Source organism: Gossypium hirsutum, chromosome D01 (genome assembly GCF_007990345.1).
Source record: "Gossypium hirsutum isolate 1008001.06 chromosome D01, Gossypium_hirsutum_v2.1, whole genome shotgun sequence".
In the NCBI taxonomy this organism is placed as follows: Eukaryota; Viridiplantae; Streptophyta; class Magnoliopsida; order Malvales; family Malvaceae; genus Gossypium; species Gossypium hirsutum.
The window spans coordinates 61,768,600-61,839,441 of record NC_053437.1 but is presented as its reverse complement, the minus strand read 5'-3'; the positions used below and the strand labels follow the sequence as shown (position 1 = coordinate 61,839,441).

Sequence of the window (70,842 nt, the reverse complement as noted above, 5' to 3'; positions counted from 1 at the left end):
GAAAGGAAGTTACTAGGAGGAATTTTAAGGATTCAAATTCTCAAAAAATTAAAAAATAAAATAAGATATATAAATAAAATAGATTTAACTAAAATCCTAATATAATGAGTTGAAACCAAAAATGAAAATAATTCCCACTAAGCGCACACGAGGATTTGAACACAAGATCAAAGGGCAAGCTAACAAACACCTTATTACTAAACCAATAAGCTCATTCTTATCTCTCAAACACAAAAGAAAACATAAAAATCTATCGGCAACCAACAACTCACTTGCAAACCTTAATTCTTCCAAGCCCAATTTCGAGGTGTGACTACTCGCCATGACACTTCCGCTGCACAGTCTGATCCCACACACTACAGAACAATACTTACTCTTACAATATTTTACGAACAGTCTTAAAAGACCTAATTTACTTACACACACAATACCACATCTGTAACACCCCTAACCCGTATCCGTTTTCGAATTAGGGTTACAAGGCATTACCAAACAAAACATAGTTCATCACGATCATTTATTACAATTCATGCACAATTTACCATTTATGTCAATTCCTAGATAACCATCCAATAAATTATAAAACATATTCGTACTTTGCCATCACAAAATGTGCCTAAACAACCAATATGCAAGCAATCACTGATACATAATTTAGTTTATGGGAATATATGCATTATAGTAAAAACACATCCATCAACTAAATCGTTACTCAACCAAAACATATAACCAATACACCATACATATATATCACGAAACATACTTCCCAAAATGAGCTTATACTATGACCGAGAATACACAAACATTAACATCATTATCAAGCCATTTCCGCATGGCCACATATATACAGATCAAAATAACCATATCGAAACTAGCCTATACATGTCATAAGTGGAAAGTACAAACTTTTAAAGTACCGAAATAGCTATTGATAGTGTGACGATGTTCCTCGATGATCCCCGAACTCGAGCCAGCTTTCAAAATCTATAAAACAATAAAAAGACACACAAAGTAAGCTTTGAAAGCTTTGTAAGTCATAAGCAATTAATTCAACACGAGAACATATATAATTTAATTTAAAATAGGCCAAAATTTAGCTAATATCATACATTTATAAAATCATTTAACTCATATATTCCAAATTACCATATTAAATCACTTTACTTACCTTATTTTTTTTCAATAAACATATAAACCTCATGCGTACCTGAGCCATTCAACTCAAATTCACATTCGGATTTGTTAAGTACACACAGAAATTATATAAAGCTCATACAATGTCATATCTCGGATATGGTCTTACATGTTAACACATATCGATGCCACTGTCCCAAACAGGGTTTTATACGAATCATATACGATGTCAATGTCCCAGACATGGTCTTACACATTTTCTTACTTCGATGCCAATGTCCCAGACATGGTCTTACACGAAATCACACTTCAGAAGTCCTAATATCATGTCATCAATATCAAATATATTTTCTAAGGTTCATTCAAAGCTATAGACTTCTTAATTAAATCATTTCATGCACGAAACCAGTAATCCAATGCTCAAATCAATTCAACAATATATATTCATGTACGAACCAAATTTGGCAATGTACAACCATATACGAATCAAGTTCAGTAATGTATAATCATATGCAAATTAAATTCAGCAATGTATAACCATATACGAATCAATTTGGCAACTTATATCCATATACAATTCAATTTCAACAATGTATAACCATGTACAAATTAATTTCAACAATATATAATCATATAAAAATCAATTCGGCAACTTATATCCTTATATAATTCAATTTCAACAATGTATAACCATATACAAATTAATTTCAGCAATGTACAACCATATATGAATCAATTCGGCAACTTATATCCATATACAATTCAATTTCAACAATGTATCACCATATACAAATTAATTTCAGCAATGTACAATTATATACAAATCAATTCGGCAACTTATATCCATATACAATTCAATTTCAATAATGTATAACCATGTACAAATTAATTTAAGCAATGTATAATCATATACAAATCAATTCGGCAACTTATATCCATATACAATTCAATTTCAACAATGTATAACCATATACAAATTAATTTCAGCAATGTACAATCATATACAAATCAATTCAGCAACTTATATTCATATGCAAATCAATTTCGACAATGTATAACTATAAACAGTTCGAATTCGGCAATATATATGTAATCACTAAATTTTGTCTGGCTTGATTTCCTGTTTTTTCAAAAAAAAATACATTTTGACCCATAAACTTTTTAAAATTACATTTTGACCCCTAGACTTTTTAAAATTATATTTTGACCCTTAAATTTTTCTAAAATTATATTTTAACCCTAAAATTTTTTAAAATTACATTTTGTCCCACCAACTTTTTGAAATTACATTTTGACCCCTAAATTTTCTCAAAATTATGTTTTGACCCCAGAAGTTTTTCTACGTTTGCAATCTAGTCCTTCTAGATGCCAAATGTGATTTACGCACCTAATCCCCGCGATTTCCGGCCATCAGCCTAGGGTATGGCCTCCCTTCTCCCTAGCAACCTGCCACCTGCAAAAAGAAGCAAAGAAATCAACATAAAAGGGGTTTTAACCCCAAAAATCGAGGACCCCCAATTACCAAAAAAAATTTCAAAAAAAAAGAGAGAGAAAAAGCTTCAAAAAAAGAGAAAAGAGGAGAGAAGGGAGAGGAAGAGAAGGGAAGCGTCGGGAGCACATCACTGGGCAGCAGCAGCGGCGTCGACGGCGGTGGAGGAGGCTAGATCCAAGAGAAGAAGAGGAAAAACAAAAAAGAAAGAAAGAAGAAGAAGAAAAAACAAAAAAAAACAAAAGAAAACAAAAGAAAAAACAAAAAAATGTTGAAAATAGTCGGGTCAGACAGACCCGACCCACTACCCATGACCCGACCCGATTCAGACCCGACCCGCAGCAACCAGCAACCCATCAACGCCCAGGCCCAAGAAGCAGCCCAAAAACAAAAATTTTAAAAAAAGAAGAAGAAGAAGAAGAAGAAACAAAAAGGCCCAAAGTAAAAAAAAGAAGCAGGCCCAACAACAGGCCGTTTTCAGCAAACAGCAGGCCAGGCCTGTCCCGTCGGCCCAGCAGACGTTTGGCCCAATCCTGTCCAGCAGCAGGCCCACGCGCTCAGCCCAGTCCGGAAAAAAGGAAGAAAAAAAGAAAAAAAAAAGATTCAATTTGCGTAACCCGTTCGACGAAGTTCGTGTTTCAGGATCTTTTCGGTAATTTTGTTTTTTTTTCATTTTTAATTTAATACTCGTTTTTTATGCTATTTTGTTTTAACATTATTAGTACTTCATGCATTTTATATTTTTGTATTTATATTTTTAATTTAATTTAATTTTAATTTTACTTTATTTTAAATAATTTTAATAAATAAGGCAACGAATCGATTTAACATGAATCGTTGATTTCATCGCTATGTTGGGTGAATATCACCGGTTTATGTTAAACACAATTCGTCCTTTTAAAAATTGTTAATATTTAAAAAAATTTCGTGTTTTCAAAAAAAATTTCCATGTTTCGAAATTTTCGTGTCTTCAAAATTTTTTTTTCGTATTTCAAAAAAAATATTCGCATTTTCAAAAAAATAAGGCAACGAATCGATTTGACACTAATTCGTTGATTTCATTGCTATGTTGAGTGAATATCATCGGTTTGTGTTAACTACGATACATGCTTAATAAAAAATCGAAAAAATCGTGTTTTTTTTTTAAAATCATGTGTTTCAAAAATTTTCATGATTTCAAAAATGCTCGTGTTTTTAGAAAATTCCATTTTCAAAATTTTTTTGCGTTTTCAAAAAATTCTCGCGTTTCAAAAATCTTCATGTTTTCAAAAATCTTCGTGTTCCCAAAAATTCCGGTGATTTTAAAAAAAAAATCGTGTTTTCTAAAAATTTCCGTGTTTTAAAAAATTTCATGTTTTCAACAATTCTCGTGTTTCACAAATTTTCGTGTTTTAAAAATTTGTATGTTTTAAAAAAAAGTTCTCGTGTTTCAAAAATTGTCTTGTTTTTAAAAATTTTCGTGTTTTTAAAATTTTTGTGTTTCAAAAATTTTCGTGTTTTCAAAAATTTGCGTGTTTTCAACGATTTTCGTGTTTCACAAATTTTCATGTTTTAAAAAAAAATTTATGTTTTTAAAAAAAATTCTTATATTTCAATCGAATCGCGAGTAAATATTAAATTGAACTCGTATTTTTGAAAATAAAGACAACGCGTGTTTAACGAGATACTAATTTTGGGCGTCGCGAGGGTGCTAATACCTTCTGCGCGCGTAACCGACTCCCAAACTCTAACTTTCTCTGGATTTTCACCCAGACCTAAAATTTCCTCTTGTTTAGGAAAATTTAAAAATAAATTTTTCTTCTAAAAAGAGAATTTATTAGGTGTCCGATCACACCTAGAAAAAAGATCAGTGGCGACTCCTTTTTCAAATAAAATCGAGATTCGATTTTCACGTTTTCAATAATTACTTCGACTAGCGCCCATTGCCAAATTTTTAGGTCGCTACAGCTGGCGACTCCACTGGGGACTTTTTTTCGAGAGTCGAGTCTGATGTTAAACACGTGTTGTCAAAATTTTTAAAATTCATTGTTCAAATTAATTTCTAGTCGTGATCCTTGAATTTTATTTTTTAAAAAGTCATGCATCTGCATTCAGTTTTTAAATTAATAATCTTTCTAACTTGTTTTATTTTTCTGTTTTTTTCTCAGCTTTAAGTTTTACGTTTTTTTAGCTTGCTTTTTTAGTAAAAATAAAAAAATAAAAAGGTTTGTGAGTTTCTCCCCACACATCGTGCATTTGCATTCTTGCATAACATGAGCTCTCTACCCGGGCTCCGTCCGTTTAAGTAGAAGTAAACACTACGCCTTCGTGAGTTAACTCGTCCATCGGTACAGGCTAGTGAAATACTCTGGGTTACATATGACTTATGCTTTCGTGAGTTAACTCGTCCCTCCGCATAAGCATAAGTAAATGTAATCCCTCGAATTGTGCTCGCGAGCCTGTGATGGGTTATGACCGAGGCTCCGTACTAACCTTAGTAGGTGACAGTATGGACAATTCGAGTACCTTCCTAGAACCGAAATCGCATATAGTGAACCATACGAGCCACCCGATTAGAGCCATATCGAACCTCTGTCCGTTGGATAGTTACCAAAACAAGTACATGGGAGAAACGCCTCTTACGTTTTATTTTTTTATTTTTTATTTTACATTTATATTTGTTTTTGCAAGAGAATTAGGTCTGTTTAATAAATTGGATCGGGTAGATTATCATGTGGGGTAAGTTTATTTTGTAAAGTATGATGGGGTAAAAACCAAAAAAAAATATATAGGTCGGTTTGTTAGATTTTCCATAGTTTTTCTTTGTTTATATTTGTTGTGATTGCTAACTAAGTTTATTTGTCTTAATTTTATTTTTCATCATGCATCATAGGCATTTCATTAGGAAGGTGTTGATTAGAGATTGGTTGCCAAAAACGGGTTTTGATGGAGGAGTCAATTACGCAAGTAACCAAGAAAAATGCCGTAGTCAGAAACTGGTCTTTGAGGGCTCAGAAAGCAAAATGGACAGTTTAAAGGAAAGATATATCTCTGATCTTTCCAGGAAGGCGTCTTCGAATGCTTGTCAGAATAACCCTGAAGATTTGACTAAGATCTGGAAACAATGAGACTCAGGCACTAGGGGCATCTTCATTGACAAAATATTTTGTAATGGACTCTTTTGATAAATGAAACGCCAAAATATGGGGCTATCTTGAAATCAACACCTAATTCTTGTATATTTATTCATGACTAACATTCACTTGTCATTCATTTATTCATTCATTCATTCATGCATTGCATGTACATATCACCCTAACCATTCATTAAGGCTAGAACCGCATAATCCACAATTGTGACACTACAATTATGGAATCACATCATTCTTATAGAACGCATCTAAGAGCTAGAGCTATGGATGCTGAACTCAACGAGAGTGATACAATTATGGATGTTTCAATGATACACCATTGTCCTCCAGAATATGTTTTGAACAATTGGACTGCTGTGGACCTTTTTGTAGTTTCTAAGTTCTCTCCCGAGTAATGCCCAATGTTACTTCTCCATTATGTTGTGTGTTCCTAAGTGATGGGATTCTTTTGTAAGAGCTTATGTTTTCTCTTTATCATTTCAATGAACATTAATGAAGATGCATTTTGTCATGGTCTTTTCATTTTCATTAGTGTTGTAATTATTCCCGTTTCTCATAGCTTTTTCCTACACATATATCATATCATTCCATAACATTATGTGTGTTGATTACAATACTTTGATCCTTCTCTATAGTTTTTTTTCCCATTCACCTTTCAGGTGCTCAAATATCCATGGTATGAACAATCCCGTTACAAGTCCTGAAATCAATTTCGAAAAGGCTGTTTGTTTAGGAGAATTCGAAGCTGAAGGAAGTGTTGAAGATTGTGTCTTGTCTCCTGACTTACTGAGAATGGTAGAACAATAAGAGAAGAGATTCTACCCCATCAAGAATCTATTGAGACAGTAAACTTGGGAAATGAAGGAAAATAAATAAGAAGTGAAGATTGAAACTTCTATTTCAGAGAGCACCAAACAGAATTTGATCGCCTTACTCCGTGAGTACAAAGATGTACTTGCCTGGTCTTATCAGGACATGCCAGAGTTGAACGAGGATGTAGTGGTCCATAGACTCCCATTAAAACCAGAATGTAAGCCCGTCAGCAGAAGTTAAGAAGGATGAGACCTGAAATGCTGTTAAAGATAAAAGAAGAAGTCAAGAAACAATATGATGCTGGCTTCTTGCAAGTTTCTAAATATTCAAAATTGGTAGCTAATATAGTCCCAGTGCTGAAGAAAGATGGCAAGGTGCGAATGTGCGTGGATTATCGTGATCTGAATCAAGCAAGCCCTAAAGATAACTTTCCTTTACCATACATCGACACTTTGGTAGATAATACGGCAAAGCATTCTCTGTTTTCTTTCATGGATGGTTTCTCGGGTTATAATCAGATTAAGATGGCTCCCGAAGATATAGAGAAAACTACATTCGTTACAATGTGGGGTACGTTCTGCTATAAAGTGATGCCGTTCGGACTAAAGAATGCTGGGGCAACATATATTAGAGTGCCATGGTGACGTTGTTCTATGATATGATACACAAAGAAATAAAAGTTTATGTCGATGATATGATTGCCAAATCTCAGGAAGAAAAAGAGCATGTTGGGAATCTCAAGAAGTTGTTCAAAAGGCTAAGAAAGTTCCAGTTGAAGCTTAACCAGGCCAAATGTACGTTTGGGGCTACCTCTGGAAAATTGCTAGGTTTCATTGTCAGTGAGAGATGTATCAAGGTTGATCCAGACAAGATAAAAGCTATACAAGAACTGCCTCCCCTACGCACACAGAAGGAAGTCAGAGGATTTTTAGAAAGGTTGAATTACATTGCTTGATTCATTTCTCAACTTACCAATCAGTGCGACCCAATTTTTCAACTCCTTCGGAAACATAACCCGGGAGAATGGAACGAGGAGTGACAAGTGGCTTTCGATAAGATAAAACAGTATCTATCTAATCCTCCGGTACTAGTATTGTTGACCCCTAGAAAACCATTAATATTGTACCTGACCGTGTTTAAAAACTCAATGGGTTGCGTACTGAGACAGCATGATGAGTCAGGGAAAAAAGAAAAGGCGATTTACTACCTCAGCAAAAAAATTCACAGAATATGAAGCAAAGCACCCTTCATTTGAAAAATTTTGCTGTGCGTTGATTTGGACGGTTCGAAGGCTCAGACAATACATGTTGTATCATACGACATGGTTAATTTCGAAACTGTACCCAATAAAGTACATGATGGAGTCACCTGCACTCTCAGGGAGAATGGTACGATGGCAGATCCTATTGTCCGAGTATGACATTGTGTATGTGAGCCAAAAGTCGATAAAGGGAAGCGCAATAGCTGACTTCTTGGTAAGTCGAGCGATGGAAGAATACGAGCCTTTGAGATTTGATTTCCCAGATGAAGACTTGATGTGCATTTCAGAAAAAGAGGGTGAGTCATCAAAAGAGAAATCATGGAAGATGAGCTTTGATGGTGCATCGAATGCATTGGGGGCATGGGATCGGAGGAGTCTTAGTGTCACTAGAAGGGGACCATTACCCGCTTACTTCCAGATTGAATTTCTTCTGTACCAATAATATAGCAGAGTATGAGGCTTGCATCATGGGACTTCGTGCAGCTATCAGGAGGAAAATTGAAATTTTAGAGGTACACGGGGACTCGACATTAGTCATTTATCAAATTCGTGGAGATTGGGAAGTAAGAGATCCAAAATTAGTCAGGTTTCACGATCTCATAGCGAAATTGGTCAAAGAATTCAAAGAAGTGACTTTTAACTACTTTCCACGAGAGGAGAACCAATTGGCTGACACGTTGGCCACATTGGCTTCAAAGTTCAAAGCAAACAGAGAAACAGAAATAATGCCTCTCCAAATGAGCATATATGAGGTCATCACACACTGTTTTAGCTTTGAGAAAGAGTCAGATGGAAGACCTGGTTTCATGACATATTGGATTACATTAAGAATCAAAAGTATCCCGAGCAAGCAAATGAGAATGACAAGAGAACAATCAGGAGAATGGCGGCTGGGTTTGTTCTTACGGAGATATCCTTTATAAAAAAGGAAAGGACCAAATGCTCTTGAGATGCGTGGACGCTGTTGAAGCCAAAAGAATACTTGAAGATGTCCACGAAGAAATTTGTGGAACACATTTCAGTGGTTTCACTATGGCCAGACAGATTATGAGACTTGGTTATTACTGGCTGACGATGGAAATTGATTGCATTGGCTACGTGCGAAAGTGCCACAAATGTCAAATTTATGGCGATAAAATTCATGCAGCTCTATCGCCCCTTCATGTCATGACTTCTCCGTGGCCTTTTTCTATGTGGGGCATGGATGTTATAGGGCCAATTTCCCCGAAAGCTTCCAATGGGCATCGATTCATCTTTGTGGTTATAGACTACTTCACAAAATGGGTAGAAGCCACTTCGTTTGCTAATGTGACAAAGGCTGCAGTCTGTAGGTTCTTAAAAAAGAAGATCATATGTCGATATGGTTTGCCTGAGAGAATCATTTCAGATAATACTTTGAATTTGAACAACAAGATGATGAAAGAAGTGTGTGAGCAATTCCAGATAAAGCATCATAATTCCTCACCTTATCGCCCGAAAATGAACAGAACTGTTGAAGCGGCCAACAAAAATATTAAGAGAATTATCGGGAAAATGACTAAGACATATAAAGACAGGCACGAGAAGCTACCATTCGCTTTGTACGCATATCGCACCTCTGTACGGACGTCTACAAAGGCAACTCCTTTTTCTCTAGTCTACGGGATGGAGGTCGTTCTGCTTATCGAAGTAGAGATCCCATCCCTGCGCGTTTTGATGGAGACAAAGTTAGAAGAATCAGAGTGGGTTCGAGCTCGATATGACCAGCTAAACCTTATTGAAGGGAAACGCTTGAAGGCAATTTGTCATGGAAAAATGTACCAGAAGAGAATGATCACGGCCCATGATAAAAAGGTGCGGCCAAGAGAATTTCGCTAATGGGAGCTCATTTTAAGAAAGATCCTCCCGATACAAAAGGACTTTCGAGGAAAATGGTCACCAAATTAGGAAGGGTCATACGTTGTAAAAAAGACATTCTCGGGAGGGGCTCTGATTCTTACTGAGATGGATGGGAAAGAATTACCTAATCCAGTGAACTCAGATGCTGTGAAGAAATATTATGCCTAAAAAAAAAGAGAGATAAAAACAAAAAACAAAAAAAAAAAGTTAAGATGAAAACCCAAAAAGGGCGTCTTGATAAACAAAAAGGATTAGGATGAAAACCCGAAAGGGCGTCCTAATGAAATGGGCTCGAACTTAAATGAACAAACTGACTTGAATGTGGAGTTGAATGACGAAGTCACAATATTTGAAGCATTCTCAGAAGCTCGAAATCTTCTACACAAGAAGCCGTGCTCGAAAAGATCCAGGATGAAGAAGCGTGGAAAGTTCATGCATTGGATATCTAGAGCATTTGTGGCCATTGAATTCGCTTTCCTTTCTTTATGATGCTTTTTTTTGAATTTTTCCTTGTCAATTTTCATTTTTTGTTGTTTTTGGAAAAAAAAATAAATGTGAGGTCTTTCTTTCATGCCTACTTTACCATTTTTTATGCATCCAATGTTTGATTCATCTAAATGATAAATAGTAAGATGACATATTCTAAACAAAAGGAATGTTGAGCATTACCTGATGAGAATTTAATAAATACGAGGGCCCCAAAGCAGGAACAAAGTTCTACAGGGGACAGGAAGGTGGTATACGAAGATGTGGATTATTCACAGAACTTGAGGATGAGTATAAAACTAGAGAGAAAAGTCAAGAATTAAGGCAATGAATGCGGACCCTCACGAAAATCAAAAGTAGGGCACGTGACAAATAGCCCAGGGTGCATTGCATGATCATGTAAACACAAAAGCATTTAGGACAAACATGTGCATATCATAATAATATCATACATGACATATACAGGTATACCAGTAGAGCAAGGAATACTGGGAGAAAGCTGCACAGAATCAATAAAGAAGAAGACTTTTAGTTTCACCAGATGTTTTTTGAAACCCTGTTTCTTTCGAGAAATATTTTTAATTTCTGTTTTTTTTCAAAAATCAACTCATAATACGAGAGGTGAGTTGAGCCTCGGGTCACGTTGAGGTATTTTTAATTTCTGTATTTTTTTTAAATCAACTCATAATACGAGAGGTGAGTTGAGCCTCGGGTCACGCTGAGGTATTTTTAATTTCTGTCTTTTTTTAAAAATCAACTCATAATAAGAGAGGTAAGTTGAGCCTCGGGTCACTTTGAGGTATTTTTAATTTCTGTCTTTTTTTTAAAATCAACTCATAATACGAGAGGTGAGTTGAGCCTCGGGTCACGCTGAGGTATTTTTAATTTCTGTTTTTTTCAAAAAATCAACTCATATTGCGAGAGGTGAGTTGAGCCTCGGGTCACACGCTGAGGTATTTTTAATTTCTATTTTTTTTTCAAAAAATCAACTCATATTGCGAGAGGTGAGTTGAGCTTCGGGTCATGCTGAGGTAATTCTTTTCAATTTCTATTTTTTTAAATCAACTCATATTGCGAAAGGTGAGTTGAGCCTCGGACACATGCCGATGTATTTCTTTTAAATTTTTGTTTTTTTAAATCAACTCATATTGCGAGAGGTGAGTTGAGCCTCGGGTCATGCCGAGGTATTTCTTTTAAATTTCTGTCTTTTTTTTTTAAAATCAATTCATAATACGAGAGGTGAGTTGAGCCTCGGGTCACGCTGAGGTATTTTTAATTTCTGTTTTTTTTCAAAAAATCAACTCATATTGCGAGAGGTGAGTTGAGCCTCGGGTCACACGCTGAGGTATTTTTAATTTCTGTTTTTTTTTTTCAAAAAATCAACTCATATTGCGAGAGGTGAGTTGAGCTTCAGGTCACGCTGAGGTAATTCTTTTGAATTTCTGTTTTTTTTTTAAATCAACTCATATTGCGAGAGGTGAGTTGAGCCTCGGACACATGCCGAAGTATTTCTTTTAAATTTCTGTTTTTTTTAAATTAATTCATATTGCGAGAGGTGAGTTGAGCCTCGGGTCATACCGAGGTATTTCTTTTAAATTTCTGTTTTTTAAAAATTAACTTATAATGCGAGAGGTGAGTTGAGCCTCGGGTCATGCTAAGGTATTTTACATTTCTGTTTTCCAAAAATCAACTTATAATGCTGGAGGTGAGTTGAGCCTCGAGTCACATACCAAGGTATCTTTTAAATTTATGTTTTACAAATAATAAGAAAATCTTGGATGGTCGAACAAAATTCAGTGCTTTTAAGTCTTTGCTCTATCCCTGTTTCATAGCGATGAGCAAAGAGGAGCAACTGTAATCACTGAATTTTGTCTGGCTTGATTTCTTGTTTTTTCAAAAAAAAATACATTTTGACCCCTGAACTTTTGAAATTACATTTTGACCCCTAAACTTTTAAAATTACATTTTAACCCCTAAATTTTTCTAAAATTATATTTAAACCCTAAAATTTTTTAAAATTACATTTTGTCCCACCAACTTTTTGAAATTACATTTTGACCCCTAAATTTTCTCAAAATTATGTTTTTGCCCCAAAAGTTTTGTTATGTTTGCAATCTAGTCCTTCTAGCAGCCAAATGTGATTTGCGCACCTAATCCCCGCGATTTCCGACCACCGGCCTAAGGTATGGCCTCCCTTCTCCCTAGCAACCTGCCACCTGCAAAAAGAAGCAAAGAAATCAGCATAAAAGGGGTTTTAACCCCAAAAATCGAGGACCCCCAATTACCAAAAAAATTTCAAAAAAAAGAGAGAAAAAGCTTCAAAAAAAAGAGAAAAGAGGAGAGAAAGGAGAGGAAGAGAAGGGAAGCGTCGGGAGCACATCACCGGGCAGCAGCAGCGGCGTCGACGGCGGTGGAGGAGGCTAGATCCGAGAGAAGAAGAGGAAAAAAGAAAAAAAAAGAAAGAAAGAAAGAAGAAGAAGAAGAAAAAAGAAAAAAAACAAAAAAATATTGAAAATAGTCGGGTCAAACCGACTCGACCCACGACCCGACCCGATTCAGACCCGACCCACAGCAACCAGCAACCCATCAACGCCCAGGCCCAAGGAGCAACCCAAAAACAAAAATTTTTTTTAAAAAAAAAAGAAGAAGAAGAAACAAAAAGGCCCAAAGCAAAAAAATGCCCAAAGCAAAAAAAAGAAGCAGGCCCAACAACGGGCCGTTTTCAACAAACAGCAGGCCAGGCCTATCCCGTCGGCCCAGTAGACATTTGGCCCAATCCTGTCCAGCAGCAGGCCCACGCGCTCAGCCCAGTCTAGAAAAAAGGAAGAAAAAAAGAAAAAAAAGATTCAATTTGCGTAACCCGTTTGACGAAGTTCGTGTTTCAGGATCTTTTCGGTAATTTTGTTTTTTTTTTTCATTTTTAATTTAATACTCGTGTTTTATGCTATTTCGTTTTAACATTATTAGTACTTCATGCATTTTATATTTTTGTATTTATATTTTTAATTTAATTCAATTTTAATTTTAATTTTACTTTATTTTAAATAATTTTAATAAATAAGGCAACGAATTGATTTAACATGAATCGTTGATTTCATCGCTATGTTGGGTGAATATCACCGGTTTATGTTAAATACGATACGTCCTTTTAAAAATTGTAAATATTTAAAAAAAAATCGTGTTTTCAAAAAAAATTTCCGTGTTTCGAAATTTTCGTGTCTTCAAAATTTTTTTTCGTATTTCAAAAAAATATTCGCGTTTTCAAAAAAATAAGGCAACGAATCCATTTGACACTAATTCGTTGATTTCATTGCTATGTTGAGTGAATATCATCTGTTTGTTTTAAATACGATACGTGCTTAATAAAAAATCGAAAAATTCGTGTTTTTTTAAAAAAAATCATGTGTTTCAAAAATTTTCATGATTTCAAAAATGCTCGTGTTTTTAGAAAATTCCATTTTTAAAATTTTTTTTGCGTTTTCAAAAAATTCTTGCGTTTCAAAAATCTTCATGTTTTCAAAAATCTTCGTGTTCCCAAAAATTCCGGTGATTTTAAAAAAAATTCGTGTTTTCTAAAAATTTCTGTGTTTTAAAAAATTTCATGTTTTCAACAATTCTCGTGTTTCACAAATTTTCGTGTTTTAAAAATTTGTATGTTTTAAAAAAAAAGTTCTCGTGTTTCAAAAATTGTCGTGTTTTTAAAAATTTTCGTGTTTTTAAAATTTTCGTGTTTCAAAAATTTTCGTGTTTTCAAAAATTTGCGTGTTTTCAACGATTTTCGTGTTTCACAAATTTTCATGTTTTAAAAAAAATTTATGTTTTTAAAAAAAATTCTTATGTTTCAATCGGATCGCGAGTAAATATTAAATTGAACTCGTATTTTTGAAAATAAAGACAACGCGTGTTTAACGAGATACCAATTTTGGGCGTCGCGAGGGTGCTAATACCTTCCTCGCGCGTAACCGACTCCCGAACTCTAATTGTCTCTGGATTTTCACCCAGGCCTAAAATTACCTCTTTTTTAGGAAAATTTAAAAATAAATTTTTCTTCTAAAAAGAGAATTTATTAGGTGTCCGATCACACCTAGAAAAAAGATCGGTGGCGACTCCTTTTTCAAATAAAATCGAGATTCGATTTTCAAGTTTTCAATAATTACTTCGACTAGCGCCCATTGCCAAATTTTTAGGTCGCTACAATTAGACCTGTCGCCCGGCCCGACGGCCCACCCAAAATATGGGAGGGTTCGGGTAAAAATATAGGCCCGAAATATAGGCTTGGGCAAAAAAACAAGACCCATTTAAAAAATAGGCCGGGCTCAAGCTCAACTTTTTTGGCCCGGGCCCGGCCCGAATATAATAAATATATATTTTTATTTTTATTTTTTAATTTTAATTTTAATTTTAAAATACTTTTAAAATACTTTTATTTTTATTTTTATTTTTTAAAATATTTTTTATGTTTATTAAAAATCGGGTCGGGCCGGGCTGGTCTCGGGCCTAAGAGTCGGGCCGAAAATTTTTTTGGGCCCGGCCCGACCCATGGACAGGTCTAGCTACAATATAAAACATTCAAATTCAGCAATGTATAAAACATATACGTTTAAATTCAAAAACATTTATTTACATATGAACTAATCTCGTTTAGAAACGAACGGATCGGAACGACTATTCGACAACTTTCGACTTTTCCCGATCTAACACTGATTTCTTGATCTAAATCAATTCAAATTTAACTTATTTAAAGACATATTCATTCAAATTTATCCAAAAACACATAAATGGGAATTTTGCACTTTAGCTCCTAAAATTTCACATTTTTACAATTTAGTCCCTATTTCAAAACAACACAAAATACTCAAAATTTCATTTAACCCATGTTTGGCCAATTATTCCTTAGGTCCCTAGCAGCCCATTAATTCCATTTATTTCACATTTTAACCCCTCAATTTATAAATTTCACAATTTAATCCTTAATAAGCATTTTTATCAACAATCACTTAGTAAAACATGATAATCTAACATAAAATATTTATTTTTCATCATCAAACAACAAAAAATTAAGTTATCATCAATGGCAACTTTCAAATTCATCAACCAATCCAAAAATTAAGGCATGGGCTAGCTAGAATACAAAGCAACGATCTCAAAAACATAAAAATTATTGAAAACAGAACAAAAATCACTTGCATGCAAGCTAGAGATTGAACTGAATGCTTCAAAGCCCAATATGTGTTCTTTCTTCTTCAATTTAGGTGGAGAAAAAAATGAATGAAATAAAATGACTTTTGTTTTATTAATTTTAACCTTAATTACATATTTACCTTTATACCCTTTAAAAACTTTAATAATTTCCATAAAACCAAACTCATAAATGTCCACTAACACAAAAATGGTATAGTTACCACCTAAGTACTCTTATATTAAGGTTCTATAGCCATTTAGTGCATTTAACTTATAGAACTCAAGTTTTGCACTTTACGCGATTTAGTTCTCTTTATCAAATTAAGCACGCAAACGATAAAATTATTTCACGAAACTTTCACACATATTAATTCACATGATGTAAACACATAAAATAATATTTAAAAAAAATTACGACTTCGGACTTGTGGTTACAAAACTACTGTTCTGATTTAGCTAAAAATGGACTGTTACAACATCAGCATAATTAGAAGACCAAACAAAACCAAAACACAAATCGCAATAACTTACAACCATACCTGTCCTGACATTGATTCTAGCTCCCTGATTTCGAGTCTTCTTTAAGGCTTGCCTTAAGCAGGTGGTCGACGAGGGCAATCTTTAATCCGATGCTCCGTGGACCCATATCTGAAACATGCTCCAAACTTTTTTCGACACTCGCCCTAATGGCGTTTCTTACAGAACCCCCAAATCGACATGTCTGTGCCACTACTAGAATCTCTCGCAGTACCTTTCTAAAATCTGGCTCGTTTTGTAGAACATAGCTCCAAACTAGAGGAATTATGACCTCTCCTATTATAACCCTTACACTTACACTCAGCACACTTACCTTTTTCTTCCACTTTGGACCTCTCCAGCATGGTCTTGAAAACCCTCTCCGGAACTCCCAACACCGATTGGGTCAATGTGGCCACACCAACCCCAGAATTATCGTCACCAGTAGCTGGCGTAGCTACGACGACTTCTGGCTCATGTGCAAACGCACCCCCTGGCAAGGCAGAAGACTCATCTAAAGTCCCACTAAGTTGATTTTCACAATTTTGCTTACCGTCAGAATCCATAGCAGTTCTTGAGTCTAATATATTAAGGTATCTATAATTCCATGGCAACATAGTTAGAGATAATAATAATCTAAAACATTACAGTTCTAATCTTACAGTTTCAATGTTCTTATAGACTAACACTAGAGTCTCAGACACTTTGTTTGAAAAACCATAATTTTGAAACAATGTGGTATGTTTTTACCTGTGGTATGTTTTTACCGAAAACTCCCTTTTAAATCCAATCATACATACACATTAAAAACACAAATCGAATTTTGGCAAACTTGACTCTGATACCACTAAATGTAGCACCCAAAATTGCTGCAAATCACGAGATTCCACAACAAACTGATCGGTAATTACATACGATTAAGAAACACACCTTAAACGATCTTTCAAACACCAAGAAAGCACATTCTCTAAACCAATCTAAAATTTAATACAATAGAACACAAAACTTATAAGGATTTCGATCGAAATCATACCTAAAAGAATCTAAAAGACTAATGTAAAACTTACCATAACTTACACTCACCTGATAAAAGTTGTCGAACAATAATATGAAAAAACAGCTGAAATTATAACGAAGCAACAGTAACCAAAATTCGAGCACAATGACGGAATGGAACCAAACCAATAGATTTCGAGGCACTTTAATGGACAAAAAAAAAGAATAAATTTTGAAAAGAAAGAATAAACAAAGAAAGAACAGAAAAAATGAATTTTAATGACAAAGGGAAAAGAAAACTGTCAGCCAAAGAGTGGGAGAGAAAGGACGTTACTAGGAGGAATTTTAGGGATTCACATTCTAAAAAATATATATAAATAAAATAGATTTAACTAAAATCCTAATATGATGAGTTGAAACCAAAAATAAAAAAATAATTCTCATTTAATGCACACGAGGATTCAAACACAAGACCAAAAGGTAAGCTAACAAACACCTTACCACCGAACCAACAGGCTCATTCTTATCTCAAACATTAAAAAAAAAACCTATCAGCAACCAATGACTCATTTGCAAACCTTAATTCTTCCTAGCCCAATTTTGGGTTGTGACAACTTAAATATTTTCTCATAGGTTTCGTAGAGACTCAAACTCAAGACCTCAAACACAAATCCAAGGCTCTCAACCACTGAAGCAAATACTTAATTATTTCGTTAGGAAAAAGATTCGAACTTGGGATCTTAATTTATCGTCCATATTTTCTCATATTTCTTTTAACCATTGGGCTATTTCCTCATTCATGTCTCTCAAACGCAAAAGAAAACATAAAAATCTATCGGCAACCAATGACTCACTTGCAAACCTTAATTCTTCCAAGCCCAATTTTAAGGTGTGACATTGAGACTTAAACTTTTTTTATGGTTCAAGTTGATACCTAAACTTGGCAATTATTCCCACATTTGGGCCTGAATGAAAAAATTTGGACCAAAAAAAGTTCAAACCTTATTGTGGAAACAATTGCCAAGTTCAACAACTAACTTGGAAAAAAAGGATCTATCCCAATATGGGAACAATTTCATAGTTCAGACCCAATATGAAAATAATTGTCAAGTTCATAGACTAACTTAAACAAAAAAAATTCAGGCTTCAATATAATAACCATTACCAAGTTCAAACCCAAAAAGATTAACTATAACTTATACAACAAGCTCAAAATTTGTCATAAATGAAATAACTATTTTATGACGTCTAAAAAGTTCGTGACAAATTTTCATTGTCACCAACATAAAATTTCACTAAAGAAAATTTTATCATTATGTCATTATTATTTATAGTTTTATTCATGACAAATTGGTTCATTGTATTTATAATACATAAAAAGGTACATGTTATTTTTGTACAAAAATAGGTTTAACGTGAATAACACGATAATTTATCACTCTTTTTATATACATACAATAATTTATATATAACTATTGTAACAAACATCATGAAATTGTGTTAATTTTTTGCACTAAGAATTATCAAACAAAAAGTTGTTGATCAAAAATCTTTTTAGTGATATTTTGAGTTTTATTTGACGTTTTGTTTGTGTTACTTATTCAAAATTTATTAATGACAAATTTCCAAATGTTATGTTTTATGAAGAATTTTTTTTAATTTCATGCTAGTAAATATATTTTATGAAAGACATGTTTAGTTTGTCATTATAGTAAATATTTTGAATTTTAAAAAGAAATTAGCTAATTTTTTATTTTATAATTTTAATTTTATATATTTTCTTAAAAAAATTCTTTTCTTTAACCTTTTAAAAGTTGATTTTTTATAATTTTTATTTAAAAAAATATTTGTTGACATAACATATACATTTAACTAATGACATGACATGTAATAATTTCATCAGGTGGTTTAAATTTTTGAAAAAAAGTATTAAATTGTGTGACAAAAATTAAATTTGAATGCTAATTTAAACCAAAAAAATTTAAGTTACTAACTTGAAATCAAAATCAACTACTAGATATTATATTTATTCTTTTTACAAATTACGTCAAATTTCAAGCCTCCAACCTAATTTTAAAGTACCATTGGTTCACTAAATGTAACATTATGGCCTGTAATCTTTTTGTAATGTAGGATGTAATCTCATTACGGTCTTTTCTTTAAATAATTTAAGATTACGGGCGAAATCTGAATTTTAAGATAAAATTACCCTCTATTTTTATTATATTTATCAATATAATCCTTTTTATTATATTTTAAGACAAAAATAAAAATATCTCCTTTTTTCTTTCTTTTTTTTTCTCTCATAAGTTTGAAAATTAAAACTTTTAACATTCTCTTTCTAATTTTAACTCCGCACTTTCCTAGACATTCACCCTCGTCTCCAGTTAGGTAAGTCTAATATTTTTAATTTCTAGTTGTGTCTTCATATTGTTTTGTGGTTTATTGCATTGAGATTTCTTTTTCATTTTTCAATATATGCTATAGATTTCATGTTTGTTGAGTTCTTGTATTGTTGATTGTTATGTGTTCTCTCGTTTGTTTATTTTTTTAGGAAAGTTCTCTCAATTGTTATGAATCCTTATTTAATTAATTAAAGAGAGTATATAGAGAGAAAGATAGAAAGAGGAGACCTTGTACAATGGCCACCATTGTCATCTCTTCCTCTATGTTGTATCATTTGTACGTTTCAATTACTTTTCAATTTTCAAATCCCAATTTTTTTTGTTGAGCAATTTATTTTATCAAGAACAATTGCTAACACTTTTTTTATTAATTTAATATTACTATTATAGATTGAAGTTTGAACCCTATTTGCTTTGTTGTTTGTGATTTAAATTAATGTTTCGATAGAAAATTTAACTGAAATCACGGCTTGGAATCAAATTCCTTTTTTATTGATAGGATTTTAGGTTTTCTTTTTTCCAATTATTAAGATTATAGAACGATTGACAATTTGGTGGACTAATTTGCTCTTTAACATCCTCTTAGTAGTTGACTTAGTTATTTGCTTAATGGGTTCATATTTTATAATAAAGACAATATAATAAAATTTGTTTTCAGATAATCTTGCATTCCGTCAACTAAACATTTGGATCTTACATTTCAACCAAATGAATCAAACAAAATAATATCATATTTCACTCATAATCTTACATCCTCATAATTTTATTACGAAACGTAATCTAAGATTCAATGAATCTAGTAGGGTGAGATGTTCCAAATATCCAAGGAGATGCCAACTCTGCAAAATGACTTTGCATGAACATGAACTCTATCTCCATGTGAATTTGTGATTCACCTTAAATATTCTCAAATGAAATTGGTCTTTGATTCCATAATATATATATATATATAGCCATTAATTAAACAATTGAATTCCGTTATTATCTCAGCTCACACATGCCTAATTACCCGCACAAATGGGCATCACATCACATCACATATCCCACCAACATGCAAACTAGAAACCAGCACCTCCTTTTGGTTTAAACAGGCCATGGGGTGGGTAGTCAACGCAATTTACAGCCCTTTTGCTACATCGAGCTAGTGGAAAGGAATGACTTAAAACACATTTAAACATTTTGCTCATCAATTTAACTATATTTTGAAATTATGGTTTATTTAATGAATTATAGGTAAGAACTTGTAGTTTTCTTTATTATCAAACCCTAAAATAATGAAATCACATGGTTATAACAAGTAGCTTTGATGGATTTGACAAATTAACACAAGCAAAATGGGAAAAAGGGTGTGAAAATGTTGTTAAAAGAACAAAAGGTTTATTGCCTACATTGGAATGAGTTGTGAATATATTCACACTATCCCTTCCCATCATTAATATATAAAATATTATCATGTTGTGTTGGGTGGGATGAAAATTTTGATTAAATTTAAAAGCTCTAGGGATCGATAATCTATTGAGAGTAGGCATTTACAAAAGTCCCTTTCTAACACGTAAGTGTATATATATGTGAATTAAATTATTATGTAGAGAGAGCTTGTGTTGAAAGAAAAGGACCACCACTACAATTCCATGTGACAAAGACCCATTCCATCCCCTCATTGGCTCAAACATATTGCTAACACACAAAATTCTCAAATAATTTTAGTCTTTTTGAGTTTAATTACATCTATCCATACATTAATTGGAACATTTTTATCACTAATTTTTTAATTTGTTAGTATATATATATGTGTGATTATAATTAAGTTAAAACTTTTATCAAGTTAAATTGATATAGCTTTATTTTATATTTATATATTACATATAAAAATAAATTAATGTATTTGTGTTTTATAATGTGCTTGATTGAATCAAAATTAAAGTTTCATGTATATATTTAAATCATAATTAAAATTTTATATGTATAATTACATCAAATTAAAATTCATATATCAAATTATATATTAAATTAAAATTCATGTATAATTTTATAATTTATGCCGATATTTTTAACCTAAATTAGGTGAATATAATAATTAGTATTGAAGATTGGGTTAAATTATGGAGTTAAAAATAAAGAAAAAGGAAAAGGAAAAAAAATAGTATACATTTAATTCTGATGTATGACAAACAACAAATAAGAAGGCTCTGTTTTAAAGCTTCCCACTACCTTAATTGATAACTAAGGTTAGGTTTGGGTGTACAATGGAAAATGGTGCAGTTCATTTAGTTTATTTTTTTTTATATTATAGTATTATTATAGTAATTAATTTCATTGTCATTAATATTTTTACATTAATAGTAGGTAAACATATCGTTCATCTAAACTAACCCTAAATTTAATTATAAACTTTTTTTTACAATAAAATAAAATAAATTCGAAAGATAAAAAATAAATTCAAGTTAAAAATGTATATATAGGCAAAGAATAATGCGAAATTTATAAAATATATTAATTTTTACTAATGTATGATTAAATAATCATTAATCATAGCTATAGACATCAATAATCAAGATATATATTATTAAATATAACTTACATCCTAATTAAGGTTGAAAATATTCCCCCTTTTTTAAAGAAAATCAAAATTTAAAGATCCAAGAAATGAAGAGTAAAGAACAAGTAAAGCAATATTTGAAAAACAAATCATTAATTGCTCAATTATTCATTGAAAAATATTTCTTATTATTAATTTTTTTTAGAAAATAAAATATTTAATTGTAAATTTTGCTAATTTTTTTCCTCCATTTTATTCTAGAGCAAAATGTACAATTTATCGTCCAAATAAAAAGAAAAATAAAAATTTAACGGCGTGAAATAACAAACGAGGGAAATTGTCTTAATATCAAGGTAAAACAAACGATATACTTAACGGCGTTATCTTTCATCATCTTCTTCCTCAGCTAGCCACCTTACACGCTAACACTGCATCTAGTCACCAACTGGTACTTAATGGCGTTTTCTCCGACCGAAACGCCGTTACTTTTGCTGCCGAAGGTAATAAAAGCCGGGCACCTAACGTAAAGATGATACCTCCCGGAAATAAAAGTCCCAACTTTCCATCTCACCCGTCCATCAATCTTGATCATCAAGAAAACCGACCCGGCACTCTGATCGGATCCTAAACTGGCGGAATATTCCGGTGCGATAGGCACTGAATTCCCATTGACGAAGGGTGACCAAACGTTGATCTCTTTGTGACCCTGGTACGTTGGAGGGATGGATGTTCGGAGGGTGATTTGTTGGTTCTGGTAGGTGGCGTAAACGTCGAGCCGGTCGTAGTAAATGCCGATTCTGTCGTTGGGGTTTCGAGAAGATAGAGTGACTTGGAAATTGGAGGTGAGGAGGTTAGGGGTGGAGGCGTTGAAAGCGTAGACGGTGGTGTCTTGGAGGATGAACCTGGGTTTGCTGGGACGGAGGATGGCCCATATGAGAAGAATTGTTATCAGAACGATTATAATGAAGATTAGGATGCCGGCGATGATTCGCCGGAAGATTTTCCGGCGGTATTTCCCGTGATTGCCGCACTCTTTTACCGACATCGTTGATATAAAGTATATATGAAGTGAGAATTTAGGGGGAGAAAGAAAGATGATGAGAAAAAACAGAGCAAGTTAGCTCTCTGTTTTTTGGGTGTGTAAAGAAATAAACTTTGTGTGGGAACTTGAACGTGCTTGTACATCTTATAAAAGAAGAGGAGAGAGAAAATGGATTCGAATTTTCGATAAGGGAACAACTACAAACCCGAACATAAACTACTTCAGTAATTAAAAATAATAATAAATGATTGAACTTAATTATACCATAGCACTTAGGGGAGTGATAAAAAGGAAGTGTATGCTTTTTTCTTTTTTTTTAGTGTACATGAATTGATAGTGGAAAAGTATAAGTATAATGAAGATTCATGGATGATGAAGGGTGATACAAAATTCAATGTGGAAAATTAAAATTCATAATGTTTTGATTTTGATTAGAAGCTTGTCAAATTACTAATTATGCAAGAAACCAATTATATTTACCTACTTTTTTTTGTATGATGGAGAAATTAATTCACCCGATTGATTTTCATTTGATAAAAAGAATCATGGTTAATTTTGAAAGCGAGTAATTAAGGACAACTAATCACGACATCAGTTGTATATAGTTTTGATTGATATAATAACAAATTTAGCTCTTGATGTTTACATATTTTGTTAATTTGGTCTTGATTCTAAAAAGAATTCAATAAATTTAACCTCAATATTTATACATTGACACAAATATTGCATGTTAAAATTGTTAAATCATGACCGAATTGGTAGAATATGTAAATTATAATAGCTAAATTTGTTATTATACCAGCTAAATTTATGTAAAATTGGCGAAAAAATTAATATTGTGATTAATTATCCTTACTTATTCACTTTCAAAATTAATGAGGATTAAATTGCTCGATTCTTTTTTGAAAAGTTGTTTTACCAAAAACATACTTGTACACAAATTAGAATTTTTTTAAAAAAAAACATCTTTCTATAATTTCTCTATCATTGTATTTGTATTTATTGATCAGAATTTAAAAAAAGGAGTATAAAATTGGAATCAATAATTTTAAATCTTGTGAAGAGAATATATATGTAGTTGTTTAAAGGGAAAAAGCTGTTTGAATGAATTAGTGGTTAAATTCTATGAAGATATTAATAAATAACCCTTAATACAATAAAAGAGAAATCACTTTTTTTTTATAATAAATTACCAAAAACCAAAAATAATAAGAAAGGTAAAATATAAAAAAGAAAAAGGCAGATTACTGACTTTATGAATTATAGAGCTTTTTGGCTTAAATCAAAAATTGAACTTAGAATAAATAAATAAAAGTGAAATGGATAGACACGTTTTGATTTTTAGAATCGTAGAGACCCACGCTATGATGAGAGGAAAGTTTCCAGCTCTACTCCCACCGACTTTATTTGAGGTTCCAGAATATACACACCTCACCCTAATTATTTTTATGAGTGGTATTGTAAATGTAGGAGGACGTGAGTTCGAATGTACTGAAATATATTAATCTCTTATTTATGGGTTGAGGAGGGATTATGGATAATTTTAAGCATTCTATCAAAAGAAACAGATATGATAAAAGAAGAAGAAAAAACTCTAAGCGTAATTAAGGAATCAAGGAATTAAATGTGCATTGCATTACGTATATGTATCGGTTGAATAATTATATTTATTTGAATAATTCTAATTATTTTAAAATATTATTATATTGATAATTGAAATATGTTTGAACAAAATTCATATATGTATTGATCGCTACTGAAGAGGGAATGGATTAAGCTCAACACCGATGGAGTATTGCCTTCATATAGATGGAGGTGTGTTTAGAGATGCTGATGCAAACTGGTTATGTGACTTTTCATTATAGATAGGCAAGGACACAATTTTTAACGTTGAAGCAAGAGCTGTGTTACAAGATCTTCAAATAGCATGGGAAAATGGATACAGAAAACTTGAGCTGGTGGAACGGCCAATAGTAAATTGGGGGAGTTACGCTTAATACACAGTTTGCTCAAGCGAGACTAAAAAGTAAGATTTCATCACGTTTCGGGATCTCAAAATAAAGTTGCCGATTATATGGTCACAGCTGTTTGGGAAGCCTCCAAATTCAGTACGGAATATATTAATAGCTGAGTGTAATACTGTTTCTCTACATCATTAATATTTTAAGAATATAATCATTTTATACTATTTTTTTATGAAAAAAAATTCAAAGTCCAAATTTTAACATTTCAATAATAATATTAAGCTAAAGTTTCGTTGAATAAAATAAAATTAAAAAAATATGACTCTTTTTGTTTATAAATTGTTATTTTAAAAGATTATCACAAAAAGAGAGAAAGAAAATTCAAGTTGGAATGTCCCTTTGCCTTTCTCCTTTCCATGAATGTTAATGTTTTAAAAGTGAATTGCCTTTATGAAAATCCGAATTTTGTTTCAGTATATTTATTTAGTTAATTTTTTTTAAAAAATATCATAAAAATTATACTAATAATTTTAAATTGACTTGATTAGTATGTTTGAGTTGAAAGGAATAAACATTTAGTAGTCCACAAACACAATTATACCATTCCCTTATAGCACCTACACTACTTAACATCAACGAAATCATAATTTCTCTAACAACTTAAGACATAGTTAATTAGAATGAAAATTTTTCCTTCTTGGAAAAGAAATAATGATTTGATGCGTGGCTCATCCCCACCACCAAATCTTAAATTCTAAAGTACCTAATATTTATTTTTATTTTAGATAAAAAAAAGCCCTTCATGCTGTTTTAGCAAGAAAGAGTTTGTAATCTATTTCTAAAGCTAAATTATCATGACATTTCACCCACCAAACTAACTTAATTGAATGTGATTAATTACTCTTTTCTTTTTATTATGGTTTACGTCACTAGCTCTCAAACCATATTCATTTCTTTTAATTTTGTCTCTAATTTTTTTATATTGATATTTAAATTATTTTTCGATTATTATTTTTAGTCCCAAAAATTAACGAGTTTAAAAAATAAATAATCCATTCGATCGGTGAGAATGCACCTCGTGTCTCTTCTTTTTCTTTTTTCATATCATCTATGAAGTGTTCATATATCGATAGCATGATACATATATCTAAATCTAGATCAAGATAAATCAAAACAAAACCTAAATTAAGAATTACTATAATTTACATTGAATGAAACTTAAACTTAACATCTCAAAATTTACAAAATATTAACTTCATCATTAAATCAAAGTCTTCATTTAGGGTAGTCGGCCAGCCAAAAATAGTTGTAACTAAATGAATGAAAGTCAAAAAAATAATGTTGCTTAGAAGATCTTTTTCACATTTGAACCTACCATGTGAAGAAAATGTAATTAAATTTGGGTCTCCAAATTCATATTTATTGGATCCTTTTTTACTATTTCTAAAGAAAATTATATATAAATTTGTCTTCAAAGTGGTCAATAATGTGAAATCATAAAATGGAGTCGTGTGTATGAATGTTCAATTAACATTAATATTAAATAAAGTATACTAAAACAAACCCAAACCCTTACCTTTCAGTAAACCAAAGTAATTAACCCAACAAGAAATACAAAATACCAAATAATTAGAAAGCAAAGAAAAAGCATCTACCCATAGAACACGAAAGGAAAAGCAAGGGAAGCACTACATGATTAAAATTATTGAAAATGTAAGTACCACTTAGAAAAAGTAGAAAGGTGAAAGTGTTTTCTTAGGCAGACTTTTCAATGCTTGAAATCATGATATCTTAACAACCTCCAATATATATATATCCAACTTATCTTTACACACATATATATTTTGTAATTTCAATTTCATCGAGTTGTTCTCATCTATCAACGTTGACTTATTTAGTATTAATTCAATTATCATCAATAGAATAGATTTAAATATATGATATTTTTCTCAAATAAGTATATTAGTTAAAGATTTAAGAGGTTAAAAATAATGTAAGAATTTAGTAAAAAATTGAAAGTATCTATTAGAAAGATTGATTCATATTAATCCTCTATTATTAGATACTTTCATATGAATAAAAGCATATGAAATCCTTTTTAATATGAAAGGTTAGAAAGGGTTCTTAGAAACAATAAAAGGTCTACAAAGATCAATTTATAGGAAATTGAGTGGTAGAAGCAAAGGGTATATATCCCCCTTTTAAGAGGATGACAATTTGTGGTGGGTTCAATGTACAATAGTTTATAGGGGGTAGTAGGATCCCCCAATGTCAGCTTTTGGGCACTGACATTTAAGCTGATTCCCATCTTTACGTTTGTTCTGCAAAGTCCCCACCATGAATCTTCTTTGAACCTCTAAAACCCCATTTCTCCTTTGATTTTTGAAGTATATATATCTCAAACTTTTATAATTATTAATTCTTTATAGGATGATAATATTAACATTTGAACTATGAATATATAATAGGACTTCAATCACTACTAGCTTAAAAGGGAGTGTTAGCTTTTTAATTATTATCAAAAAAAAGAACAAACATTTGATCCACCAAATTTAGTAGAAAGGATTTTGCAATTCGAGAGTAATATTTTTACACCAGTTTAATTATTTCAATGTAATCGTTTAATACTATTCTTTTTTACAAAAATAAACATCTAACGTATTTAAAATTTATATACAATGTATTAAATGCAAAAAAAAAATCTTTTATATTTATAAACATTCATTAATTTATTATTTTATATATATTTTCCTGTTACAATTTCAGAGCGTGTAGTAGACATGAAATTAGAGCGATAAATTTCAAGGAAATTAATTGTTTGTCTAATAAAGTAGGAAGAAAGGTTCCAAGTCTTTGATTGACAGAGAAATTTGTTGCGACAAAACTCCAAACTGGAAAAAGAATAGCGGAAATGATGGAAAATGAAAGGAAGAGATTTTACAACCAACCTTATCAACCCACCACACCATTATAGATTGATTGGAGTATCGGTTTAGAATAAGGGATTGGACTAGTTGAATTAATTGAATCGATTTTCTCTATTTTTTAATAATCTAAAAATCAACGGTCTGACTGATTCGACCATCAGTTTGATTCTGAAACCATAACAGAGACACGCATATATAATATTATAAATTAATCTAAACTCTAAAGTAAAAAAATTAATCATACGATGGATTGAGCTTTAAATCAATTAATATATGAACTCAAGTATATTTAAGTACATATTTTCTTCTTATTTAAGAATTTAAAGTAGTACGGATTGTTAAAAAATGAAATTAAAGTAAAGTGGAAAGGCATGAGGTTGAGTGAAAATGGAGATAACAAGTATTAAATAATGTTCACATTGAGGATTGCTATTTCCTAAGAGGGGGTTTTGTTCATCGAGGATGTGTATTGATACGAAGCAATATTGTAAAGAGTGTTTTGATAGATCCTATAATTTTGAATGTAACATAACTTACACAGGATAAACATCATACAACATAAAAAAAATAGGTTTAATCTAAGGTTTGCTTAATAGTATCAATTGATAAAGTATATTTAAATTTAATAAAAAATTTAATAACGTTAACAATGGATTTCTAATTTTTAAATCAAACAATTTAAGAAACTAAATCACTAAAATTAAAAGTAAATGAATTAAATTCCAAAAGACAAAAGAGTAGAGAGACTAAGAGCATAATTAAACCCATAAAACAATATAAATTATATAATACAAATATGTGATCCTATCGAAATATATAATATGATTTATGAATTTATCAAAAATACACTAATACAATATAGTTATAGGATTATCAACTCTAAATTTTAATAATTAGATTATATATAATTAAGAGGTAGGGGTCTTCAACATTGTTTTCAGAAATAGGCTAGACCGACTGGATCAATAATAATTCGAGGTCTTGATCAAAAATAAAGAGTTAGATCAATTGATTTGCAAGCCAGTTGAATCGGTTTAATCTATTTTTTAAAGAAAATTATGATTTTTAATAATTTATTCAATTGAACCGGATAAATCGGTTGAATCGGTCAAACTGATTCAACCATCAATTTGATCTTGAAAACTTTTGTGTTCAAAGATCAAACTCAAGATTTGATATTGTTGCTACCTCAAGTTGCTTATCTGCTAAAATGCAAAATTGTAATGGAAGTTCCAAATTGCAGTGGCCACTACGGATTAGCACTGCGAAAAACTGTGCAAACAAAATTAAAGTACCACAAAGGTTTTTTTATGCAATTCGGTTTCCCTAAGTCTATGGAGCCTGGCTTAGTGAGTAATTTCATTATCTTTAATCACAAATACAACAAGTGGTTCACATTCTATCACTCTCCAAGTATAGAGATCTCATATTTGTACTTAAATACTAGAACACTCACCACCAAATCCTCCCCCTAAGAACTTGGGCAGTAAACACTTAACAATATTTATACGTATGCACTATCTCAAAAAACTGTTCATTAATGAATTAACTAGAATGCATTGAATAAGCTCTCATACAAAACCTATACCAACCTCAAAGCATGTATCCTATTTGTCTTGCTAACATAGAATCTATGTGAATACGAATATAACTCCTTGAAAATAGCTATTACAATCTCAAAAATCAAAGTACAATCAATCAAAAATCTTATGTCCAAAATAGTTACATAATCTTCATCGATCCTCCATGTTTAGGTAACTAATTTAGTTACTGCATATACTATATTATACAACATTGAGGTAAGCTATTAATAGTTATTAAGTGAAATGTTATGGCTAGAATTGAAGATTGAGACAAGGATTAAATTGAAAAGAATAGAAAGCTACATAACTTAACTGATACAAGAAATTGGTATGAAATCGAGCTGAAATATTATATATTACTTGATGAATTGATAGTTTGAGGTCTCTGTAGAATACATACAAAGGTAAATTTGATTCGATCGGGTAAATAGCGAAATATGAACATTTCAAATATTAAGGTTAAAGGAATTTCATCATAAAGTAGACATTTCTGTTTGGTTGTTGATTATAATTTATTAGTTTTGAAACTAATACCATTTCATGAAAGAATTAATGTTCGTAGTTAACGGTGAGGTCAGAATATCTTAAGACAAAATGAAACAGGCAACAAATAGCATAATTATCTTTTTTTTAAAATTAAAGTGTTTATACGATTAATTATATAAGTCGATTTGCATTTTAGTTATAAGAATGACTTATGCTTGAATTGGTTAATTGAAAAGTAAAGTTTATGCTATCATAATTTGCTTCAATTCATGCTTAAATAGGCGGCTAAATGTACCAAATGATTGTGATCATAAACATGAGTTGAGGTATGTATTTACTTGATTAATAGCTATGATTGAGTTATGTTTGAAAATATGCGTATGTATATTTGATGGAGTGACTGCATTATAGCATCGTAACGTTATTTATGTTATAAAGAAAACCAATGATAAGCATGATTAGAGGCACATGTATGTTTGACTAGTTGATATAATAAGTATAAGTAGGAAACATATATTTGTGTGATTAAAATGTGATAATGTGATACCATCTTTATTGTAAATGAATGAATTGTTTAAAGAACATGTGATAAGATATATGCTGTGGACATATAAGTGTGAATTGAATTGAAAATAAGCTTGGGGGCCGATTGTGTATTAAGGAGCTCATAGGCCTGGGAATGACATAAATTTGTGGTATGAAAAGAGAAGTATGTGCATATATATTTGTATGCATATAGAATTGGGTGTTAGCATGATTATGAGCACATTAAATTATGCAGGAAGATGATCAGCATAAAATATATTACACATGCATTCTTTTATGTTGAGTTAAAAATAGTCGCATGGATTAACTTACATTTGTTTAAATTATTTTCAAATCATAGATTAGCACTAAGTGTTTTACTCAGTGTATGACTTGTTTTTCCCGTGCGCAGATCAGGTTTAATTCGAGCTTTCTAAGTATCGATTTCAACATCCAAACAATGATCCTGTGCTACGCAGGGTTTGTAATCGTCTTATTTCTATTACGAGGGCATGTACCTAGGTTGAGTCACTTAGTACCTAATTAAGTAGATATTCTTCTAAGTTTGTTATGTTAAGTTATAGAATGGCAATTTAGTTTGTTGTTTGTGAATAGACCTTGAGCATGAATTAAAATGTTCAAAAGTGCTGTAAATGTTATGCTCTTGGTGAATTAGGTGTTTTTTGGTTACAGCATGTGAATGGAATACGTTTGATGCATATACATATGAGTGTGTAACTTAGGACTTCCATATTTTGATTAATATATGAAATTGATGTATATGTTAGTTAAGGCTATTGAGGTTGTTGGCATTGGTTGTATAGAAAATTGAAGTTTTGAATATGTTTTGGTTATGTTAAAAATGTTTAGTTAATGTTCATTTGGTCTAAAATAAAATTGAAATAGGTTTACATGGTTATGCTTTTAAATTGCAGGTTTTGGGAATGTGAAAATGTAGAAACAATTAGTGACGTTGCGACATCGTTTGAACATCGTTGCGACAAGGAGATCACGTTGCAACATCATGTGCTTGTCATCGAGACGAGCTTGAGTTCCAAGTCATGGCGTGACGAGGAACTCCCTCACGTCAAGACGTCAACCTTGAATTTTGAAACTTTTCATTTTAGTCCTTTTTCGATTTCGATTTCAATTTAGCTTTAGAGTTTCAGTATACTCATGCAAAGCCCAAGAATGATTGTATTACATGTTGAATGTATAATTATTTGATTTTATCAATAAAATTACATAATTTTAAATGTGAATTTATCATAGTTGCTCCGACAATGAATGTGACATCCCTTAAATCGGACCTGGTGATCGGGTCAAGCATAGGGGGTTATAACTTAATGAACAATATGCACTCTCTCACGAAACAACATATTAGAATCAACTCAATAAGCTCTCATACGAAACCTATACAGGCCCCAAAACATATGTCCTATTCAGCTTGCTAACATAGAACCTATGTGAATACAAACATAACTCCTTGAATATAACTTTTACAATCTCAAAAATCAAAGTATTATCAATTGAAGATCTAATTTCCAAAACAGCTTCATGATCTTCATCGATCCTACATGTTTCAAAGGTTGATTTGATTCACATGAATCCAATCCAATCTCCATATACCAAGGATTGGTTTTTCACAGATGGACAAAGTATCTCTAATAAAACAGCACAGAAATAAGTTTGTAGAATTTCTCAATTAAATTGTCAAACCAAATAAGACAAGTATCTAATTACCTCAGTGGCAATATTTAACCATCTCAGTGATAATCTGTAATTAGCACTACCAAACACCACTCAGCAACTCTTAATACATTTTACCTCAATATATATCAACTAGTACTTCATTTTAATGGAAGTCCTATACTATTACACCACAAGCTGATTGATAATTAGAAGTTATATATATTATATGGAGTGTATAATAGTTTTTAAGTGCATAACTTTGATCCTGTAATTTTAGTAATTAGATGCTACATATTATATAGTGTATAATGTACATATTTATGGAGTAATGATAAATTCAGTCTCTAATATGTACTCTTTTATCACTTTGGTCATAATTTTTATTTTTATCTTTTTGACCTTCAATCTTTAAATTTAGTTTTAATGATATTAGAGTGGCAACCCGCATGACAGTCTACATACTTCATTGCTGACATGAATAATTTTTAAAAATTTTATGAACTTTTTTTTAATTTTTAATAGTTTATATATATATATTTTTTAATTTTTATGAAGTATAAGTGGACAGTCATGCGAACAACCATGTCACAGTTGTATTAAAATTCTAACAATCTTGTTAGGTTTTATATTTAAAGAAAAACAATTTAACTAAATTTTAAAGGTTAACATTGAAAAAGAAATAGAGAAAAAAAAATAAATCACCCTATTTTAAACAATAAAATGACTTTTTATATTGGAGTTAAATAAATTAAATCTAGACAAATCATTTCTTTTATAATTTTTTTTTTAGAATTCAACTCAACCCATCCTTATTTAACCTATAAATAAGGATTATTTCACCTATAATTCTTTTTACTATAATATAAAAGTTATTAAATGATTAATAAATTTTTGTGTATTTAAATTTAATTTTTAAGTTATGTAAATTATGTGTAGATTTTATCAATTATTTTTTTCAATTTAAACTGTCATGTGTGATGCTACCCAACTTTAATAATATTTTAATTGATTTTACGTAACATTAAATTTAAATTAATTGAAAATAATTCAATTATTGAAGATGGGGTTTTGAAGGTCCTTGGATTTTGTGCTCAAAAAGCAAAGACAAAAGTTCCACAATTAATGTGAGGAAGCTGTGTGTACATGTGTTTTAGTATAATACGATGGATTAATCTGTTAATTAATTTATTGGGCAAATTTTATGATCAAATGGAACGTTTTCATGTGTCATATGCTATTGGGTCCCTCCCACACTTCATATTCAATGCCTATTCAACCGCAAGCATGAATCCAACACTATTAGTGTTATGACAACGAAGTTACGTCTATGAGAGAGACCAGACCGTTGGAAATTTAATTTGTTACGGTAAATTATAATAAGGTTATTCAATTATTAGTAATTCTACATTTTTGGCATTTATTTTTAAAAAGTTATAAATTGGTCATTAAACTATTAATAAATTTATAAGTTTACGTCATTGTCGCTCAATCTTTGTATCATTACTCCCTAACTCGATAATCTAAATAGTATTAACAACTCAAATCCCAAACCCTAGTCAATCTCATGCCTCACTTTTAAGTTTTAACCCAACAATCTCAAAAATCATACATTCTTAATCCCCTCATCATTTCTCGTTTGATCAAAACCACAACCTTAGAAAATCCACAAGCTAACTATTCACACACCCTTATCTCAAACTAGCAACCAAATATTACCGCAACCACAATCAAAGCTAACAAAAAAACAAAACAAATAAAAAAGGAAGAAAAAAAGTATCTTGTTTCGAGAGCCCTAAACAAGATCTACAAAAGCTAAGATTTGGTCAAGAGTAAGTTGAAGAGTTTCAAGTGGTGGCAGCACAATCTAGAATGTTAAGAAGAGGAACATATTGGCGTCAGATGATCATCCAACGACAGTGGGCAAAGATCGGGGAGCTTCTTTTGCTAGGGCTTTGGGTTTAAATTAGTAGACTTTTATGCTATTTCAAGAAAAACTAGACTATAAAGTTGAAAGGGAGGAAGTTGAAAAGTGAAGAGATTATTGAAATACAATTATAAAGAGATATCTAAAATCCTAAAAATTTCAAATAACTTAAATTTATTAATTAACTTGCAACTTATTTCAAATTAAATGACCAAAACATAACATAAATTCATTAAGATAACTTGAGTGTAACTTATGGTATGAGAAAGCTTTTGATAATTTGTTAAAATCCATTTCTTTTGACAGATAATTACCTGATTTTTTAAGAGTGTTCTTTTATCCAAGGGCTGACTAGCCTGCCTGAACTTGACAAGTACTTTTACACATCGGATTGGTGTAGTCTAAGTTGAATTTGAATAATAAAAATATTTTTAAATTTAAATTTAATTATAAAAGCATAAGAAATATAAATTAAAACTATTTCTTAATATTTTATTATTTTTTAAATCGTAAGACAAATTTTTTAATTGAGTCAGGTCAATCTAAAAACAAGTTTGGGCTTGAAACTTCTTTTGGAACTTGGCATCAATCGATCCAGCCCATGAACACCTTTAGGCTAGATTAGGTTATATTAGGTAATTTTTTTACTTGATTTACATGAATATTGAGTATTTTGCTATTAGTTCTCTATGGATGGGGTTGAATTTATATAATACCTAATAGTTTATTTGGCTTAGATGCGATAATTGATCAACTAAATGTTTAAACCAATTAAGTAAATCAAATAAACTAATTTATTTCAGTTAAATCAATTCAGTTGTCTCTATTTTTTTGGTTTAACAACTTCTTGCTCACCCTCGAGCATAGAACAATTAAAAGAAATAACACAAAGCAATTGTTTTCGCTATTCATTAATCGTTACTTACATTTATAAGGCGTTAGATAATGAAATTATTATTTAAATGGAACATACAAATACCAAAATGATTTCTTAGTGGATAAATTGGAAATAAAATAATCGACCAGTACATGTAAAAAAATCAATGATAGAATCAACTATGAATTTCATAATGGAACTAAGCATACCTTAGGGTGATCAAAGATGATTCCACCATTACCAGTACTTGGTACAAGCTGCATATCAAGCTTAGGACAATGAGGATTCAAATCATAATCCCATCCCAGTATACCTGTTCGATACGAAACCCTCAATTTCATCCCTACAACAAAGCTCATTTCCCCTTTAATTTCATCTTTCCTTATCCTTTCCAACACCCAATCATCAACATATGGTTGTTCTTCCCCACATTGAGCCCTGTTGAACTGCATTTCCACTAGCCTTTGCTTCTTTGGCCCAAGGTGCATTGCTTCCACAACAGCACACGAAATTGGGTTACTGTAATTGTAATACAACGAGCTCTCGAAACTGTGTATGGACATCTCTAACATGCTGTTCCGGTTTGCGAACAACACCGTTACGTTCCATCTTATCTCGGTTAAGAAACAGGATACGTTAAGGCCTGACATGGTGATTGAATGGATTTTGAGTATCAATGGTTGCTGTTGTGGTTTTGGTGCATATCTTGATGCCATGGTGATTCCTACTATTAAAACGATCATGCCAGTGGCTGTGCCAAGTATTGTAAGTGCCAATTGTAAGTTGCTTGAATATGACTTTGGTTCCCGATTCGCCATAACCCTTTCCTGCACACTTTCAACCACACTAATGCTAACTTAAAATATATATATGGAAAACTAATTAAACCCCATTCTCAGGAAACTTTGAAAAGGGAATCAAAGTCTAAATTTGATCGCATCTTTCAATTGAAGAAGAAGAAGAAACATAGAGGGATAGTAATTACCTTGGAAAACTTCAACAGTTGAGTTGGTCCCTTGTTTGTATGATGATGGTTTGGCAATGTTGTTGAATTTTTAAGTAAGAAGCGGGAATGGTTTTTACTAACAGATAGCTTTAATGGTGATGCAGTGATTTAGAAAATACAGTGGAGAAATATGAAATGGGGGCATTCACCGTTTCACTGCTTATTTTGATTCAAATCCAGCAGTTTTTCTTTAAGAAACGTCGCCAGTTTTTGGAAGAGACTTCTACAACTATCAATGGGAATTGGGTAAATTCCACTAATAGTCACCCAATTATTAGTAAAGTTATAAAATGATCACACAATTATTCACTTTTTTCATTTTGGTCACCAACCGTTAAATTACTAATGGGAAGCTAACTTGGTAGCTTTTAAAATAGTTATAATAGCAACTTTAACCCTCAATATTTATGAATTGTGTCAATTATATCTTAATTCCAAAAAATTTAACACCCAACATTTACAAATTGTGTAATTTGGCCTTTTTGCAGTTTTATTTTTCTTTATGATATTTTTTGATGTTTCCATTTCTGATATATTCTTTATCAAATTTAGTTGATAAATTTGTTTATTTAGGTTTTTAGGTGAAAGGATCACAAAAAAAAAGAAGTAAAACTGCAAAAATAATCAAATTATACAATATATAAATATTGAGGGTTAAAATTGTTGTTATGCTAATTTTAAAAGTTCTCACTACTCCGGACTCTCTTTCTCTCCTTTCCCAACTTAGTGGTACCTTTCCTATTATTTCCCCATAGCGTGCTAGTAATAAGGATGCTCGTTTCTTAAAATATCCCATGTACGTAGGCAAAAACAAGGGAGGGGCAGATTTGTCCCGACGGGGACAAAAGTAACAATAATGTTTATAATGCTATGGCATCAGATATAGTAAGCAAAATCATATGAAAAGAAAAAGGGGTACAAAGTAACCATAACGGATGCCTTGGATGGACATCAAGTGGTTGATATTATCCCCTTAAGACCAGAACTTCTTGCTTAAGAGAGTGAATCTATCAAACTCAACCAACCATTAACAATTAATCCTAATGTGGGTTGATTTAGTCGGGGATGCAAAAATAGTACTTCAAGACCCACTATGCATCCAAGATTTTTCGCTCTTCTTGGCATCTATTTTTTTGTACAAATCTTTTTGGTTCTTAAAAAGATAATGATTCGATTCATAATACTATTTTGAATTTATAATTTTTTTTGAAAAATATTTAATATATGTACCAACCAATATATAAAAGTTTTTATTGATTTAATTTGGACTTAGCCCTTGGACTTATTATTGTATCCATTTGGGCTTTTAGTCCTTTATGTTGCAATTGATTTTTTTAGGAATGAGTTATTATCATTAAACAAAAATAACAAGGATAAAAAAAAGGATTATTGACCCCACCTCACATTGAACCAAAGCACTTTTGGTTTCTTTTATCAATTTATTTAAAATATTTTTATATATATTTGAACATTTTAGGTTAAAATTACATACCCATGACAGTACTATTTCCCTGCAAAAGGAAGCCATTAAATGCTCTCACTGCTTTGTCTTTTCATCAACAATAGGAAACCCCAACCCCAACCCAAAAACATAAAAAGCAAAAATGCTTTCAACATGCAAAGCCAATATCAATTTGTCTTTTCTCAAGTAAAAGAGCTTTAAATTTTCCTACCATTGCTACATCAAAACATATTACAAAAAAAGATGCCCAAAATACCTAAGTCAACTCAATTCTCCCACAGGACCATTTATTTATCTCTACAAAACCTAAATCATACCCTACATTTTCCTTCAAAGATCTGACTGAAAACCCAAAAGTTTATTTCACCTTCTATCTTCATCCTCTCTTATTCAATCATGGCAAATCACCAAGTCCGGTCCCTGTGAAACCCCATCTCTGGTGGAAGATTATAATAGCAATCCTCTTGTTTCACAACACCAACTCTTTTCATGGATTTCTTCATCTCTTGGGGTTGTCTATTTCTCATACCTGTCAAAGATTAAATATAAAGTCCCTGCTAAATATAAAGTCCTTCCAATATATATTTTTCAATATAAAGTCCTTGTTAGAGATGATATAGAAAATTTGCAGGTACACTATAAGCATAATGATTATTCCAAAGTCCTAAGTTACATGAATAGTAAGTTCACTGACTAAACTATATACAATATGAAACTTTATACAAAACATTTCCATGAATACACAACAATACATTTGTATTTGTACTCATCATTATCATAATCATCATCTTTTACCTTTGTTTTTAATAGCCTGAAAATTTTGTCAGACCTGGAAAAACCGTATCAAGAGACAGACACACCACCATTTGTCTTTAACAATACTTCCTTTTACCTTTCATGCAAAAACCAAAAAAGGACCTTACTTTGTTTCTTTGTGGAATCAAAAGGGGTGTTCACAATACGAGGATGAAACACACCAGTGCCACCAGATTCTCTCACCAAACCACCACCTAACCCCAATTTATAATTATTAAAACCATTAGCTTCAAATGGCAAACCCCGGTTTTGAAAAAGCCGGTTTTGTTGTTGCCTTTGCAGAGACCTAACCCTGGCTTCAACGTAGCTCTCAACCTACAGAACATAAATAGTGACAAGTGACAACCCATTGTTTAGCTTTAATACATCCCATCATTACTGTACAAATTACCAAAAAAAAAGGCACTGAAAAGTGAAAGGACGGTTCATAACTTGATAAAAGCATTAGAACCTTTAAATGTACCTGAGCTAGAGTTTGTTTCAAGAACTGGAACTCATAAACCGGTTTAGTCCCAGCAAGAAATGGACCGTTTCTGAACCCGTGCGAGTTTTGACCCAAGCCAGCCCCATGAACTGAACCGTAGCGAACCGGTTCTTCAAGCCTCTGCAAAGTGGGGGAGCAAGAAGAAGAACAAATGAGAAACAAACAAAGGGAATGTTACAAAAGCATAAAGCCATGCGAGGGTTAAGAAATGAACCTGAAAGTTGGTGACTTTGGGTAGTTTCTGGTGATGCTTAGGAAGCGAAAGGGCGGCGAAACGAGGAGCTAAGTCATCCAAGCAAGTGAAAGGGAGGTGATGGTGGTGAAGGTGGGGGTTGAATTTGGAAGGGGGTTCGTGGACGAAGATATCGGAAGGTAGCCAAAGTTCACCGTCATCCAAATTTGGAGGAGAGTTAGAGAAATTATTCGCCATTGTTATGGGAAATGAAGAAGCAGGGTTTTCGAGGAGGAAACGAGGCTTAAGGGAGATGAATGGGCTCTTTGCTCTCAAAATGACGTTACCCCTCTCACATTCACTTCTTAAACAAGAATATACACATTGAATTACCCTATGTTTGGATCACTACTAATAAAGGAAAGGAGAGTAGAGTGAAGAAGGTGAAATTACATTCTAAGTCCCTATATTATTAAATTGTTTAATCAAATCCTTTTTACTATTAAAAAAGAAGGGTAAATTGTATTCCGGTCACCAAAATTATTAGTAAGTTTATGCTTTCAATTAGGTTGTTGGGATGTTAAAATTATTATTATATGACCTCATTTGCATCGCTTGCATCAATCGAAAGTTTTCTTTTCACTTCTCTTTTATAGTTTAGTTTTTTTTTATAAAATAGTTTTGAATGTTACGAATCTGCAAATCAATATCCAAACAAAAATTTCTTTCTCTAGTCTCTGACACTGACCATTGGATATCAGGTAGACTTGAACTTATGATATGTTATTCTACTCATCAATAGATATTAATCCATTGTACCAATCATTGAATTGTCACTTTGAGCTTGCTAGTTTGACTTAAAAAAATTTTAACAACCTGTTGACTTAAATAAAAAATAATTAAATAGTTTAATGTCTATCTTATAATTATTTAAAATTGAGTAACAAAAACATAAACTTATTAATAGTCCAATAATGAAGCCAATGCTGGTAATAGATCGATAACTCATCTAAACTCAAAAGGATAGGAAAATGTCATTGCTCTTTTTTAAGCAAAAACACCAAAAAATTATGGAAAACCTCAATTGAAAAATAAGTGGGATACATTAAAAAAGGAATGGAGGTTATGAAAGGAGTTGCTTAAGGAATCTACAGGTATTGGATGGTGTCCAACTAAAAAGACGGTCGATGCTACCGAAGAATGGTGGGCTGCAAAAATACAGGTTAGTGTTAACTTTAACATTATTTTAATGCATAAAGTTTGTTGAAATTAATAATTTACAATTATAAAAATCTTAGTATAACATTTAACATTTAACACGTTATGTAAGGAAATCCTGATTTTAAAGGATTTAAGAAGAAAAGAATTGAACCACGATTGAATGAGTTAATGTGGCAAATGTTTGCTGGCATTGTAGCCACTGGAGAGAACGCATGGGCACCTTCGTCTGGTGTTCTTCCAAGTGGGGTTCCTATGGGAGATGATGCACCTAATGAGGGTTTTGGTGATTCAGATGAACATAGTAACGAGAATGAAGGTATTCCTCCTGATGAGGTACCATCAAACCCTTCTCATGAAATTTTTAATCGAAGAAAGCAAACACTTGGGGCTGTACACGGTAAAGGAAAAAAATCAAGTTCAAGTAGAAAATCATCAAGAAATACATTAACTACTCAGATTGAGAAATTGTGTGAGAGTATGGCTAGTCTAAGGAAGTCAGTAAATGAAATTATTTTTCCTCACTCTCAATATACTATTTCAAATGCAATGGATGCTTTGCGTGCTTTAGGAGATGAAATTCCAAAAAAAGATGAATTGTACTATTTTGCCACCAAAATGTTCCAAATACCGGTGAAACGAGAAGTGTTTTTGAACTTAGATCCAAATGATAGGGTTTGGTGGCTTCGACGTGAGTATGCTGAACAAAATCCAATTGCATCATTTTCGTCCTTGGTAGCAACATCCTCATTTCCCTCCCAACCATACCATCAACCACCTCCACCATAAGCTCCTTAGAATTATTATTGTAATATAACTATACTACTTTTTTATATGTAAAACTAATGTATGATACTTTTTATGTTTGGTATTTTTATGCTATGCTTTTAATCAAGTTTCTGCATTGTATAGAATGTCACGAAATATTAATTTATTTTCATTTGATTACTTTTTCAGGTTATGGATGAATTCAACAATATGTATAATAGTTTTGATATGAATTATGATACCTCTGAATTAAGTGAAGAAGCTCAACGAAGAATAGCCACAATTGTTACCCAAGTTGATCACAACAATTATCATGAAGAGGAATAATATGTGTTAAGCAGTGTATTGGTACACCATGAAACTTATTTCACTATGCAACCGCATATAGATTCAAATTATATAGGTCAAATGTGGGTGGACGAAGTCTTAAATTGGCACGATGATCGTTGCATGATTAGTTTTAGGATGCCAAAAAATATATTTCACAGATTGTTGCATGATTTGCAAAACAAATTATGGCTTAAATAATGGGAAAGTATCAGCGATGGAGAAGTTAGCATTATCATTGTACATTCTTGGAAATAGAGAATCAAATTTAAATGCAACAGAGTGATTTCAACGATTTGGGGAAACTGTTAGTCGAATTTTTACTGATATGTTGCATATATTTGCTCGAATGGGAATAGACACGATTAAACCCATTGAAGGTCAATTCGAGGAAGTACCGAACCATATTCGACATGATACAAGATATTGGCCTCACTTTAAGGTAAAATTTACACAATCTTTATATTTTTAAAACATAATTATTTCTAACTTTTATCTCATTACTTGTATTTATTTTAAAGGATTGTATTGGGGCCATAGATGGAACACACATAAAAGCATGCATTTCGCCTTCTTGTCAAATACCTTATATCGGACAGAAATGTGAACCAATTTAAAATATTATGACAGTTTGTGACTTCAACATGTGCTTCATTTTTGCATTTCCTGGTTGGGAAGGAACAACACATGATAGTAGATTTTTTTTGCAAGCACTTAGAAAGCAATAGTTGAAGTTTCCACACCCTCCACCAGGTTGAACTTTAAATTTTTAATTACTTTTTGCATAAAAAAATATTAAAATTTTTAATTTATTTTTAAACTTGATATTATGTTTTACTTTTTTGTAGGAAAATATTATCTTGTGGGTTCAGGATATCCACAAATAGCAGGTTTTCTAGGTCCATAAAGGGGGAACGATATCATTTACCTGATTTTCGTCGAGGTAATCATCAAGTATCTGGAAAAAAAGAAATCTTTAATCATGTCCATTATTCGTTACGCTCTGTGATTGAACGAACATTTGGAGTGTGAAAAAAAATGGCCAATATTAAGAGATATTCCAAGTTATTCATTCGACAAGCAAGTTTTAATAGTTATTGCAACAATGGTTTTGCGTAATTACATTCGAAGACATGCTTGGTCAAATGATGAGGATTTTCGAGAATTTGAGAATATACTCGACATGCCAGTCTCTTCAAGCCAATTTGACAGAGGTGAATCGAGTTTTTCTAACAGAGAAAGTGACCTTGAAATCACGATGTTAATGGAAACCATTGCAACTAGTTTAATGAATCCATATTTGTAAAAACATTTTGTATCATAACCTAATTTCTAGTAACAATGAAACTTGTTATGTCTTATGTTACTATATATATTTTTATTAAAAATCATCCGTTTAGATACTTCAAAATTTGATCCAAGTATAATGTTACTATTTGTGAAAATAATATTTATCATTGTTATAAAAAAATATTTAACTATAAAAAATTAAAAATGATTATCATTTTATCTAATAAATAATTTAAATTAATTATATAATTCATTAAAATATTGGAAGATACATTTTAATATTTTATTAAATGAATTTATAAATTCACATATTTTAATAACTTTAAAAAAGTAAAATAATTTAAATAACTTCTATTATATATCAATTCTAATATGATGTCCTTAATAGTTATTTTTTATTCTCACCTCACCGCTACAGCAGCGTTTGAATCGAAACACACACTCCACCATTGTTTCTAATCTCACCGCTACAGTATGCAATCTCACCGCTACAGTAACTAATCTCACCGCCACCGCTATTTTTAACCTCACCAGAGGTAAACACACCGCCATCCAAACTAGCCCTTAACTTGCTTTCTCTGTACCTCTTTATATTATAAGGTGAAAGTACTTGTTAAGTCACTTTATTATAAGAACTTAATTAAAATAATCTATTTATTATTAAAAGATGTATTTAATCATTGTACTATTAAAAAAAGTTAAAAATATAAATTACGGAGGTCAAGGTAAATTTTTTATGCTGAAGATGTCTAAAAATATAATTACAAAATTTTATCAAACGATCAAATCTCCCTTTTGCCTTTTTAGATTCTCCCTTTAAATAGATTTATATTTAATATAATGAAATTTAGAGTTCATTCGGATTAATGTTTATATTCAGTACAGTATGCTTAATTTTCTTTTTGTCTTACATTACAGTATTACTACAATATCTAATCTCATCGCCACTGTTGTTTTTACACTAACCAGAGATAAACGTATCGTCTATCCAAAATTACTCTTAGTGGACCTGTTAAGAAATTTTGACTCATTGTTGAAAGAATTACTTACGTTGACTAAATATTAATTCAATTTATAATGATATTTAGAGTTGGTGAATTTAAATGGGCTTAAAAACTTTTGGTTTATATTTTTATTAAGTTATTTATTAGCTAAAAATAGTAAAACTGTATTTTTTATATAATTTTTAAATTATTTATATTTTTCCACTCGTAAATTAGAAAATAATATACACTTAAGTATTAAAAAAAAACTCAAACTTATGTAGTAATGAAGTCAATTGAATTTATTAAAAATATATTTTGATCTAAAAAAATTATATAGTTCAATAGGAATACCTAATTATTTTTATAAAAAAAAACTTTTTTTAGAGTTTAGGGGTTAGTAATAATTATTTAAAATTTATACAAATAACTGTACATATAAGAAAATTTGAGGATAATGTAATTAATTTTTTTTTCTACCAAAAAAATACATATTTTATTGATGTAATTTCTTAAATTGATTCAAGCTTTATTAATAAAATTTGCCATTGGGCTAAAATCAATTATACAGAGGTCACGTGACCAGTTGGCAGTCGGCACACTCTTATATCAGCTAAAGCCAAGTCAGAGCCGTATTGTTTGCCTCGACCTTCTCTCCCTCAATCTTCTGCCCTTGAGCCGTTTTGGCGCTGTCCTATCATTTTCCCACTTCCTTTTCAACGGACGTGTTCCACACTCCCCAGCCCGTTTAACGAATCATTCATCCATAAAGACACTTGGTTCGCTTATAGCGAGTATTGGATTTGGTAATCCGTAAAAACCGTAAAGGCTGAAATATCCACCGGAGGATGCTGATCATGACCTGCACTATTATACCTGCCTGGATATTTATTTTAAATCATTTTAAATATATAATAAATTTATTAGGCTAAAATATGTTGTTACCCATTGTACTTTGATAAAATTTAAATTTTAGTCCATATATTTTAAAAATTAAAAATTAAGTCATATATTTTTTTATTTAAAGATCTCAGCTCAATCATTAAAAATTTAAATTTTTTTGTTAATTTTTTTATTTAACATGTTGGTTAGGTTGGTTTTATGTGACGTGACATATGATTGATAGAAAGTAAACATGGTACGTTGATAAATTTTAACTAAAACTACTACTAACTATAGTAATGATTGAATTAGAATTCTTAAATTGAAAAAGTAAGGGGATTTAATTTTTATCTCAAGTTTTGTCAAAGTATAAGGATTAACAACATATTTTAACCTTCTCGTTATGTATATGCGTTTTTCTAAATTTATCAAAATGTAAAGGTATAAACACTCTCGAAATAATATTTGTTCATTTCTAAATGAAATGGTCTTTCGATAATTTCACACTAAATCGAAATTTAATTGATATAGGCATTAAATCCGTCAAAACCTTCTATATAAAGTATAGATTATAGTTATTAAAATGGTTAATTTGTTTTTGTTAAGGGCGTTACAATCCAAGGACCAAATCTAATAGCTACTTATGACAAGAAAAATTTAAGGATCAATTTGGGAATCAAATTATTGTTGAAGGGCCATTTTACTGTTTAAACCTATTTATAATTATAGTTTTATCATAAAAAAAAAAGTACGGGCTTTAAGGGTGGGGAAAATACAAAACTGTAAATTAAGAAAGGTGACGAGGGTAGTTTTGAAAATGAAAAAAGTGGATAATGCGTATAGGGGAAGCTGATGGGGTTGGATATGGAGTGCTCAAAGTAAACGAGAGTTTGGATTGCGGTTTATCGGGACTGAGTCAGTGACTCGTCAAAACGACGCGATGGCAGGGTGTCAACTGGTGGGCAATTCGGTGTTTTACGGGACCGAGAGACGAAATTGCCATTGTCAATTGGTTAAATTTTCGGGGGTGCCACTGTTTTACCCTCTGCTCAATGTTCCACTCACAAAAATCTCGGCTTCCTTATCCAATGAAGGTCCGCCTGATGGGTATAGGAAAAATGTTGGAATTTGTCTTGTAAATCCTTCTAAAAAGGTCCTTAATTTATTCTCTAATTTTCCCATTAATTCATTTCAGTTTGATGTTTTTGATTTTTGATACTGTTATTTTTCTTGGATTTTTTTTAGATATTTACAGCGTCGAGGATATATATTCCAAACACCTGGCAAATGCCTCAGGTATGTTGTTTCTTTTTTCAGAGATTTCTTGGTTTAAGCTTGTTGGATAGGGTTCTATTAATTGGATCCTAAATTGGATTATGCTGGGAAAACTTGAATTTAGTCCATGCATTGTTGAATTTGTTTTTAATTTAGTTTAGTCATTTAGTGAAACAGAATTTGTTGAAATCCTCTTGTAATTGGCTCTGCTAAGCTTTAAGCAAGTAGTCTGCATCTGTCCGTTGACTAAATCCGAAATCCTCAGAATTTTAGAGCTGAAAAACAGGTAGCCTTTTCGGTTTCGGTTCATTTCGAGTACTTACAAGTAATGCTTGTATGAAAGAGTTTGGGATTCAATAATTTCATTACTCTTTGGAGCTAAGTGCAAATGCTTCCTGTTTCTGTGACTGTACCTATATGTCGCCTTAAACCGACTTTAAGTTCGAGGTTCAAGCATCCAAGGATTAAGCCTGGTTTTAGGGTTTAAATAATAAGATTGGTGCAAATGAAATAAGGTAACATTGTAGTTCACCGTAAGGCTTTCCGTAGGGATGTGATGCATGTGAACATTAGTGCTGTACTCTTCGCCCTGGGCAGTTTGGGTTCAAAAGTCTGAAACATTTTAAACTTCTTGTCTTCTAAATCTTTGAATATGGTAGACTCTATGACGTGCATATAGCAACTGTCTCGAGTTTTTGTTATGCAGGGTGGTGCTAATAAAGGTGAAGATCTAAGAAAAGCAGCCATGAGAGAACTGAGGGAAGAAACTGGTGTTACATCCGCTGAATTTCTTGCAGAGGTGTGTTTCGAGATAATTTGTATTAAAAACATCTGTTTTATGACATCGCAAACGATAAAACGATTATCGTGTTGAAAGTTATTGAACTGATTTTTTGACATTTAATGTACAGGCACCTTATTGGTTGACTTATGATTTTCCTATTAAAGTGAAAGATAAGCTTAACCGTAGATGGGGGACAAATTATAAAGGTCAAGCACAGAAATGGTAAGGACTGTAGTTTAGGTCATCAAATAAATCTGGTATATTGAAGATCGTAACTTGAATTGTGTAATTCGCTTTGATTGCACATATTGAATTCCTATGTTACTCGGACTTGCATATGGATATGTGTTTAACACAGATATGTTCGTATATTTTTGTAAAGTTTTATCATGTATTTGAAGGATCTTTTGTAGCTCTCAGTCATATTCGTGTGTATTTTTTAAAGTTTATCAACGGGTTCTGTTTTTACTGTGAATATATGATACTGGGGGTTGCTTAATCATTCTATTTGAAAACCAATCTTTCTCTGAATTCGTGTAGTTAGCTTTCAATTTTTCGAATCCAAATAAATATATGCTTCTTATTTGACTTCCTCTGTTTCTCCTGATACAGGTTTCTTTTTAAGTTCACTGGAAATGAAGAAGAAATCAATCTTTTAGGCGATGGTTCGGAAAAGCCAGAGTTCAAAGAGTGGTCATGGAGATTACCAGAACAAGTTGTAGAGCTTGTAAGTATCTCTCGTTTCCCAATCCTTAATATAAAGTTTTACTGATCGAAGTACCAACATTTTCGAAGATCTGATACTTCTTTTAGCTAATGCTTCAAAACTAATTTTTGAGCAGGCTGTGGATTTCAAGAAGCCGGTTTATGAACAAGTTCTCAAAGTATTCAGCCCTTACTTCTCATCAGATGCAGACAAAGAGCAGTGTTTGACCAAGAATGAACGTAATGGAGGAAAAATACATAAGCAGACTACTAAAAGGAGTTCAACTAAGAATAAACCAAATGGTGGAAAAAAAATACATAAGCAAACTAAAAGGTGTTCAACTTCTCTGCAGGGTCAGGTATAGTAATTTTGCATTGTTTTGGGGTTGGGGGGCGGGTTGAGAATGTCAAAATAATATCGAAAACTTGTTGCCATTAAGCTGATGCGACCGGATCAAAGTTTCTTGCATGATGAAACTAGATTTATTTTTTCGCTGGCAATCGTAAATCTGTCTCTGCAAATTGGACATCATAGCTATTCTTTTGCAAACAAACACTTGTGAAAGACTATCCATGTGTTGAAATATGCTTCATATTAAGAGTTAAGGATTTAGGCCTAAGGGTTAATGTTATTATCCTATTTGTCATCATTATCATGCACATTTAGGATTGGTTGCTTTGTAAATGATGATTATAGTTGCATTGGAAAATAATAAACTGAACAGTAATGGAGAAAAGTTGACTCACTGAATCGACTGATAGACAAGGTATTTTCTATCCAATGAGTTGTAATGTTAGAACTGCAAGCCTTTTTAGTGAACTTTTAATTCTGAAGTTTTATTCCATTTTTTTAGAGCAAAAAGGATACCGTTCCAAGAAGCTCAGTGGCACTCCTATTATATATCATACTTGGAACAAATATGTAATGAGTACAATTTTTTATTATTAAATATTTATGAGGCCTTTGTTTGTATTTATAATTTGGTTTTGACTTTGCAAAATGTTTATGGTGCAAGTGCATCGTCAGTACTGTTTCGGTAATCTTGGTCTTAAATTAGTATTAAGTAGTTTAAGTTTTGTTCTGATTAAAATTTGCCATGTGTAACGTAATAGCTGACTCAATAACTGTTAACGGTCATGTTAGCATTTTAATGGTCAAAGATATACTAGTTTAAGAGCCTAATTGAGTTTTTTTTTTTACTATGGACACTATTTACCTGGTCAGCCTTAAAATTATTTATTTATTTATTTGATATATGTAATGTTTTTACATAATTGAGTATTTAGTGCATTAGAGATGTTCGTGGACTAAACCGGGTTGAGTTTATAAGTGGTATCAACAAGGGCGAAGCCAAAACAAATTTTTAGGGGATTGAATGAAATTTTAATTATTTATGGTCTATATCTTTATAATTTTTAAAGGATTAAATTGAATTTTATAATTTTAAATTTGAATTTTTATAATTTTAGGGGGTTAAAGTGTAATTTTACCTTTATTAATTTAAAAATTTTAAAAAAATTTAAAGACTTAAATAGCAATTTTACATTTTAGGGGGGTCGAGGCCCTTGTCAGCCCCCTAAATTTCAAATTTAGGTATCAATATCATATATAGTTGTTTGAATTCAATTTAATTTGATATATGAGTTTAAAAATTTGTCTAAACTTGATTATATTTGGAAATAATTAACTCAAACCGTCATCCATTTCTTAATTTTTAAAATATAATTGATTTATTTAGTATTTATTAATTATAAATATATTTTTTATATATTTTCTATTAAACTTTTAATGTAAACAATTTAACATATTTTTAATATTTATATTATAATAATATAATATAAATTTGAAATTGGATTAAATTGAGTCTTTGGACTTTCAATATTGAAAATTGAAATTCTATTTCGGCTCATAATTTAAAGGCACTTAATTTTTTTTGGTCTAAGTAAAATTTTTATTTAAATTATTTCAAAATTCGAATAACAATAGTTTGATCTTTGAACAAGATTGGGATTAAAATTAAATATAAATTAGGGTAAATTGTATATAATGTTACTAAATTATTAATAAATTAATTTTTTGATCATTTAACTTTAAAAAGTTATAAATAGTCATTGAATTATTTAAAAATTTTTATTTAAGTCATTCAGTTGTTAAAATCGTTGTTGTATAACTTTTTTTGTTTGTACTGCACCAATCGAAAATGCTCTTTTTCTTTCTCTTTTACTGTTTAGTTTTATTTCATGAAACAATTTTAATTGTCACGAATTTACAAACTAAAATTTAAATAACATTGTTTTTTAATTTTCGATACTGATCGTCAGATCAAGATCCAAAATATATTCTTCTATCTATCGTTGTATATTAACCCACCAATTGATCTTCGAGTCATTGCTTGGAGCTCGTTAGTCAAATTTTAAAAAAAAAAACTTTATTATCGAGTGAGTCGGATGAAAAATTTTAAATAGAAATTCTGTTTACCTATAGACAATTGCGAATTAGAAATTGGGGATGAAGTGGCTTTAGCGGTGAATGGTGATAAATCCTTCGATATTAACTTTACTGAAGACCTCCGAAAAGCGGGCAATTTACTAATAAAATATCTTTTTTTCAAAAATTATTTAAATGAGCCCATTTTTTAATTATTTACTAGAATGGTCCTTTTTCCGGAAAATTGCGTCCACGTCAACGCGATGTCAGGGTACGTGTCAGGAAATCGCGTCCACGTCAGCGCGAGATGTTGACGTGGAAGGAAATCACGCTCCAAGGTACTAAGAGAAAAGAGCAAGCATCTTAACCAACTAAGCTAAACTAATTAATTGACATATTATATAAATACTATTATTATCTTAATTATATTACTTACATTCTAACGATTTATCGGACCTATTCCATACACGTGTCCAATCAGAAAAAATAATACAACAATTCTGTAAAAAAATATCCGGTGTTTACTTCAAATAAATAAGGAAAATAATGATTTGAATGTTTCAAAATTCAAATTTAAACCGAAAAAATCGAAATTTAGGGGTAAAAAAAGATCTTTTTCGACAAAAATAGTGGCAAACCGCATTCGGCCGTTTGTCAGCGCGTAGATCTCAAAAATTTATTCTAAATAAAAAAAATCGTCTCAATCGGACAACCGAGCGAAAAGTTATGGCCTTTCAAAGTTTTTCAAGCTAAAAAACATAAACTGTTCATCCACGTCAGCAAATTGCGTCCTCGTAGGCGTGATTTGTGTCCACGTAAGCAAAGCATGCTGATGTGGACGCGATGTTCTGACACGTCCCCTGACATTGCGCTGACGTGGACGCGATTTCGGGAAAAATAGCCCATTTCGGTAAATAATAAAATACTGGACCCATTTCGGTAAATTTTAAAAAAATAGGGCTTTTTTTGTAATTTACCCCCGAAAAGCAGAATTTTTCTTTAAACCCTCTTTCTTTTTGGGAGCATTCCATTTTTCAGATCTTCAGATTAGCAACAAAATCCTAATGCTGCAACAGCACCATCAACAGCAACACCACCACCACCTCCAGTCCGCGATCACCGCGGCACCACCGCCGTCGGCGACGACTTCAACGCCTCCTTCATCAACCACCGGGGAGGCACCGCCGAAGCAGGTGGCTCTAGCGATGGATAGACTCGGACAGGCTGCGAGACTCATCGCTGATATCCGCCTAGGCGCTGATCGACTTCTCGAAGCCCTATTTGTCGCTTCGCAGCCGCATCAAAGCTCGAAACCTCTCCACTTGTTCCGCCAAGAAGACGAGTCAATGCGCCAACATCTCCAAGACCTCCGCACCGTTGGTAAACAAAAAATAAATGGCCTTTTTGTCTTAATATTAGAATGATGTCGCTTTGGAGGACTAGTTTTTTTGAAAATTGTATTTGATTTTCTTGTTAGGAAAGCAGCTGGAGGAATCTGGAGTGTTGAATGAGTCACTTAGGTCAAGGAGTAATTCTTGGGGTTTGCATATGCCATTAGTATGTCCTGACGGTGCCGTTGTGGCTTATGCTTGGAAACGACAGCTTGCTGGCCAGGCTGGTGCATCTGCTGTTGACCGGACAAGGTTCGTACTCAATTAGTCGTATAGATACGGTAAATGTTTGATATTGTTGAATTCTACCTAAGCTCTGGTACAGTGAAATGCCTTTATGAGTTGGTATCGTTTGTTGCATAATCGTATGAATTTTAGTTGCCTGTTATGTATAGGGTTTAAGACATTTTACAGGGAAGTAAAGAATCCAGCACTGATTTTCTGATAATTATGGTAAATTGCATTTGCCTGATTTGAATGGAGAATATTTTAAGGTTCAGATTGAAATGGATGTGAATAATGGTGAGGGTGCTAATTTATTAGCAAAATTTTGGGTCTTACTGATTTTAGTAGATTGTGACATGGTGCAATATGCAACATGAGTTGCTTGAAGTTTTAAATGGTTCACGGACTTGCTAAATTCTTCTAAAGTAACTACTTGTTTAGGAGGTGTTGCTAGCTTGCACTAGTCTAATTCTGAATGAATAAGGGGTGGTCTGTCCGATACATGAACAAAGATTTGAACCAATCTCCTAACTCATTGACTAACCACAGTCTTGGACCACAGATATAATTGCAAAGGAGTTGCTTAGAATACAAAATGAAATGATTTTCTGATGTTATCTCTATGTTATCATTTTTAATTTAATGTGCATTGGTCATGGAAAACACTGTAGTGGTGTGCTGTTTTGTTTCATTTCAATTCAGTATCATCACTTCTTGTTGCAACATAGTAGGTACAGTGAGTTCTTTTTAACTTAGCAGTGCTTTCCTTGGCTCACAATTTTTTGTTCTGAAACTTGAGATTGTCAAATTGTTTATCTCATGCTTCTAATGTTCACAGGCTTGCTCTCAAAGCCTTCACAGACCAGAAAAGGCGATTTTTTCCTCACCTTGATGATGAAGAGGATGGTGAGGGTACTGACACTGCGTCAAAGAAACACCGCAATTTGCCAGCTCTGGCAGAAGACAATCAAGATAATCTTAGCGATTGTAAAACATTATCTGATGTTTTGACTAACATGGAGAAAGAAAGACCAAATCTGAAAGTTTCAACTTATGAAAGACTGGATTGGTTGAAAAGAGCTTCTTCATTGCCTGCTTCAGCAAATGATAATACCATGGAGGCACCAAAACATAATTTTCACGGCACAAGTATACTTAGACCAGCACTCCAGAATGTTGCTTCTATGGATAAGGTTGCTGTAATTGAGCTGTTCTTTCCTTCTATCTTCAGAGCTGTAGTCTCATTGCATCCAGCTGGTTCAACAGATCCAGATTCAGTGGCTTTCTTTTCTCCGGACGAGGTAATCTTTTCAGCAGATGCAAATGCTACTTGTTCTCTTCTTTGAAATTAATAATAGTATTAAACCTTTGGTTTGCATGTTGCCATGAAAGAGGCAAATGTTGGTTGTCTTATGTGATTCATGGATCTTATTATGTTAGCCATGTGGTAGAGTAGCTAAGTGGTTTTACATAGTAAAGATCTTTCTTTGTTAGTAATCTTCTGATGTTGATATATGCATTGCTGCATAGAAGCAGAGGCAAATGAGGTACATAATATAATCACAGATTCATGAAATTGGTTGTGCCTATTCAAGCCTCAAATGCTTTTTGGAACTAATTAGTCTGCTTCAAGCTTGGTTTCACCTTTTTATCCGAGTCAGCTTGAACTTGTTCATGAGTCTGTATAACAGACTATTGGCTTATTGGTTGTTTTCTGTTGGACTTGACTAGTATATTGACTAGTTTTGATGCCATTTGAAAGATTGGCTTATTGGTTGATATTTTTTGGACTTGATTGGTATCTTGGAAATGTTTTGATGCCATTTAAAAGAAAAGGTGGAATGCCAACTGTTTAATTTTGGCTAAACAATGGGAACTCAATTTGCTGGTAGAAAGTTGACCAGGGATCATGCTTCCATTTCTAAAGCCTGAATTTATCTTCTTCAATACTTCAAAGTTCTAACTTCCTAGCTGCAATTTTGGGGATGCACCAAAGTATATTCTGTGGTCTCACAAGAAAGGCGGATTGTAACTGTAACTCATCATTTTTTTAAAGCACCTATGTCTGACACTTGCGTTTGATATATATTTGGACATGGTTATGGGGATGTAACCTCCACATACATGGAAAAACTACACCATAGTCAACATGCTTGTACGGGATGCATACCCATGCACTCACATCCAAGTCCGAGTAACATAGGTGCAAATCACCTTTCTGCTCACAATCATACCTTTATTATCATGATTACAGTCGGTTTGGTACTATAGATGCTCATATACAGGGGAATTAATATTTACCTTCGTCATACATCTTGGTTAGCCTTGTTGCCTCTCAATAAAGCAGTTTAATTGCACTTCTGTATTTACCTTTTTCATTCTGCACAGGGCGGCAGCTACATGCATTCTAGAGGTTCTTCGGTCTACCATGTATTTAGACAGATAACGGTAACAGTCTATCCAGTTTGGGTTAATTATATCCACTAAGCTGAAGCTTTCTGTTATACTAATAACTATGTCCCTATTACAGGAGCACGCTACTGTTGCCCTCCAGTATTTCCTTGGAATCAGAAGTAAAACAGCATTGCATTCTCTTTTGGTATGGTCTCTGTATAAATGTTTGAACTGTTATTCAATTTTTTGCAGCTATTTCGTGCTAATGATGTACGAATGCATTTCCTTTTGTAGCACTGGATATGCAGCTACCAAACTTTATTCACCAAAGTCTGCAAGTATGGTTTGCTTTCTCTTTCATTTCTTTTTCTCTTTCTCTAATAATTCTCCTTAGCTTGTATTCTTCTCTGGTAATAAAATGGTGAACCCCTTGGTACAGCAAATGCGGACGGCTATTGGCAATGGACAGGCAATCAGCTTTAATCTTACCTCCTGTCCATCGTCCTTATCGAACTCTTTCTGTTTCAAAACATTCATCGACTCAATCTATTTCCTCAACATTAGATCAAGGTTCTAATGCCCCTGAAGCTTATCATATCGGTTGCTTCTCGGATAACACGTAAGTTCACACTTCTTTCTGTTAACCAAGGTATATTAGCTAAAGCTAGGAAAGAGAAAGATCAAATTGATACTAGTGAGTGATGACAACAAGGTTTCTATATTTACTTACTTTAGGTGATCGAATGAGAATGTTTTAGTTGATGTGTAAGAAACATAGTGTATTTTTCATCTCTAAATTCATTGTTTCTTTGTGTTCCTATTCCTTTTTCTTTTTTTTTTCTCTCTTTCGTTTGTTCTTGTTTTCTGTTTGTATTCAATTTCTTAAAGTTTTTAAGTAGACTGAATTTTAGCTCTGTTAATACTCATGAGTTTGAGCACGCTTAACCGTTTAATATTTTGTATAGAAAAACATTAGTCTTAATGGTATATTTGTAGAATAATATTTTTCGTATTTAGGCCAGTGTGTGTTACTCAAGCAGTTTAAAGTGATAAGGGACAATAACATATTGGCTCTTTTACTTTTATCAAATTTGTGATTTCTATTTTGAAAATATATATTTTGATATCCACACTTTTACTCCTATTAATATGATGCTTACAGATGACCCAATTATAAGATGGCATGTCAGGGATTCTTTATTTTAAAATATTTAGCAATGATGTTTGATCTGGATTGGAAATTAGTTTGGAGAATGGTCATGAACTCGTTAGATCGGGAATCATTACAGACCAGGTGAATTGATTAGAAAATTGCTTGAATCGGATTTTTTTTAATTTATTCTAATTAAAGTTAGGATATTTATCGCGCTGCAATTGTTTTTCGTGTAAGGGTAAATTGGGTTTTAATTAAATGGTTTTTAGATCAATTGTTGAATAAATCGAATAATTCGATTGTTATTCAAACTGCATTATCAAAGTTTGTGTGTTTATTTTTTTCTTTATTTTATTGTCTTTAATTGCAGTCATTGTAAAGTCTATGTTTAGAAATAAGTTGGAACATTAAGTTAGGACAGGGAGCAAATGTAATCATTTCATATATTAATCCTAAAATTAATACATATCGAGTAAAGAAATAATTATTTGAGCCAATTTAATTAAAAGCAATTAAAAAAAATATACCGAATTCTTACTAAATCAAATGACAGAAGGCTATGTTCAAATTTAAAATTAGTATTTATATTTTAAACTCATATATTTTAATTTTTGTATTTTTATAATATCATTAATCTGTTGTTTAAGAATTTTTTTAAAAAAATATTTATTTTAACTGATCATGGTGAAATAGATTGTATTATAAATGTGTTTTTAAGAATGTTAACTATTTGGATGTCATGAGGAAAGCCTACTCTTATGTATAGTGTATAGATAGTATATATATACATATAAATATTACATATATATACATACAAATATTACAAGGTTTTTCATGTGTTCATAATTTTAATTATTTAATTAATTAATTTCTATAAAAATCTTTAAAACTTATTATATTGAGAAGTTTTTAAAATATAATTTATAAAAAATTTATTAATAACTAGAGATTCTATTATATGCGTATGTCTGGAAAAATTACATATTTAGAACACGTGTACGTTTAAAAATAATATATAATAAAGAATCAAATGTAAGGTTGAGAAGTAATAACAATAACACATGTAATATGTATGAAATTATAATAAAAAATTAGTTCAAATTGTAACTCCAACGATATTGTCAATATTAGAAATTCTTACATCCACTTTGTTGGTGAAAAATAATAAAGATTTTTTTTTTTTACAGTTTAAGTCCTTCAAGATTGAATTCTAGAATTTTTTTTTTCACTTCAAGCCTTTAATATCTTAATAAATAAAATCATCCCAAACAAATCAAACACAAAGCTAAGACAAACAAAAAATTTCCACTCCTTTTTAAAAAACAAAAAAAAAATTTAAAGATGATAACCACTGATGAATTACATATTTTGTCTAAGACCATTACATTGTAACCTATCCACATCAATTCGGTAAGGCATCATTTTTCGTTTTTCATGTAAAGAGCCCTAATTTTACAAGCTCTCATTTGCTATAAAACTCACTCATTGTGTATGATTGATTTCATCAAACAACAAAAGCAAAGACAAAGGCGAGGGAAGCTTCATTTCCCAATAAGAGGTTTCTCTTTATTTATGCTGGTTGGTTGGGAATCGTATTGTTTTTCTACAGCATGGTTATTTGCCAGGACTAAATAGCGATAGAGATATAATATCTTCATTAAAAGAAAAACAAAGATGTCGAGTAAAGTGCTAATTGTTGGGGTTTCAATCATTGCTGTGGTGGGAGTCATTGTAATAATCCAGTTTGCCTGGGCCCGATTGAAATATAAAAACCAAGAAAAATAAATAATAAACGTCCAGTCCATTTACAGTAAAAATAAGCCCAAACTTAATTCAGTCCGAAATAACAAACGACCCAACACCAAGCTCAAATTACAAAACTCAAACTCCAGACTCAATCTAAAAACAGTGGCCCAATTACAATGTGGCCCAAATGCCCAAAACAATTTTCAGAAACCCTAGGGCAGCAACAGTAGCATCTAGCGTCGCAGCCAAGCCCCTCCACACGAGCCGAGTCTCCACGCGCGCGCCTCCTCCAAGCCTGTACCTGCACAACAAGAAAGGCAACAAACAGTATAGGCAACAAAATGGCAAGAAAATAAAAAAAATCGCAAATCAAGCAGATAATAGAATGGATTTCTCTTTATTTTCTTGTTTCACTACGGCTATAAAAAGCCACTGAAAATCTGTAAAAAAAGGATTGGAAAATCAATAAAAAAACAAGTATTTCACAACATCAATCAGAGAAAAGAAAAATAAAAATAGAGATTAAAGGTAGCAATTTATTTTCTTTGTTTTTTTCTTTCGATTCGATTCGATTTATTTATTTATTTATTTTTGTACAGAAAGTAAAAGAAAAAAAGAGAAAATACCTTGAGACGCCTTTAAATCTGTGCGAAAAAGAGCCAAAAAGCCTCTTTGGGGTGCAGCTCCGACCACCTTTCACGGTGGGATCGTGGCAGAGGCGCAGCGACGTAGAAGCTAGGGCTAAAACCCTAGTAAAGAAATATCAAGTTTTTTTTTAATTTTTAGGGGCTGCAAATGATTTTTTGGGGAAAAGTTGATTTAAATAGTGGTACCATACAATACCGTTTCGAGTAGGGACTATAAGCATTGAAACGATGCCGTATTGGCCATGACTAACACGACCGACCTGATCCGAAATGGATCCGCATGTTTTTGAGGCCTAAATGGGAAATTTATGGTTTTAGTCCCCTCACTTCTATAACTGATTCAATTTGATGTTTTTTTAATTTTAATTTTGTCCCCGCAGTTGTCTTTTTGTTTCATTTTAACCCAGATTGCAGCTCTGCGTTTTGGAGGAAAAGGAAATATTTTCCATTAAGTCCCCCATGTTATTCGCGCGCCGCATTTTGGCCCTTCAGCTTTATTTTATTTACATATTTTCCTTTTAATTTGGTTCTAAATTCGATTTAATCCTTATTTCAATTTACTCATTTAAAAAAAATTTTAAATATTTTATTCTGTTGTTTTTAATACATTTAGTTTTAGATCTAATATTATTATAATAATTAAACTTATTATTATAAATTTATTATTGTATTATTATTTTAAAAGTTTTTTTATATATGTATTATTTTAGGTTTTTCATGTATTATTATTTTTAGTTTATTATCATAATTATTCTAAATTTATTATTAATATTATTTTAAATTTTCACACACTATCATTTTAATTGTTCATGTTTTATTACTTAAATTTAACACATACTATTTTTACATTTATGTCAATTTGATATAATTAGTGCATTTCTTTAGTTATATAATATTTTTTTATTTCTCTGCTATATCTTTATATATAAAAAAATCTATATGACAATTTTTTTATACTATACTATTATTTGTGTATATATAATTTTTTATCAAATTATTTTATTTTTTATATGTATTATTTGTTTTAAATATTTTATACATGTAATTTGTTGTTGATATTGATGTTTTAGATTTCCTTTCTTTTAGGATACTTTTTAAGTTTGCTATATTTTATTTGCATAATTTGCTTAAGTATTTCTTTCAATTTTTACTCACTTGCTTTTGAATGTTAATTTTAATATTCGTATAATATATGATGTATAATTACTATTCTTACATGTTTCGCATTGCTTATCTGTATTTATTATTTTTTAAATCATTCTATTGCATTTATGTCATTTAAGAGATTGCATGTAACTAAAATATTGAAATCATTTTCATTCAAAGGTTTTCAAAACAACGTATATTCGGTATTTAAAATTCTCGAGAGGATGGTGCCCTAACTTACTGGGTTTCGATTTTCTTTGTTGAGTTTAAGAAATCGAGTATTTCTTTTTCAACTCAAACGTAAAAATTTCAAATCAAAATTTATTTTGGGAAGTTCGAAACATTATGTCCTAACGCATTGGATATGACATTTCGAAATTTCAAAACGATTTTTTTAAAAAATAAAAGTAAATTTGTATATCGTCTTTGAAACTTCAAGGAATTGTTCCCTAACTTACGGGGTTTCGACTTCCTCATTGAATCGGGATGATCAAACATTTTTTACACAAAGTTTCAATAAAAGGGGAATTGTTTTTAAACTTTTTCAAATTTTTCGGCATTTGGAATTTAAGACATTAATTAATCAATTAGGTACCGATTTTTGGGCGTTACGAGGGTGCTAATCCTTCCAAGTGCGTAACCGACTCCTAAGCCCGTTTTCTCGAATTTTGTAGACCAAAATAATTATTTTTAATAAATCAAAATGTTTTATTAAAATGATTAATCTCAAGGTGACCCGATCACACTTCAAAAAAAGGACCAGTGGCGACTCCATTTTCATTATAAAAGTTGGCCCTGTTTTAAAAAAAAAAGTGGTTTCGACAGTCATAATTGGTGTTGTGTCTACAATTCATTAGACTCAAAATGATAATGAAACATTATCTCCATAAATGAAGGCAAGGTTTAACTTTTGTTCTGTAATGATTCGATTTTTAATGGTGTCGACAATTGAAGTTTTGATACCTCGTTTCTGTAAACCGAGTTCGTAGATATTAAATAAGAATATTTACAGGGTTATTATATAAATGAATTGGAATTTTGTTAGTGATTTAGCTGAAATTGTGGCTAATTAAGGCTTGGGGATTAAATTGTAAAAGTTCAGTTGCTGTAAATTTTTAATTGACTAATGACTTGGGGGACCTAAATAGAAATTAACCAAAAGTACAAAATGGTAATTAAACCATTCTTAAATAATAGTTGGTGGATGACGATGCTATATTCTATTATGAATAAATATTTTGTTAATTTAACTTAATAAATTAAGCTTAAAGTAATTAAATTAGATTAATTATTATTAATTATAGTATAAAAGGGGGAGTTAGTGGAAAGTTCCACCACTTTCTTCCTCAACTCACCATCTTTCTTTTTTGAAATCAAAGAAAAACCATTTTGGATGTTTCAGCATTCGACCACTTGATTTGGCATGAAATTCAAGTCCTTTTCTTGTAATTTTTTTTATAGATTTAAGGTCATAAGAGCTTGATTTAGCTAGCACATGTACCAATTTGAAAAACTGTTAAAGTTTTAGAAAGTTTCCATTGTTGATTTCTTGGAGAATTAGATGTGAAATTGATAGAAATTAAGCTTAGTTTATGAAAAGGACTAAATTATAAAGCTTAATTGTTAGTTTCGTACATTAGGGACCAAATTGAATAAAATTAAAAACTATTAAACTTTCAGTAGGAATAGAAAGTAGGAGGTCCCTAATGAATATATGTGAAATCGAATTTTAATTCGAAGCTAGGAATTAAAAGTTAGGCTTGTTTTGAGTTTAGGGACTAAATTAAATAAATTTTAAAATATGATTGGCTTATTATTTTTATTAGGGACCAAATATTCAAGCATAACAATGCCAATCTTATTAAACAAATGCTTCTTTCACCACTTGAGGCATTTCCAACAAACACATATATGTATATGACATATAGCCATTCAAAGTCTAAGCCATTCATGATCCAGAATACCATAATTCGACAGATAATAACATCATACTTTTATACCAAATTATACCTACAAAATACCATTTGGATGCCATTCAAGATATCACATTAAGCTATCACTCAACTATCACATATTGAACAATTTTACACCATTCTCATAGCATTACCTCAACCATTCCACATTCAAAATTTGGTTATCATACACACTTATATACATAACATGCAAACATCCAAAATCAAGTATTACATAGGCTCAAGTTCATGAGCAATAAAAATGACACATATGCAATACGACTACTATATACATGCCACATAACCAAGTTCGAAATGATTAAAAATCTACTGAGTCAAAAGCTGAAAAGTGTGGACGCTGAGTTGATCCAATCTACACGTTTCACAAAAGATAGTTACAAGACAAGAAACATAACTGAGTAAGCATTACGAATTCTTAGTATGTTCATAGAAGCTAAAACAATAAACTTGCCTTATTTCACAATTAACAAAACCAAATAGCTAACTATACCACTTTCCTGTTTTACATTTAACATCAATAAGATGAGATCATTAGATATAAGTCTTATAGCATTTCAATCTATAAGATACAATTCAATTCAATTCATTCAATGACATTCAATCAGTATCATCAAATATATATACTTCAGTTACATTATTCAATCATTATATAACATATTAGTTTAGAACATACATAATCATTTCAATCATTTAGTCTTATATTTCCATTTCTATCACATTACATATTACGATTCATTCAATTACCTTGTTTCCATAATCATTTATCCTAATGAAATATAATAAATAGATACAAATAGGCGGGTAACCACCAAAACACACCAGATTGCTCGTTTGAGCGATAACTCCAATACATACCTAAGCATCGAAGTGCTAAACTCGTAGGCATCATATGTCATAAGACATTACATCCCTCTAAAACAAACCAAGGTCTCCATAGAGACAATCAATAAAAACGGTCTCTGTAGAGACAAAGCTTGGTAATCTGCAACAAATGCTGGATTTCGATATAAATAGTGAATTCTCTATACATCAGTATTATCATATACCATATCTCGTATAGCACGCAAATAACCCTATTGGTATGCTAGTTATATCCTATCCTTTCTTACGTTCATCCGGACACATTTAACACATTAGTTCATTTATTTACAATTTAGACATTTTCTCACATTTTTATCCCAATTCGTATACAATTCAAAATACATTCACACAACATAAATTTATAATTCAAACATCTACATTACATTTGCATATAAAAATATACGATATGAACTTACCTGGAAACAACTTTAGTAAATGAAGTGTCGAGGACTAATTCATAATTTTCCCTTTTCCTCGATTATCTACCGGTTGACTCAAATCTTGATCTATTTAGTAATTGTTTTCAATTTATCAGTTTCAATCACTTATACTACTATCTCATTCCATGTATATGACATATTAATTTCACTTTTCACAATTTTCCCCAAAGTTTCCATTTTATTCAATTTAATCCCTAAAACTGAAACAATCATATCTTTCACATTTAAGCCCCGTTTTGCAATCCAATTTCAATCACATCATTTTACGTCCCTCTAATATCTATAATTACATAAATTTCATGCTAATTTCGAATTGTTTTTATTTTTGTTCTTATACTCAGAACTAGCATTTAAACTTTACAATTTAATCTCTTTTTCATTTCTAAGCTTAAAAGCTAAAATTTAAACACCAAAAGCTTCAAAATTCATCAATGGTAATTTTTATAAACTTTAACAGTTTTACAAATTAATGGTCGGGTTAACTAAATCGAGCTACAACGATTTCAAAAATATAAAATTTATGATAAATAGATTTTAGAATCACTTACATGCAATGGTCGAATGCAACAGAATTTTTTAAGCTCTCAATTCTTCCTTCAGTGGTGATATTAAGTGGAGAAGATGAGAATGAAACTCATTCTCTTTCTTTCCACTTTTGTTTCTTTTAATTAATTTCTTAATTTCATTAATTTATCTTTAATTTTTAAGAAAACAATTGTTAAAATCATGCACAAACCATCCATAATAATATATTATGGCCTAATTTTCGTTTAAATCATTGAACAATTTCTATTTAAGCCTTTTAACTAATAAAATACAATAGCAATTAACTTTTATGGTGTTTATGATTTAGTTTATGTACCTTAATTACTAACTATTCAATAAAATTACCTTATTAAAAATAAATATAACACTATAATATACTTGTCAATATTAATAAATAATATTTACTGACTCGATCACGGAAAACAGGATCTCAAAACTGCTGTTTTGGTACCACTGAAAAACAGGCTATTACAGGGATGATAGAATGTGTACATTGTGAGAGCCATCGTTTTCGAGCTATTTATGATGTTAGAATATTTAGATATTGAATGCCCTCATTGTCGGGCCATTTGGGATAGTAGGTTAGGTAAACTATGAGAAACATTATTGTCGGGTTATCCAGGATGGTAAAACGAAAGTATAGTGAAAACCGTTGTTGTCGGGCTATCCGGGATGGTAGAATATTGAATTTGAATACACCATCATTGCCAGGCCATATGGGTGGGTAATTAATCGAGTAGTGCGAACCATCATTGTCAGGCCATCCGGGATGGTATAATGAATTTTGATAGCAAAAGTCATCTTTGTCGGGTAACCCAGGATGACAAAAGTAGTATAGAATTTATGGAATGCTAATGAATTAGTATAATATGCTTGTATGTGTGTTAAGGTAGATAAGGTATGTAAACTACTATATGTATCGATTGAAAATAAGCTTAGGTGGCCGGTTGAATAATAGTGAGCCAATAGGCTCGAAAATGGTCAAAATGTTGCCATTATATATGTATACATGCTGATGATGGTAGATAAAATAATGGGTAAACTACTAAAATAGTCACTTTTGTTTACCTCAGGTTACATTTTAGTCACTTATATTTGAGATGTTACATTTTAGTCACTTACGTTATCGTATTGTAACATTTTAGTCACTGAACCGTTAATTGCCGTGAACAATATAACGGTAAGCTGACGTGGCATATTAAATCATCATTTTAAATGAAAATTTTAGGTTAAATTATACAATTGATTCCTATATTTTTTCGTTTTGAGCAATTTAATTTTTTTTCCTTATTTTCCATTCTCTTTTGTTTTTCCTTATATTTTCCTCCCTTTTCTATTTTTTTAACATAGTTTTTTTATGTTTTCCATTTATTAAAATTAGTCCCTATAATTTTATTTTTTTGAAAAATTTATTTTTTTCCTTTTTATTTTTATTCAAAATTGTCTATAATAAGCAAAAAAAATATATTAAAAAATCTTTATTCTGGGTTTTCGTTGAAGATCAATACAAAATTTTTTAACTTTCCTTTTTTTTCTTTATTTTTCATTCTCTTCTGTTTCTCCCTCTGTTTTCCTCTATTCTCTGTTTCTTTTAATATAGTTTTTCTATATTTTCCGTTTGTTAAAACTAGTCTCTATACTTTTATTTTGATATTGGGTATTTCTTGTACGTTCTGTTTAATATTCCTTTTGATTAGTTTTTAATATATTTTCAACTCAGGGTAACAATTTTGTATTGCTCTTCAATGAAAATCCAAAATAAAGATTTTTTTAATTTTTTTTTTGCTTATTGTAAACAATTGTGAATTGGGGTTTTTGATATTTTACACTTATTGTTGATGCTATACAAATGATCCAAAAATGGATTATTTTGGTGATTTTATAGAATTGTTTGGACCTGATATTTCAATCAAGATTTTCATAATATTGGTTAACCCTTCTGATCCCATTAGAGTTAACTTGATTTTTAGTTTTTGGCACCAATTTGGTAAACAAATTAATTTCTTTGGTAGAATTTAGCTTGGTGTTCTATTATATATTGAAGAAGAATTGGTATTGATTAATGCAATAAGATCGATTTTATTCATCTTGCAATGATCAAAAACGATCTTTGGGTTTGCACACAGAGTATGTAATCAAAGATAATTTGCTTTAACAAATAAAGAAATAAAAAAAATTAAATTGTTCAAGAAAAAAAAGTATAGGGACTAATTTTAACAAATAGAAAATATAAAAAAAACTACATTAAAAGAAATGAAGAAGGGAGGAAAACAGAGGGAGAAGTAGAAAAGAATGGAAAAATAAAGAAAATTAAAGAAAATTAAAAGAACATAAAAGAAAAGAATTAAATTGCTTAAAATGAAAAAAAATATAGGGACCAATTTTATAATTTAACCTAAAATTTTCGTTTGAAATGATGATTTAATGTGCCACATCAGCTTACTATTACACTGTTAACGGAAATTAATGGCTTAGTGACTAAAATGTTACAACATGATAACGTAAGTGACTAAAACGTAACATTTCAAACATAAGTGACTAAAATGTAACCTGAGGCAAACAAAAGTGACTATTTTAATAGTTTACCCTAAAATAATATATGTGTGCCTATGCTTGTCAATATGAATTGGTTTAAGTTAGGTAATGGATAAGTGACTTGAATTGATTTTACTATTGTTATAGCATGTTCAAATGTGAATATGTTAATAGAATTATTGGCATCACAGAACATGTTTAGAATAGTCATGACATTAAATACCTTGTGACAATTCACTAATGCATATGTTATTTATTTTATTGAAATCATGGAAATACTACTGAACTTATTTGCTCAGCATATGGTTTGTTTTCTCTGTACACAGGTGTAGTAGATTCCCAGTAGTTTGAGCAGTTGATCCAACATCCCGGAAGCAATCCTTGACTCAAAAAAGTTTGTATAAGTTTTATTTTGGTATCAAGTATGACATAAACCTAGGTTGAGTCTATTTTGGTATAAAATTATAACTATATGCACCTTTGAATTATAACTTGATGTATGGAATTGGTCAATTGGATGAAATGTGTTAATATATTTCAAATATGTTTAGAAATCATATGAAAAGCTGCAATTGTTAATGATTTGGTAAATAGATATGTTTGATAAGGTTTTGAATGAAATATTTTAGTGAAATGATAATGCTACATGGTTGAAATAGGTGTTGTGCTATGTTGAAACATAGATATTACATATTTGTCTGGAAATATGATTTGAATGTGCATATTTATTTAACTGGAAAGTGCAATTGATGATTCATTTGAAAATTGCAGAAACAGGTTGTCACGTCATGACATTGAATGTATGTCGTCGCAACGAGATTAGGCCCCCATGCCATGATGTGACGTCGAGCATGGGTCATTGGGGGGAGACTAAATAGTATGTTACGTTGCAACGAGGAACCCCCTAACATCACGACATCAATCTAAAATTTTGAAAACATTACGGATTAGTCCTAATTCATCTCGGGTTAGCATTAGAGCTTTCGTAAGCTCGTATAAGACCCAGAAATGAATAAAAATCATTTTATATACATGTTTAACTGGTATTAGGATGTTTGTGTTATAAATTAAACTTTGATTTGATCGTAGTTGCTTCAGCAACGAATGTGGCACCTTGTAAATCGGACTCGACGATCAGGTTGGGTATGGGGTGTTTCATGTTCATTTACTCATTATCGGGAATCTTTCCAAAAGATTCTTAGCTCTATCAATAGCACTGATCCTAAAAAGTTATTGCAAATGCTATCTTAGCAGCTGCGGAAGCAGTCAAGAAGTTTTTCAACTATTCTAACTCTTTGATAGTTCAAGTTAAGAACAACTGCTTCACAAAGATGGCCTTAGATGATTGTAAGGATATGATAACTATGCTGTTGATTCACTTCAAGCATCATACTCTGACGTTAGTGATAATGAATTGCGCAACATTAATGACCACATTAATGATCTTAGAACCTAGTTGAACGTTGTTATATCATACCAGCAATCATGCTTGGATGGTTTTGAACACGATAACATGATGAAAGAAACCGTGCAAATGGGTATTGTCAATGCTAGTGAACTCACAGGTAATGCCTTGGAAATATCAACAAAGTTGTCAGATATTCTTTCCAAATTCGACATCCATTTAAACATTACTAACCCCCATAAACTTTTTTTTGTTGAGAAGAATGAATATCCCTTATGGTTCTCAATTAAAGGTTGCTAGCTTTTGGCTAGGATTGATAATAGCAACTTGAAACCAAATGTTATTGTGGCCAAGGATGGTAGCAGCTAATTCAAGACCATTGGTGTAACATTAGTTGCCTTTACCAAGAACTCCAATATCCGGCATGTGATTTATATCAAGGCCAGGATCTATGATGAGTACATCACCATAGACAAACAATACACCAATATCATCATGTATGGTGATGGCCTAAGAAAAACTATTGTCATTGGTCGCAAGGGTGTCAAAAATGGTGGCGAAATTACCACTTGGCAAACTGGCACTTTCTGTAAGTATCCAAGAACTCTAATCGTTCTTTTTTTTATCAATCATGTAATTATTTTATTAATAGAAAAGGTCTTCTATATCAACCAATAACATAGGTAATATATAATTGTAGAGCAACCTATATAGTTTTCATAATATTGTAGAAGATAACTTGAGCCAGTTAATCCATCATAAATATTTCTCACGATAATTTATTATAATAAAATAATTTCATATTTTTAATGGTGCAACTACTATTGGGAATGGGTTTAGTGCCAAATCCATGAGATTCTAGAACACCGCTGGTCTTGAAAAGCACTAGTCGGTAGCTTTTTGTGTTTAATCAAATAAATCAACCTTCTTCAATTGTAGAATAGATGCTCACCAAGACACCTTATACAATCAAGCAAATCGTTAGTTCTTTCACATTTGTGTCATCTCTAGAACCATTGACTTCATCGTTGGTGACTCCCTTACTGTTATCTAGAACTCATTGATTATTGTAATGAGGCCAATGGATAAGCAATTCAACACAGTGACAACACAGGGCAAGGACTTTATTGATGAGAACACTGGTACTGTGATCCAAAATTACTAGATTGTCCCCGAGCAAAAGCTCTTCAACAACAAGTTAAAATTTACAACATACTTGGGTAGGCCACGGAAGAAATTCTCTACAACTATTATCATGGAATCCATATTAGGTGACTTCATTAAGCCTGATGGATGGATGCACTTTAAGGACCTGAAAAAGTCCCTTTACCATGTTGAGTACAATAATTGTGGCCCTAGTGCTAACCTTAATGCGAGGGTTAATTAGAAGGGTTACCTTAAGATTGATAGGGCAAGTGCCATGAAATTCATTGTCCAATCATTCCTTTTGAGCAAAGAGAATTGGTTGCCATTAACTAGCATTTCTTTCACTACTGCGTTGAGATATTAAAGATCATATAGTCCAATAAATTAAATAGGAGAAATCGACTATAAAAAAACTTAAACAAGTTAAAGAATTTTATAGTGTTCTCTTAGTATGTATACATATCAAACGGAGGCAGATCTTTCTTCATCATAAATTTTCTCTTTGTAAGCTTCTGTTTAGAGATCTTTCTAAGATCACCTAGCTTAAGGTATTTATTTTTCCAGTTTCCTATGATTAGAACAAAAAAGAATTCACTTATGTATTATATGCCATAAATTAATTAGTATTATCTATATCTCTTCTTCTAATATACCATCAACATCTTTAATATACACTATATTATGACATACCCACGGTGTGAGTAGAAACAATTATATAATAAATTTATTAAAAATAAAATAAAAACCAAACATAACTTTAGTTAAAATAAAAACCAAACCAAATATGTCTTGGGTTCAAATATCATTATTCTCATCATCTATATGTATTTTTTAGATTTATCAAAATGTAAAAAGATAAAAAGATCTTCAAAATAATATTTATTCTTTTATAAAAATAAAGGCTTTTAGTAATTTTACAACTGAATTGAGATTTGATAGAGGGTAACATCAACTCAATCAATGCTTTATATATAGAAGTAACTCTAATTATTTGATTGAATACCAACATTTGGTTTTCTGGTAAAGAGCATTCACCATATCCCCAAGCTCGTGAATTGATTCACAAGTAGTACTTGTGTGGTAATTTTTTTTATAACAAGAAACAACTAAAAAGTGAAATCAAAAAGCAAGTTAACTAGAAGAAACAATCATAGGATGAAGGTCACCCTAGAGTAGCTTCCTTAATAAGGATGGACACTCCTCAAATATATGCATCTCTTCATAATTCTCTTTGCCAAACTTAGCCATCCAATCAGCTACTTTGTTATATTCTCTTGGAATGTGTCAAAGGCGAACCTTCCAATCACGACATAAGAGTTGCTTAATTAAGTGCAACTTAGGTAACATTCTAGCTCTTGCATCCTCAGCAAAAATGGTTTCCACAACTAAGGCATTATTACATTCCAACTCTTGTTGCCTAAATCCAAATGTCCATGTTAAGTTTAGACCTTCTAAAATAGCTCATACATCAGTTTTGAAGATTGAATCTTTCCCAATCCGCATGGTAAACCCGCACTTCGAATTGCCATCATGATCTCTAAACACTCCTCCTATCGCAGGAGTGTTAATATTTTCCAAAAATGCACCATCTGTATTCAACTCGACTCACCTTTTTTCTGGTTTCTTCCAATGATCACCCGATATCGTTTGAATGCGATATAACTCACATGATTTTGAGTTAACAAAGCTCTCGACCCAGATTAGATTTGTATCTACAAAAACATCAATATTACTTTGACTATTATTGAAGATGAAATTGTTGTGGCATTTCCATAACAGCCAACAAAGGATTGCAAAGTCAGTTGACCAATTCCTTCCATTCGCTAACCACACTTTTTGGGAAGCCAGGTTATTGGTTAACCACAGTACTTGTGCGGTAGTTTAAATTATATAAATCAAATATTAGCATAATTTTTTTAACCAAACCCCATCCCATCAAAAAATAAAAAATTTTAATCCGTTTTAGCCTAAAATTCACTGAGCTTTCCTACAAACTCCTAAAAAAATTGAAGGAAACTGTGATGATTTGTTTGATGCAGAAAAAAAAAACTACTCCAAACAAATGGGTTTTTGTTTTTCTTTTAAACCCTTCTTCCTTTTTCCTCTAATTCATTGTCTTGTTCTCCCATCTTAAGCTTTAGCTTGTGCTTTCTCCAATGGTGGAATCTGGTCTATATTACGCAACACTATTGACGGTGTACTAAATAATTTGCTTGTGAAGTTTTTAAACTTTATCGGCATGTTAAATAATTTGTTTTTTAAGTAATGAAATGGACTAATCTTTTGATTTGGGATAGGCCATAACAATTACTTTGAAATTTCTTGGGACTATAGTGTATAGGGTGATGATCAATCGGTTCGAGTTGGTTTTAGAAAAAAAATTACATGAATGTAGAAAGAAGACAATGTGGTATTGATCATTTATATTTTGCATGGAGCTTATTGATTTCCTGAGGTGAAAATGAAAAGTATGATGCTTCACACACACCACTATTAGGAGTATAATGGTAACTTGAAAGCATTGTGTACATCATTGGCCAAGGAAGAGGAGTACTATTACTATCTTCTTAATCCGTCCGTCCATCCATCCATCCATCAATCAATCAATGAAAGTTAAAGGGGCCAGCCAGCCATGTGTGGGAGCAATGCAAGTCTATGATTGGAAGTAAAAGTTAAGGCACGTATGTGATATGGGTGTTTGGTGTTTCCTAGTAATAATCAATCCCATGGCCCCAACTTCACAACATGACAATAACAAGCAGCACAATCCTTTCTATCTATCCATCTATCGAACAACACATGCAATTGCATTAGCCCTCACCGTCTTCCCTTTAAATTACTTTTCATCTATTGCTTTCATGTTTTGTGTCTTCCTTTGTGGGTTCCATTTGGTCATGGATGTGTTCAAAAAAAGATGTGATGATTTCTTGAGTACTAGACTCATATGGATAAAAATATCTACATGCCCACATTATGTACTTGTTCATAATAATGGATAATAATAGCATCACAAAGGAATCAACCTCACAAGTATATTACCCCCTGCATGCCCATCTAATTATTACAATCATTAGGTGATAATGTTTTGGATGGCTAATACCATTGTAGACTCGGGCCAAAATGTTACAAACTGAAAGTTTAAACACCAAAACATGAATCTTATAATTTAAAGACAAGGGAATCCACCAATAAAAACCAACCGCAAACAAGAAAAAATTATATATTAACATTGAATTCTCAAATAGATAGAACACAAACAGCTATCTACAACTCCCAAATGAACAAAAATATTAAAAGGAAATATGCAACGGATTTACCTTTTTTTCATCGACCATCAGCTGAAGTGAATGGATCCGCAAAACCAGTTGGCCTAGCAGGGATACTACCTTTGCTGTCTTCTAAATCCATATAACTAAACTCCTTTCCTTCAGCTTCTTGCCAACCTTTCACCATCTGGTTAAGTGGAAGACTGTAATCGATGCCACAATATTCATCACTGTCATCATCCAATGGTTTCCATTTTTCAACAAGTGGAGCCAATACATTCACAGCGTGGCCCATGTCTGGCCTTTGGTTGGGTTCCCTTGCTGTGCAATGTCCAGCTAGTTCAGCAATGATGGAAATACTCTCGAAAGTTTCATCTTTTATGTCGAGAGTAGGGTCGATGGCTGCCCTCAGTTTCTCCTTGTCTGATTTGATATTCCAGAACCATGCAGCTAAGTACTGGGTTTCTTCGGGTCTACCATCGTCTAGTGCCATCAATCCAGTTAGAAGTTCCATCAGCAC

The 70,842-nt window shown here is 31.6% G+C and overlaps 5 protein-coding genes and 1 long non-coding RNA gene across 8 annotated transcripts in view; 2 read left to right on the top strand and 4 right to left on the bottom strand.

Annotated features, from left to right (window-relative positions):
• Positions 1-22,044: 22,044 nt before the first annotated feature.
• Positions 22,045-23,066, bottom strand: LOC107928212 (NDR1/HIN1-like protein 1). Its single transcript, XM_016859396.2, has one exon. The coding sequence runs from the start codon at positions 22,871-22,873 to the stop codon at positions 22,244-22,246; it is 630 nt and encodes a 209-aa protein (XP_016714885.1). The 5' UTR covers positions 22,874-23,066; the 3' UTR covers positions 22,045-22,243.
• Positions 23,067-37,483: 14,417 nt separating this feature from the next.
• On the bottom strand, positions 37,484-39,183 carry LOC107928151 (uncharacterized). 2 transcript variants are annotated; one of them, XM_016859337.2, is made up of 4 exons: positions 38,831-39,182; positions 38,596-38,736; positions 38,240-38,447; positions 37,484-37,845 (listed from the first exon to the last, which is right to left on the bottom strand). In XM_016859337.2, the coding sequence occupies exons 1-4, from the start codon at positions 39,044-39,046 to the stop codon at positions 37,721-37,723; spliced, it is 690 nt and encodes a 229-aa protein (XP_016714826.2). In that variant the 5' UTR covers positions 39,047-39,182; the 3' UTR covers positions 37,484-37,720. The 2 variants fall into 2 exon arrangements, 1 of the variants encoding a protein (XP_016714826.2); XR_001692564.2 differs by having other exon boundaries at positions 37,708-37,845; positions 38,112-38,447; positions 38,831-39,183.
• A 5,832-nt stretch (positions 39,184-45,015) lies between these two features.
• LOC107928229 (nudix hydrolase 27, chloroplastic) lies at positions 45,016-48,199 on the top strand. Its single transcript, XM_016859418.2, has 6 exons — positions 45,016-45,409; positions 45,502-45,552; positions 46,238-46,330; positions 46,443-46,537; positions 46,928-47,042; positions 47,158-48,199. The coding sequence occupies exons 1-6, from the start codon at positions 45,197-45,199 to the stop codon at positions 47,383-47,385; spliced, it is 795 nt and encodes a 264-aa protein (XP_016714907.1). The 5' UTR covers positions 45,016-45,196; the 3' UTR covers positions 47,386-48,199.
• A 2,230-nt stretch (positions 48,200-50,429) lies between these two features.
• LOC107928222 (mediator of RNA polymerase II transcription subunit 27) lies at positions 50,430-54,276 on the top strand. The gene is made up of 7 exons (XM_016859408.2): positions 50,430-50,828; positions 50,926-51,091; positions 51,903-52,365; positions 53,453-53,512; positions 53,595-53,663; positions 53,753-53,796; positions 53,898-54,276. Exons 1-7 carry the CDS (start codon positions 50,513-50,515, stop codon positions 54,079-54,081), a joined length of 1,302 nt encoding a protein of 433 aa, XP_016714897.2. The 5' UTR covers positions 50,430-50,512; the 3' UTR covers positions 54,082-54,276.
• A 2,139-nt stretch (positions 54,277-56,415) lies between these two features.
• Positions 56,416-57,161, bottom strand: LOC107928191 (uncharacterized). Its single transcript, XR_001692570.2, has 2 exons — positions 56,984-57,161; positions 56,416-56,658 (listed from the first exon to the last, which is right to left on the bottom strand). It is a non-coding gene; the product is annotated as an uncharacterized lncRNA (long non-coding RNA).
• Positions 57,162-70,209: 13,048 nt separating this feature from the next.
• Positions 70,210-70,842, bottom strand: part of LOC107928179 (receptor protein kinase TMK1) — a 3,843-nt gene continuing 3,210 nt past the window's right edge. For both annotated transcript variants that reach the window (XM_016859360.2, XM_016859361.2), the window contains exon 3: positions 70,210-70,842. This exon is cut by the window's right edge and continues 47 nt beyond it. In XM_016859360.2, the coding sequence (XP_016714849.1) occupies positions 70,381-70,842 (462 nt within the window). In that variant the 3' untranslated portion in view covers positions 70,210-70,380.

Excerpts from the sequence above, each read along its gene's own strand:
- LOC107928212 (XM_016859396.2), bottom strand. The coding sequence starts at position 22,873 with ATGTCGGTAAAAGAGTGCGGCAATCACGGGAAATACCGCCGGAAAATC.
- LOC107928151 (XM_016859337.2), bottom strand. The coding sequence starts at position 39,046 with ATGGCGAATAATTTCTCTAACTCTCCTCCAAATTTGGATGACGGTGAA. Across the intron at positions 38,737-38,830 it reads CCAAAGTCACCAACTTTCAG|AGGCTTGAAGAACCGGTTCG; the intron begins GTTCATTTCTTA and ends CCCACTTTGCAG. Across the intron at positions 37,846-38,239 it reads TGATTCCACAAAGAAACAAA|GTATGAGAAATAGACAACCC; the intron begins GTAAGGTCCTTT and ends AATCTTTGACAG.
- LOC107928229 (XM_016859418.2), top strand. The coding sequence starts at position 45,197 with ATGGCAGGGTGTCAACTGGTGGGCAATTCGGTGTTTTACGGGACCGAG. Across the intron at positions 46,331-46,442 it reads CCGCTGAATTTCTTGCAGAG|GCACCTTATTGGTTGACTTA; the intron begins GTGTGTTTCGAG and ends TTTAATGTACAG. Across the intron at positions 47,043-47,157 it reads CAGAACAAGTTGTAGAGCTT|GCTGTGGATTTCAAGAAGCC; the intron begins GTAAGTATCTCT and ends ATTTTTGAGCAG.
- LOC107928222 (XM_016859408.2), top strand. The coding sequence starts at position 50,513 with ATGCTGCAACAGCACCATCAACAGCAACACCACCACCACCTCCAGTCC. Across the intron at positions 53,513-53,594 it reads ATGTATTTAGACAGATAACG|GAGCACGCTACTGTTGCCCT; the intron begins GTAACAGTCTAT and ends TCCCTATTACAG. Across the intron at positions 53,797-53,897 it reads TTATTCACCAAAGTCTGCAA|CAAATGCGGACGGCTATTGG; the intron begins GTATGGTTTGCT and ends CCCTTGGTACAG.